At 38.5% G+C, this 72,089-nt stretch overlaps 1 protein-coding gene and 2 non-coding genes across 3 annotated transcripts; all 3 read right to left on the bottom strand.

Annotated features, from left to right (window-relative positions):
• Nucleotides 1–18,955: 18,955 nt before the first annotated feature.
• LOC145608036 (small nucleolar RNA R71) lies at nucleotides 18,956–19,061 on the bottom strand. Its single transcript, XR_014105704.1, has one exon. It is a non-coding gene; the product is annotated as a small nucleolar RNA R71 (small nucleolar RNA).
• An 11,597-nt stretch (nucleotides 19,062–30,658) lies between these two features.
• Nucleotides 30,659–30,730, bottom strand: TRNAD-GUC (transfer RNA aspartic acid (anticodon GUC)). Its single transcript has one exon. It is a non-coding gene; the product is annotated as a tRNA-Asp (tRNA).
• An 8,878-nt stretch (nucleotides 30,731–39,608) lies between these two features.
• LOC145574188 (uncharacterized) lies at nucleotides 39,609–43,416 on the bottom strand. Its single transcript, XM_081631929.1, has 4 exons — nucleotides 42,721–43,416; nucleotides 41,701–42,141; nucleotides 40,704–41,034; nucleotides 39,609–39,676 (listed from the first exon to the last, which is right to left on the bottom strand). Exons 1-4 carry the CDS (start codon nucleotides 43,414–43,416, stop codon nucleotides 39,609–39,611), a joined length of 1,536 nt encoding a protein of 511 aa, XP_081488055.1.
• Nucleotides 43,417–72,089: the final 28,673 nt, after the last annotated feature.

Raw genomic sequence — 72,089 nt, 5'->3', positions numbered from 1 at the left:
CTAATATGTGTTTTATAGTGTTTTCGTATTTTTTGGTTAAGTTTTGCAGGGAATTACACATTTGGAGCATTTTCCCGGGATTTTTATGAAGCGACTACGAGCATTGGAGGAGCACGACCACTTTTGGAGCCCAAGGCCGGCTAGAGCAATCGAGCCGGTGATTAAGGGCTCGGTTATTTGGATCACGAGGCAATTGGACTATGTATTCGAGACCCGAGAGGAAATATGGATTGGGCCGAGAAATCTAGCCCAATCGAAGTCCAAGCCTTGAAGATGAAGATCGGGCCCGATCGGGCAAGCATACGCCCGATCGGGCGGCTGCGCGCGTGGTTGCTATCAAGGAAAGGCGCACCCGATCGGGTGAGTGTAGGCTCGATCGGGCGCGGCATATTAGACTGGGCGTGGAAAAAAAGGCGGGCCCGATCGGGCGCTCCTTCGACCGATCGGGCGCGTGTTTTTCTAGAGTCTGATTAAGTTTAGTTAATTCTTGTTTTAGGAGAAGTATATATACGTTTTGTACGGATAATTAATGATTTTTTTTTTCTCTTAGACTTTCTCTCTCTACTTAGTATTTTTCTCTCTCTTAAATTCTCTCTAAACTCTTGTTCTTAATTCCTTCATTAATTCCAGATTTGTTTTGGTACAATTTCTTCCCTTTTTAATTTCAGCTATTTTAATTATTTTCTTGTTTATGTTCTTATTTATTCACTTGATTGGTTTAGTTATGGTGATTAGTGAGTAGTTTAATTCTAGGGTTTATGGGGATCCATAATTAATATGAAGGGATAGTTTGTTATTATTGATTGTTGATATTGCATGATAATTTCTTATTGAATTGTTTTAATTCTTTGCAATTAGATTATGAATCGAGCAGATGTAATTTGATTGTGAATGTTTAGCAATATTGAATTGATGAATCGAGCAGATGTTGATTTAATATTAAAGGCTATTTTTATTAGGAACTTAGGTCTAATAAATTGCGAGAGCCTGTTAGATCTTTGTTGATTAATAAATTGCGAGAGCCTGTTAATCATGTTATCTATGCATTATTAATTATTAATTACTTCGTTCTATCACGGAATATTAATTATTGGTGAGCCTGTGACCCTAGGTTTCCTTATTATTGATTCTTTTCTCCCTAAACTCATTCTTCATAGTATAGAATTCACATTTAAAATACTGGATACTTAGATAATTTAGAATATATTAATTAATTAGATTTAAAAAGACTTGTTTCCCTGTGGAGTTCGACCCTACTTCCCTATCTACCTTAGTTAGTGATTTAGGTAATTATTTTTGATTAGGGGATACGACTTTACCCTGTCAAAATTTGGCGCCGTTGCCGGGGAAACGGTTTTATTTTTATTTTCTGATTATATTTTTGTAGTCTAGATTATCCCCCTTTTGCCTCAGAGAACATTAGTTCTTTGAGGCAAATCTCATATTTGTCTTTAGTTCTTTGTTTATGCCCAGGTGTTCTAGATAAGGTGACATCCCTTTTGATCCTGAGATCGAGCGTTCTTTTCATAGGCAAAGGAGACTCTATAGACAAATTCTGGCGGGTTCTGAGGAGGACAACGATCGAAGAGATCCTCCCCCTGATTCTAGTGATACAGATATTCCTTCAGATTCAGAATCAGAGATGACGGCCCAGAAGAAACTCAGTGATTATTCGCAACCGAAGCTCACAGACTTCCCGCACCTTACTCCTACTCCGGCTCTAGATGGAGTTCAATTTGAGATCAAGCCCCAATTTATCACTATGATAGAGAGGAAGCAGTTCAGCGGAGCTAAGGGTGAAGATCCTAATCTTCACATCGCAGATTTCTGCCAATATTGTAACACCATTAGATAAGCCGGGGTTACGTAGGACCAAATCAGGGAGATTCTTTTTCCCTTTTCTTTATGTGGCAAAGCAAAATTATGGTTTAATGGTTTGAATAGAACTGCACTTGGTATTACTGACTGGGAAACTCTTGCTTTAAATTTCTATAATAAATATTATCCTGCAGAGAGAACAGCGGTGCTAAGGAGTGCTATTCAGAACTTCGCCCAAGAGGCCGACGAAACATTGTTTGAGGCTTGGGAGAGGTTCAAGGATCTACAGAGAGAGTGCCCCCACCACAATCTAGCACAATGGCAATTGATCCAAGCATTCTATAATGGACTTGGAAATTCTTCCAGATCAGTATTAGATTCGGCAGCTAGTGGGAGGTTTATGAATTTAAATGTGGATGATGCAGGACAGGTTATCGAAGACATGGCAATACACAATTCCCAATATGGGAATCCGAGGGGGTTTGCAAATAAGGGAAAACATAATGTCGATTCTGTATCCTTTTTGCAAGCTCAATTAACATCTATTTGTCAAAAATTAGATAATCTTACTGCTGCTCCTAACTCTGTAGCTAATGTTTCTGCTGTTGCTAACCATGAGGCTTTTTGTGAAAATTGTGGAATTGTAGGTCATTGGGAGCAAGATTGTAGGAGCTCTATGGAAAAAGTTAATGCCTTTCAAACCTATAGGCAAAATAACCCCTATTCCAATTCCTACAATGCCGGTTATAAAAACCATCCTTATCTTTCATACCAGAGTACCAATGTACAAAACCCTCCACCTCCACAACAACCACAACAGCAACCCCCACCACAGCAAAAATATTACCATCCTAATGCCAGCAAGAAAAGCCAAGCATCACCCTCATCATCTTCCGACCCTGCCATGACAGAAATTAGAGCGATGCTAGCTAATATGCAAAAGCATATGGAGAGTAGGGATGCGCAAATTGATTCTATTCTAGCCCATAATAAAATCATGGACAATCAAATTGCACAACTTTCATCTACCCTACAATCCCGTCAGCATGGAGCTCTACCATCACAACCTATCCATCCTAAAGATCATGCTAATGCAATCACTCTAAGGAGTGGTTCACATTATGATGGACCTCCTATGCCAAAGGAAGATGGACCAGTTCCTGATCTAGATTCCTCTACACCAAACGGTAATCCTGCTAGCCCTGCAGGGCTACAAAAAGATACTAACCCTACTAATGCTTCTGTGCAGGGTAAATTGCAGGATAAGGGAGGAGATGTGCAGAGCCTTGTTATCAAGCTTCCATTCCCTAATAGACAACTAAAGAGTAAGCTTGATAAACAATTCGGTAAGTTTTTAGAGGTTGTGAAAAACCTACAGGTAACAGTTCCTTTCACTGATTTAATCACTCAAGTACCTGCTTATGCTAAATTCATGAAAGACATTCTGACTAGGAAAAGGGCCTTTAATGAAGTAGAAACTGTAGCTTTCACAGAGGAGTGTAGCGCTTATTTGCAAAATAAATCACCTCCTAAATTAAAGGATCCCGGTAGTTTTTCTATTCCTTGTCACATTGGGAATGTTTTTATTGATAAAGCTTTATGTGATCTGGGTGCTAGTGTCAGCGTCATGACATCATCTATATGTGCTAAATTAAATATGGGGGAATTAAAAATTACTAATATAATTTTGCAAATGGCAGATCGTTCGGTAAAATATCCCTTAGGTATTTTAGAGGACGTACCTGTTAGAGTTGGTAAATTTTTTATTCCTGTCGATTTTGTTGTTTTAGATATGGCAGAGGACACACAAATACCCATTATATTAGGTAGGCCTTTCCTCCACATTGCAGGAGCTATTATTGATGTGAAAAACGGTAAACTAACCCTTTCTGTAGGTGACGATAATGTTACCTTTAATTTAGGGAAGGTTTTGAAAGGGCCTATGTTAGAGGAAAGTTGTTGTTATATTGATACAATTGATATAATGGATGATATTTGTGTTGATAGCTTGCCACAGGTTCTTGCGAAGGATCCCTTGGAGGAAGTTCTCTGCGGGAATTTATCTAGCGACAATGCAAGCATTTGGGGTAATGAGGTACAAAGTATTAAAAAAAGCTCTTTCCTTAGAAGAGTTAAGCCCCAAGGAGACAATGAAGGTAGTAAATTTAGTTCAGGAATCAAAACCTGCAGAGGTCAAGAAACCTGAGCTAAAACCTCTCCCTTCTCATCTAAAATATGTTTTTCTAGATGAGCAGGGAACTACACCCCGTGATCATCAGTACTGCACTCACTGACCTACAATCTTCCCAACTTCTAGGGGTCCTCAAAACCCATAAGAAGGCTATAGGGTACAGTATTAATGATCTCAAGGGTACTAGCCCTTATTTTTGCATGAACAGGATTCATCTAGAGGAAAATTACAAGCCCTGCATTAAACCCCAACGAAGATTAAATCCAAACATGCAGGAAGTAGTCAAGAAAGAGGTGATGAAATTACTTGATGCAGGTATCATCTATCCTATTTCTGACTCCAAGTGGGTAAGTCCTGTGCAGGTAGTACCGAAGAAGGGTGGGATGACTGTGATAACTAATGATAAAAATGAATTAATTCCCACTAGAACTGTAACAGGGGGGCGTATGTGCATAGACTATCGTAGATTAAATATCTCCACTAAAAAGGATCACTTCCCTCTCCCCTTTATTGATCAAATGCTTGAGAGGTTAGCTAATCACAAATTCTTTCGCTATTTGGACGGGTATTCGGGATTTTTCCGAATTCCGATCCACCCTGAAGATTAGGAAAAGACCACCTTTACATGCCCTTATGGCACTTTTGCATATCGTAGAATGCCCTTTGGTTTATGTAATGCACCTGCTACCTTTCAACGTTGCATGATGAGCATTTTTTCTGATTTCATAGAGTCTATTATGGAGGTCTTTATGGACGATTTTAGCGTATATGGTTCTTCCTTTGATTCATGCTTAATTAATCTCGCTAAAATTTTGAAAAGATGTGAAGAATGCAACTTAGTACTTAATTGGGAGAAATTTCACTTTATGGTGACAGAGGGAGTAGTCCTTGGCCATATTATATCTGATATGGGCATACAAGTAGACAAAGCTAAAATATCAGTGATTGAGAAATTACCTCCCCCAGTCAATGTTAAGGGAGTTAGAAGCTTCTTGGGTCATGCGGGGTTTTATCGCCGCTTTATTAAAGATTTTTCTAAAATTGCTAAACCACTGACATAGCTTTTGCTCAAGGATGCCCCATTTATTTTTACTGACGAGTGTCTTGAGGCTTTTAACAGGATAAAGCAAGCTTTGATATCGGCACCCATCATATGTGCTCCCGATTGGAACCTCCCTTTCGAGATCATGTGTGACGCAAGTGACTTTGCATTAGGAGCCGTGCTCGGACAGAGGAAGGATAAGGTTTTGCATGCTATTTATTATGCTAGAAAAACCTTAGATGAAGCCCAAGTCAACTATGCCACCACAGAAAAGGAGTTTCTTGCTGTTATTTATGCTTTAGAAAAATTTAGATCATATCTAGTTTGTTCTAAAGTTATTGTTTTTACTGATCATGCAACATTGAAATACTTGATAGCCAAGGCGGAATCAAAGACAAGGCTACTCCGTTGGGTTCTCTTGCTCCAAGATTTCAACATTGAAATAAAAGATAAAAAGGGAGCAGAGAACGTAGAGGCAGACCACCTGTCACGTATCAGGTATGATGAGGGTAAAGATTCTTTACCTATAGTTGATTCTTTCCCTTATGACAACCTGTATGCAGTTGTAGAGTATCACCCTTGGTACGCCGATTTTGCTAATTATATAGTGGGTGGTACTCTACCTCCTGACTTGTCCTACCAACAGAAAAAGAAATTCCTTTATGATGATAAACATTATTTTTGGGATGACCCTTTTTTGTTTCGTGAGTGTGCAGATGGATTATTTCGCAGGTGTGTTCCCGAATGGGAGGTTCACGGCGTTCTTACAAGTTGTCATACTTCACCCTATGGTGGACATCATGGCCCCACTAAAACAGTGGCTAAGATTAATGAGTCAGGCTTCTTTTTGCCTACTATGTTTAAAGATGCTAACATTTTTGTGCAGGCTTGTGACTCTTGCCAGAGGACTGGCAACGTTTCGCGGAGGCATGAGATGCCCCAAACTGGGATTCTCGAAGTTGAAATATTCGATGTTTGGGGTATCGATTATATGGGGCCGTTCCCATCTTCCAATGGGAATTGTTACATACTTGTAGCCGTCGATTATGTGTCCAAGTGGGTAGAAGCCATAGCTTCACCAACAAATGATTCCAAGGTAGTCATTAAGCTCTTCAAAAAGATCATATTTCCCAGGTTTGGTGTTCCACGAGCTATTATTAGTGATGGGGGTACCCACTTCCATGAAAGACAATTGGACAACCTCCTCAAGAAGTATGGCGTATATCACAGAACAGGGCTTAGTTACCACCCTCAAACTAGTGGTCAAGTTGAGGTCTCTAATAGGGAAATCAAGGCGATCCTAGAAAAGGTAGTAGCCAAGTCAAGGAAAGATTGGAGCATGAAGCTTGATGACACACTTTGGGCATACCGAACAGCATTTAAGGCACCGATCGGTACTTCACCTTATAGATTAGTATATGGTAAGGCATGTCATCTTCCCGTAGAATTGGAGTACAAAGCTTTTTAGGCGATCAAAGAGCTTAATATGGATTCTAAGGCCGCGGGTAAGAAGAGACTCCTCCAACTCAATGAGTTGGATGAGTTTAGATTGTCGGCATATGATAGCGCGCGGATCTACAAGGACAAGACCAAGAAGTGGCATGACAAGAGGATCTTACCAAGAGAGTTTGCACCTGGCGATAAGGTTCTTCTCTTTAATTCTAGATTGAATATTTTCCCAGGAAAGTTGAAGTCTAGATGGTCCGGTCCCTTCACTGTCACAAAGGTGAACAAATTTGGTTCGGTAGAGTTGGTGAATGACAAAGGGGAAGAATTTAAGGTGAATGGCCAAAGGTTGAAATTGTATCATGAAGGTGCTACCATTAGAGATGTGGAGGAGACTCTCCTAACTCCACTTCCAACATGAGCTTCAAGGTGGTGAGAAGGTCGTGCGGGACCTAGATAAACCAGCGCTTTGCGGGAGGCAACCCGTATTTCATGCTTTCTAGGCTAGTTTTCCTTTTCCTTAATTTTTCTTATTTTATTTTTATTTTATTTTTTTTAGAGAGGCGAGGAGAGTGATATTTCACCAATTGTAAGTGTTGTTGTACAGGTATGGATTTGACAGGTATAAAGACTTAGAAAATTTTTGAAGAAGAAACGAAATCGGGGAATAAGGCTCTCTCGGGCCCTATCGGGGGAGGTTCGCCCAATCGGGCGTGCAAGCTACCCAAAATTCAGCAGCAATTTCGCCCGATCGGGCGCGCAAGCGAGCTAAAAATCGAGGCTAAATTCGCCCGATCGGGCGCGCAAGGACAGTTGGATTCAGGGGAAATTTTCGCCCAATCGGGCGAAGCTTGCCCGATCGGGCAATTTTTTTGGAAAATCGAGTAAAAGAAAAAGATATGTCGGGCGAGCAAAAGGGCGAAAATTCGTTCGCGTTCGCGCCTGATCGGGCAGAGTTCGCCCGATCGGGCGCGCAACTTGAGTTTTGGAATTTCGCTCTTTCGCCCGATCGGGCGAGGCTCGCCCGATCGGGCGCGCCTTCAGGCCGTCTCCCCCTTTATTTTCTTTTCTCTTCTTTCTTTCCTCATTTTCTCCTTATTTCATCTTCTTCATTCACGTTCTCTCTCTAAAACCTCCATTTTCAAACCTTAAACTTACACTTCAATCCAAGATCTTCTCCAATTCTTCCATCCAAAATAAAAAATTCTTACATATTCCATCTCCCCTCATCCTCCTCTACATTCTACACTAATTTTTCCCAATTTTCTCTCAACTTTTCTCAAACCCTAAGAGAGAAAATCCTCAAATTTTCTACTATTTTCAAAGATTATGGCCTCCAAGCGTTCAAGGAATCAAAGGGGTGAGAGCTCTAGTGCACCACAACCAATAATCAACCCGGACCTTCAAATTCCGGGATGGGAGGAGGTTGTAATCACCTTGGAGGAGCAACGGGTTCGGATGATCAACCTCATCGATCGTCAGGTAATTTCTACCCGTTTCATTCATCATCCTACTTTAGCTAGGCTAGGTCTTGATAAATACGTAGAAAAATTGCTTAAGGGCATAGGCATGAGTGGTTTGTTTCAAATGTGCCATGATACTTATGATTATTTAACATTGGAATTTATCTCAAGTTTTAATGTTATTAAAATGAATGCACTTATCACTCATGTACAATTTCGATTGTTGAACAACAATGTGAGACTAACTTTAAAAGAATTTGGAAAGTTGTTTAACTTAAAATCGGACAAGCCTATCGAACCCTCTTAAGACCACACCGCCGTGGTCTATAAGAGGTTAACCGGGGAGGATTTAGTTAACCTCCAACATGCCAAAGGGACGTGGATTCAACATCCCGTCCCCAAACTTTGGCAAAGATTTGTCGGCCTCACCATTTTTGGGAGGCATGAACCGGCAAATGTTCGGAGGGATGAATTGGAACTATTGGCATCCTATATAATTCCTAACACTGAAAAATTAAACATACCCCATAGGATAGCCAATCATTTCCAAAGGGCGGCCAACGCGGCCGAGGCTAGTAGGTCTAGAGCGCATATTTACTTTGGGGGGTTAGTGACCCATATAGCAAGGAAACACTTAGGTTGGAACCCCGATGGCCATAGGAAAGTCGTGGGATCGAACCTAATGGACCTACCCTATTTAGGGAGCTTGAATTGGGTACAACCGGTGGGGAGTGATACTTGGTGGATTGTTCACCGACAATCGGGTAGGAGGGACCAAGCCTTTACCTTACCTAACCCCGCCTTGACCAAATTTGAGAGGGGGAAGCCCTCTTATACTTTCGAGTTAGATGGTCAAGGTGAGTCTCAACCACCTCACCCCTCACCACAACCTCACCAATCCCCCATTCACCACTCACCCCACAACCAACCACCCCTACCTTTCACCTACGGCATGCCCACTTCCTCGGTCGATTACAATGTCGACCCAAATGCCCCATATGACTTTTCGGCTTTTAGGAGCCAACTAGACCGCATTGAGACGGGGCAAGGGAGGGTTGAGGGCATGATGCAAAACCTAGACTCTAGGTTAAGCACCCTAGATGGGCGGGTTGGTCTTATTGAGAGGAACCTTGGGAGGGGCCTTTACCCAATGTATGATGATTATGCCCGTCGGGGGGCTATTCCTCCCGATTCCCTTACTCCCGATTGGTTCCAATACCCCCGGAGGGTATTCTCACCCCGGTGCCTATGGTACTTATGTGGACTACTCTTCGGTCCACGGATATGGGGGTATGAGTGGGAATGTAGACCCTAACTACTATGCCGGTGGTTCGGGGTATGGTGGTGGTGGCTCTAGCCATGGAGGAGCCGGCTCTAGCCACGGTGGGGGGTACTCCAGGATGGATGAGGATGAAGAGTAGGCTACTCTCCCAAGTCAATGAGGGCATTGCTTGATTTGGCTTGGGGGGGGTGTTCTTTCACTTGGAAATTCTCTTCCTTTTCTCTCTTTATTTGCTTTCTAGTATAGTTTTTATTTGCTTTCCTAGTGTAGTTTTTTTTTATTGCTTTTCTTATATATGAAAAATAAAAAAAAAAATTTGAAAAATAAAAAAATTAAAAAATACGTTCCAATGAATTGTAAATCATGCTTCCCTGTGCCCCATACTTGAGAAAACTTGTTTTGATTCTTGGTATTTGATGATGAATTTTGTGGATTTGTTGGTCATGATTTCAAGTCTTATTGTTTGGATTCCTAAACTTGCGTCAATTTTGCCCAACTACTTGTGAATATAGTGCTTGACTAGTTGATTTGGTTAGGAAATGTGTGATAGTTCCATAATTCCTGGTATGTCAATGAATTTGAGTATTGATTTGCAACTATGAGTAGTGTTTCATGACTTTTTATTATGCACATGAGGAGGACGAAGGCATTCATTCTTTTAGGTAGCCTTCAGAGTATTTAGATACATTTGTTCCCTTCTTGTCACCCATGTTGTTGCTTGTGACCTTTTATTGTTTATAGCCACATTACAAGCCTTATTTGCCCCATTGGTTACTAGTCCCAAGCTTGGCTTGGGGGAGCTATTAGTGAGTGAGGTGAGGGAGTTTGTAGTGTGCACTTTATTTGCACAATTTGGGTGGGTTTTGAGAAGTAATTTGTTCTTGATCATATTTTTGTTTTTATGAGTTTGAAAGTTGTAAATATTTTGGAAAAAAAAAGTGTGATGGAAAAAAAAGTTCAAAGAAAAAAAAAGTGAGAAATTTGAAAAAAAAAAAGTGAACTTCTAAGAAAAAAAAGAGGAAAAAAATGCTTGATGTTCAAATGTTCTAAGTGAAGGTTAATCAAAAGAAAGAAAAAAAAAGAGGTTGAGTTTCAAGTTAAATATTTCAAGTTATAAGTTCAAAGTTTGTTATTCACTCAAGTTCTACATTATCATATTTTTATGAGTGAAATTGTGAGTGTTGGGATTGGTTTTATTGTTTGGAGTACATATTTGGTGGTTTGTTGTTGGAGTTGGTTATGTTGGAGATGTGTATGATCATTTTTTTTTATCATGGATTTATTAGGATTTGGCTCCCTTAATGCATAGCTTTTCTCTCACATAATCCCAAATTTATCCTACCTTTACCCTAGCCTTACATTACAAGCTTAAAAGACCTTCCGACCTTGTGCATAGAAGTTATGTAAATGTGAAAGTGTTGCTTTTCAATGTAAGTTATGACTTGGCATATTTCGAGTCGACTAGTAGGATGAGCATTCAACGTTTTTATACACACGAGAGTGTGAGTTGGGAGGGCATTGTTCACATTAAAGGGGTTGGGTGGAGAGCGATCGAGTACATTCTTTACACGCCACATAAATGAGAGTCGAGTGTGTGAGCACTAGTCTTGAATTCTATATGCTCTTGTGGTTTGCTCTACTTGACAATGTTTGGGGAGGAAGGGTGATTAGATAAATAAGATTGATTGATGTTGAAGCATGTTCATTTAATTTTACCTTGAATCGTTGGCTTTTGATTTGTTTATTGGGGTGAAGTATGTTTTGTATGTTCATTGATGAGCTCTTTGCTTAGGGACAAGCAAAGGTTTGGCTTGGGGGAGTTTGATATGTCTATTTTATATAGTGTTTCGGGCCACTTTTATTACTAATATGTGTTTTTTAGTGTTTTCGTAGTTTTTGGTTAAGTTTTGCAGGGAATTACACCTTTGGAGCATTTTCCCGAGATTTTTATGAAGCGACTACGAGCATTGGAGGAGCACGACCACTTTTGGAGCCCAAGGCCGGCTAGAGCCATCGAGCCGGTGATTAAGGGCTCGGTTATTTGGATCACGAGGCAATTGGACCATGTATTCGAGACCCGAGAGGAAATATGGATTGGGCCGAGAAATCTAGCCCAATCGAAGTCCAAGCCTTGAAGATGAAGATCGGGCCCGATCGGGCAAGCATACGCCCGATCGGGCGGCTGCGCGCATGGATGCTATCAAGGAAAGGCGCGCCCGATCGGGTGAGTGTAGGCTCGATCGGGCGCGGCATATTAGACTGGGCGTGGTAAAAAAGGCGGGCCCGATCGGGCGCCCCTTTGCCCGATCGGGGCGCGTGTTTTTCTAGAGTCTGATTAAGTTTAGTTAATTCTTGTTTTAGGAGAAGTATATATACGTTTTGTACGGATAATTAATGACTTGTTTTTTCTCTTAGACTTTCTCTCTCTACTTAGTATTTTCTCTCTCTTAAATTCTCTCTAAACTCTTGTTCTTAATTCCTTCATTAATTCCAGATTTGTTTTGGTACAATTTCTTCCCTTTTTAATTTCAGCTATTTTAATTATTTTCTTGTTTATGTTCTTATTTATTCACTTGATTGGTTTAGTTATGATGATTAGTGAGTAGTTTAATTCTAGGGTTTATGGGGATCCATAATTAATATGAAGGGATAGTTTGTTATTATTGATTGTTGATATTGCATGATAATTTCTTATTGAATTGTTTTAATTCTTTGCAATTAGATTATGAATCGAGCAGATGTAATTTGATTGTGAATGTTTAGCAATATTGAATTGATGAATCCAGCAGATGTTGATTTAATATTAAAGGCTATTTTTAATAGGAACTTAGGTCTAATAAATTGCGAGAGTCTGTTAGATCTTTGTTGATTAATAAATTGCGAGAGCCTGTTAATCATGTTATCTATGCATTATTAATTATTAATTATTAATTACTTCGTTCTATCACGGAATATTAATTATTGGTGAACCTGTGACCCTAGGTTTCCTTATTATTGATTCTTTTCTCCCTAAACTCATTCTTCATAGTATAGAATTCACATTTAAAATATTGGATACTTAGATAATTTAGAATATATTAATTAATTAGATTTAAAAAGACTTGTTTCCCTGTGGAGTTCGACCCTACTTTCCTATCTACCTTAGTTAGTGATTTAGGTAATTATTTTTGATTAGGGGATACAACTTTACCCTGTCATTGTGATTTTATTTTTGTCTTATAAAAATTCCAAAATTTCTTGTAACATTTATTTTATTCATGCAGCCGACCCCTTGAAGATGGTTGATCCGGCAAAAACTCCAGCTAAGTCGGCGGCGCTGCTAAGCAAGGAGGCTACTATTGCCAAGAAAGCAGTCGTTGACGCTAAAGAGACCAAGAAAGGGGGGGTAAGACCGCCTGACTTAGTATTAATAAATATATATCTACATTTATTTTTTTTTTATTATTATTTTTTTTTACAAAGGTAGTTTGTAGGTTGGGTATAATTAAATTTTTCAATTTGCAGGACTTTGCAAAACGTGTGCCACGATCCTTCTCCAAGATTTTCAAAAGGCAAGGAGAGGATCTAGAAAAGGCTCCGGCTGCGAAGGCCGTTAGAAAGGACCCTCTTCGGCCAAACTCTTCGGCCAAATCCGATCATCCCACGACCGGTGGCAAATCCCCTACTGCAATGAAGATTCTGAGCGAAGGCTCAGAGCGTTTGCAGCAGAAAGCGCCGGATGCTTCCACGGCATCGAAGGGTGGCATGCCACCTAATGTTGCAGCCGGTGCGGCAACAACCGGGGAGGAAGAGACGCCTATGCCCAATTCGGATACCCAAGGTAAGGGAAAGATTGAAATACCTTGGCCACTTGATTTCATGAGATTCAAGACTAAGGTAGACCCCTCCGGGGGTTCAGTCAGCAGCCTGCCAACTATGCTGCTTCCTTTTCTTAGAGTAATTCTACTTTTGGTGCAGATCTTACATTTTACGAGTCGGATCTTGCTGCTTTCGCAAAACTGATGGTGAGGACCCTCACCCGGTCAAGGAAGAATTCAATACCTGATCTGCAGGTAGTGGACTTCGATCGGATAATGGGCCAGCTGGCTGAGGTAAAGAATCCCAAAACCCTGATATCTTTTCTTTATTTTAACTAAGTATATCATAATCCGGCTGTTCTTTTCCCAGGTAATGCTGAGAGTGGACGGACTCCGGGGCCCCTTTAGGCGAAAACAGGAAGAGGTAAATGACGCCAAACGGAGGGCCCTTGAAAACCTCAACTCTGCTGAATATGCTAATTATATGTGTGATTTAGAGATTAAAGCAGTAGAGTTGAAACAGGAGGAGCTCATCCGGAGCTTGACGGCTGCAAACGATGAGGCCACCAGCCGGGCTAATGACCTTCAGCAAAAAATGAAGGATGCTCAATCTTAACTCAAGGCATTAGAAGATGCTGACAAAGAAAATACCAAAATCCGGGAAGATGTCTCCCGACTGGGGGTCGAGATCATTACTCTGTGGAACAAGAAGTCGGACGAGATCGCTTAGGAGCAAAAGCGGCTGATGGAGGAAAATGAGCGGGACAATGCAGCCCGTCTGAAGATCACTTGGAGCCTCCTCTACCCAGATATACACTTTGAAGTCTATATACTTAGGTATGATTACGCCACTGAGGTGTATGATGCCCAAGTGCTGGGTGAGGCTCCTCCGCCTCGCTTATGAGACTGGGCTGCCGAGCAAGGGTATGAAGTGTTGGACACTGAGGATCCTGCGGAGGTAGAGCGAAACGAAGGTAATCAGCCTCAAGTAGTTGATGACCAATATGAAGTCCTCCCAACCGGCCACAACCAGTCGGAGCAGCAGCTTCCACCTCAGCCTTAGGCGAGCCTTCCCAAATTCTGCGGCAGTATGCCAACTAATTTTCTTTGTCGGTTTGTATGCCGTGTAATGTTGTATCTTTACCAAATGTGGAGTTGGGTTAACAATTTGTTTTTTTTGGCTTCTTCAACGGATGTGACTCTGGTTAACACTTATTCTGGCCTTTGTGCCATTATCAATATTAATGAAGTATTCTGACTCAGTCGGTTGTTTATATATGTTTGTGTTTGAATTTTTCAATTTGAATTTTGCGTATATTTGCAATTCTTTAATATTTTGCCTAACTTAAAAAAGCATGCGGCAATTTGCGATCCGGGTGCTCTTTCCCCTGGACGGCTGTGTGGTTGGTTTCATTTCAAATTGATTGATTGGCTTGAAAACACTGGATACTTGGAGAAGTATGAGATGTTTTTAGGCCAATCAATCATAGTGGTGATTGCCCCAAACCAAGTGCACAGCCGGCCATTAAAACGGGTGCTTCGAGTCTCTTATCCAAACGGTAATATTTTGTCTAGGATTATTACATAGACATTACACAAAACCTTCGCCCCAATTGGGAGAGAGAATGGAACTTTGGAATAAATAATCTAAGTGGAAAACTTCTGCCGGCAACCGACAGATGCCTCGGGGCATCCGGTATACGGTAACTTAACCGTTTCTCGTAGATTATTCTGGTCAGACGGCTATGAGTTGACCAATTTGGTCGTTCAATTTTTGTCGTCTGCATAGGTACGTAGAATTGACGAATAGTCTGTTCTCTGCGACAATTGCACCTGGAGGGGTATTGCCGGACGCCATTGTCCATGTTGGGACAGGCGGTTTTATAAAATAAGCAACCATCTGGCCATTTGGCCATTGGTCTTGTTTGAGACCGATTATATAGCCACTAAGCGTCTTTGTACTTAGTTTTTTGAAGCTGGCCATTGGCCACGCGATATCATATTTATACTAAATGTCAATTTAGTTGGTTAAGCAATTTGTCCGTCTAGGTATTACCCAGGCGGAAGGGTAAGTATAAAATTAAATTACACTAAGTATCAAACTTAGTTGAATAAACTAGTAATCCGTCTGAGTATTACCTAGGCGGATAAATAATTATATTATTGAATCTACACTAAGTGTCAAACATAAGTTCCGTCTTAGGATAACCCAGGCGGATAAGTAGTTATAAAAATAGCAAAACAATTTTGCAAACAAAGCCTGATTTCTCATTCATTGACTCACTGTTTACAAAAAATTTACATTTCTCAAAAGTAGTACTTTTTTCAGTTATCTACAATCCAAGTTCTAGGTAGACGCCGGCCGTCTAGAGTTTCCAGACGGTAACTGCCATCTCTCACTTCTTCATAAATCCGCTAGGGGCCTTCCCAATTAGGAGTTAGCTTTCCAGCTTCATTGGCCCTACCGGTTGCCTCCATTTTTTGTAACACAAAGTCGTCAACTTTCAAAGGACGCTTGCGCACTTTCTTGTTATAGGCTCTGGTCATTCTTAGACGACATATCTCATGGTGCAGGGCAGCATTGCCCCTGCGTTCCGGGAGGGAGTCCAATGCTAGCCGCATGGCCTCCCATTTTACCTCTTCATCATAAAGCATGACTCTTAAAGTCGGCTCGTAATGTTCAATGGGCAAGACGGCTTCAGCACCGTATACCATAAGAAATGGGGTTTCACCGGTTGCCCTTTGGCAGTAATCCGGATGGCCCATAGGAAAATAATTAGCTCTTTTGCCCATAAGCCACCGTCTATTTCAATTTTCTTTTTTATGCCGTCTGAGATGAGTTTGTTGAAGGATTTAACTTGGCCGTTTGCTTAGGGTCGGTCGACTGATGCAAAATAATGTGAAATACCCTGATCTCCCAACCAAGTCTTAAGATGAGGTGTTTGAAACTTAGGGAAATTATCAAACACCATAGACATAGGTACCCCGAACCGGGTGATAATGTTCTTCCAAATGAAAGAGATGAAATCCTTTGTCTTGATGTTCTTGACCTGCTCAGCTTCTACCCATTTGGTGAAATAATCCACAGCCACCAAAATGTAGCGCTTTCCACCTGGTGCAGGCGTATAAGGACCCAGGATATCCATGCCTCATTTAGGAAACAGGACTGGGCTGTGGATTACCGTCAGATCAGTAGTCGAGCGGTGAATTAGCTTGCCAAACCTCTGGCATTTGTCACATCTCTTCACCAACTCTTTAGCGTCTGCTTCAAGAGTGGGCCAAAAGTAATGCCGCTGACAAGGCAATAATCGTGTCGTTGAGCGACTACACCTAAATCAAATGAATTTATAACGCTCTACTCACCTAATACGTGTATAGGGTAAATAGAGGGGTCGAACCACAGGGAGAAATGCTTAAGCACTGCATTCATTACCTAGGGTCTAAGCTATCTCGAAACAAGAAGTGTGAATAAATAAAAGGTTAAACTAAGAACGAAATGGATTAAAATTCATATAGCTAGGCACCAAGGGAAATGGGTAGGTGAAGTTGACGCTTGATCATGCAATAACAAAGTAGCATATCAATGGTAAACTAAACATGCATGAATACCGAAGTAAAGGGGTCCAATCTAACCGTCTTCCGGGGTTAATTGGCTTCTCCTAACATAGCCTCTATGTTTCCACATTAGAACCATATATTAGAAGGTGCAAACAAAGAATTATCGATAGTAATGAATCTCAACTAAGTCAACTTCCGTTACTTGTTAGCAAAGACTCGTCTTTGATCAACTAACAATGTGCACTTGCAAGAAGACCAAAGAATATCAAGCATGCAAAGACTTTAATCACCATTAACATAACCCTAACATTATAAGCATGAACAATTAGCAACTACACCATCCCCACAACCTTGGCTAGGTGACTACTCAAAAACCATATTGAAAACAATATCAATCATCAAATCAATAAGCATCAACATGATTAATAAGCAAAGAAGAAAAATCAAAGCAAATAAGCAAAATAAAAAACAAAGGTAAAGAGAAAGAGTAAGAGATTGCTCATTAATTAAAGATGAAGGTCTACAAAGGATTGAACAAACTCCTTCTTCAAAATCCAAGTTCATCATTGAAGAAAACCACACTTTCTCTCTCTACCAATGAAGACTAATAGTGTTTCTCTCTCTAGATTAAGCTAACAATGTAGAAAAAAAATAAAACTAAGTTAATCTAATCTCTCAAAACATTCTAAGATGGGACTCATATAGTCCGTACAGAGCCAGCTGATAAAAGGAGAGGTTCGACCGAACAATGGGAAGGCTCGGCCGGACTATAGGGTAGGTTCGGCCGGACTACAGGGTAGGTTCGGCCGAACCATGGGTAGGTTCGGTCGAACCTCCCTGATCCTGGTCTGGTCGAACTCTTGTGGTTCGGCCACTCCTGCAAAACTTCCAAATTTCATCTTGTCCCTGCCTCGACGTTCAGCCGAACCACTGAGCAGGTTCGGCCACACTTTGGTTCGGCCACACCTTCAGGAGGTTCGACCGAACCTCTTCTGAATCATACTTCCTCCAGCTTCCCTTGAGCTTAGCTTCCTCCTCTTGAAAATCCCGATGGTTCCTACAAAGCATAAGCATGAAAATCACAATAAGAACAAAGCGAGAAGACTAAGAAAAGGGAAGATAAAGGAGAAAGAAAAGAGGAAGCAAAACTAAGTAAGAATGCTTAGAAAAAGGGCCAAACAAGTGCAAATGAGGGGAGAATCTTTAGAGAAAAAGGATAAAAGAGTGGCATAAATGCCACTCATCAAAATCCCCCACACTTGCCTTTTGCTTGTCCTCAAGCAAGGAATAATAAAACAAAAAGACAACACACACAACAAGCATAATATGACAAGGGTTAAGAAAATCAATCAAGCTTCACGATGGGAAATGCTCCAAATGGACTCTAACATAGGGACATGAATCAAAGAATGCTTACTTTTCTCAACTCAAAGAAGGGGAACACGTTCTAAGATGCTCATGGTTGAAGGAGACAAACCTAATCTAAGCGTAGAGAACTAATGATTTCATCCTCTGCCCTAGCCCCAACCAAGACGGTCCGCGTTCTCTCCACTAGCTTCAAATCATCCCCAAGTTACCACTCTACCTTGTCAAATTGGCACCGTTGCCGGGGAGACGGCTTCCATTGCTATTTCTTTGCTTGTTTGAGACTATCTCATCTTTATTTGTTAGTTTTTGCTACTTTTGTTACTTGTCAGTGCTTACGTTCTTCTTAGCTTTGTTGTATGAACAGAGGACGAACCCGCTCAAGATCATTGATTCCCATCGATCCAGAGCTACAGAGGTCTTTGTCCCTACTTTGAAGAGAAGCAAGAGAAAGGAGTAGAAATTCCCACACTCCAACGAGAGGAGTAAGAGAATTAGAAGATACTCCACCCTCTTCACCCTCAAGTGAAGAATTAGATAGCTCTAAATCATCTTCGAGTTCAGAAATCAACCCTTTCTCAACCTATAAGTTTGAGAGTGAAGAAGGTTCTAAAATGGGAGAGAATACGCCTTTGAGTCGTCTTGGGGCCCCCGAAGCTTTTAGAGCGCAAAGTGGGATCCTAACTCCTACTACTCAAGCCAACAATTTCGAGATCAAGCCTAATTTGATTGCCTTGATTGAGAGGAAACAATTCTCGGGTGGAAAGTTTGAGAGTCCTCATGAGCACCTAAAAGAGTTTGAGAAATATTGTGACACAATAAAGGCCAATGGAGTGACTCAAGAATATATTCGCCTCAAAATGTTTCCATTTTCGCTAATTGGGAGAGGTCTAGAATGGCTAGAGAAGGAGGTGCCCCCTAATTCTCTCACAACATGGGACCAAGTGACTACGACTTTCTTGAGGAGGTTTTATAACCATAGGAAGACCGCCGAGGCTCGGTCTTTGATTCAAGGTTTTCGCCAAAAGAGTGGTGAGTCTCTAAGTGCGGCATGGGAACGATACAAAGAGCTTCAACGTCAATGCCCACACCATGGGATACCCAAGTATCAACTCATTCACACTTTCTATGGAGGTCTCACACCTCAAGGAAGAATAAGCCTAGACGTCGCGGCCGGTGGTCCAATCATGAACAAAGGAGAGCATGAAGTGGAGTGTATTATAGAGGAGGCCGCAAAGCACTATGATGATTGGTACGAAGGAGAAAGGGATGCTACTTCTAGTAAGGGTGTTTATCCATTGGAGCAAGCCAACGCAATCAACAACCTTTCTACCCAAATCTCCAAAATGACCAAGCAATTGGATGAATAATTGATGAAAGAAAGGTCCAACCCTCATGGTAATACCTCCCCTTCAACCAAGGGAGGCAATGGTATGGATACTTCCTCCCCCTCTTCTTACAATACAATGCCCCAAGGATGCATGTTTTGTTCTAATTATGAAACCTATGATCATGATACCTCTCATTGTGTATATGCTTGTGAAGTTCAACCCCCTTACCATGAACATGATGGTAATATGGAAAATGTCAATGCTATGAATTTTGCTCCTAGAATGGGAATTGTAGGAAACTTGGGGCCAAACTCCAACCAAATGGGGAATTGGAATCAAGGTGGAAACCGTGGTTGGAACCAAAGTGGTGGTGGTTATGATAACCAACACCATGGTGGGGGAGGCCCTTCCAATTTCAATGGAAGAGGCTACTCTAACCAAAGGGGGTATGGTAATCAAAACCAAAAACCTAATTCCCGATACCATGACCATCAAAATCAAAATTTTGGTGACCAAGGTAACATGGGAAATAATCAACAAAGCAATGTTCCTAACCAAGGCACCGGAGGCAATAGGGGCCAATTTGTTTCTAACTATGCCCAAACTAATAGGCCTCCAGGTTTCCATCAACCCCAACTTCCTCCACCTCAACAACCTCTTCAACTTGAAGCCCCTCCAATCGATCCCGTGATGGCTAAATTAGATGCTCTTTTGAAAATGCGTGAGGAGGATCAAAAGAAACATGAAGAGGCCCAAAAACGAACCAATGCTCATATGAAAATGCTTTAAACCCAAATTGCTCAACTTGCATCTAATTCATCCCCTTCTTCTTCTTCTTCTTCTTCTTCTTCTTCTTCTTCTTCTTCTCACATCCCAAGTAAAGGAGTCAACCCAAAACCTTTGTATGTCGTGACAACTGGGAGTGGGAAAGTAGTAGGGAGTGACCCTTTAATTGAGGAAGAACCCCAAGAAGAGGTGGAGTTAGAGAATGAGGGTGAAAAACCCAATGAGCCATTGAGTGTTGGAAAGGAAAAACATGTTGAGGTGCCCGAGAAAAAAGAAGCCACCCCCTTGCCCCTAAATCGCCAACCTAGAGAGGAGAAGCTACCCTTTCCACAACGATTTGTGAGAGCTAAACTTGATGCCCATATTGGGAAGTTTTTGGAAGTCATTAAGAATTTGCATATTTTCGTCCCTTTTGTTGATGCTATGAAGAAAATGCCCCACTATTCCAAATTTTTGAAAGACCTTTTGAGTGGGAGAAGGGAGTGTGAGACGGTGAGTTTGACTGCCAATTGTAGTGCAATTCTTTCCAACAAACTACCTACCAAATTGAAAGATCCGGGTAACTTTTCCATCCCTTGTTTTATCAATGGCATTGAATTTTATAAAGCCTTGTGTGATTTAGGAGCAAGTGTAAGTCACATGCCCTATTTCGTCTACCAAAATCTTAGTGTAGGAACCCTCTCTCCCACTAACATTACTCTCCAACTAGCGGACCGTTCCTTTAAGTTCCCCATGGGAAAAGTTGAGGACATTCCCCTTAGGGTAGGAAAGTTTACATTCCCCGTGGATTTCTATGTGCTAGAGATGGATGAGGATGAGAGGATTCCTATAATTTTGGGTAGGCCATTTCTAGCTACTTCTAGAGCTATCATCGATGTGAAGCAGGGGAAGATATCCTTGAAAATTGACAATGATTCTATTGAGTTTGATTTGAATAATGTCATGCAACAACTCTCCTCAAGTGGTGAATGCTTTAGGGTAGATGTTCTTGATACCGTTCTTAATGAATTTTCTCGCTCCCACTTGCATGCTACTAATGATCCTCTTGAAAGTGTGTTGTTGAATGAATCAAAGATAGGTACTCACAAAGAAGACATACAATTCTATGAGGATTTGCTTGAGGAAAGCAAGAAGGAGTGCAAGGGCTCGAGCATGGAAGAAGAGGCTCCTTACATTCATGACCTCTTTCAAGTTGAATAAAGAGAAGAGAGCCCCAATGATAAGGGAGCACCAAAGGTAGACATGAAACCTCTACCTTTGGGCTTGTGTTATGCATTTCTTGGTCCCGATGAGTCTTTCCCCGTGATTGTAAATTCTAACCTAACGGAGGAGCAAACCTCCCTCTTAATCAATGTTTTGAGAAAATAGAAGAAAGCTTTGGGTTATACCATTGATGATATCAAAGGTATTAGTCCATCTTTATGTATGCACAAAATTGATCTAGAGGGAGATGCCAAACCCGTTAGGCAAAGGCAAAGAAAGCTTAACCCTTCCATGCAAGAGGTTGTGCGGAAGGAAGTGGCTAAGCTTCTTGATGCGGGAATTATTTACCCAATTTCTCATAGTGATTGGGTATCTCCCGTGCAATTTGTGCCTAAGAAAGGGGGCATGACGGTAGTGAAAAATCATCATGACGGAGAAGTCCCGGTTGGCGCATGTGTCATGCCCCCGCAACATTCCAACATTGCATGATGTCTATTTTTAGTGATATGATTGAGGATGAGATAGAAGTCTTCATGGATGACTTCTCCGTTAGAGGAGCCACCTATGAAGATTGTCTATCTAATTTATCTCGTTGCTTAGAAAGGTGTGAGAGGTCTAACCTCGTGTTGAATTGGGTAAAGTGCCACTTTATGGTGGAAAGTGGGATTGTTCTTGGGCACAAAATTTCCCATGCCGGCATTGAGGTTGATAGAGCCAAGGTTGAGGTCATCGAAAAACTTCCTCCCCCCACCAACGTGAGGGAAGTGAGGTCTTTTCTTGGCCATGCCGGGTTCTATCGGCGCTTTATAAAAGATTTTTCAATGATCGCTAAGCCTCTCACATCCCTATTGCAACAAGATAAGGAGTTTGTGTTTGATGATGCTTGTCATAAGTCCTTTTGTAGGTTGAAAAAAGCCCTTTGCACCGCTCCTATTGTCCAAGGTCCGGATTGGTCTCTTCCATTTGAGCTCATGTGCCATGCTAGTGACAAGGCCATTGGATCAATTCTTGGACAACGAAAGGATGGGAAACTTCATGTCATACATTATTTGTCTAAAACTCTCAATGATACCCAACGAAACTACACAACTACCGAGAAGGAGTTCCTAGCGGTTATCCATTCATTCGAGAAGTTTAGAACCTACCTCATTGGTTCTAAGACAATTATGTATACCGACCACTCGGCTCTCAAATATTTGATAGGGAAGGAGGAAGCTAAACTAAGGTTGTTGAGATGGGTTTTAGTCCTCCAAGACTTCGATTATGAGATGAGAGACAAGAAGGGAGCTGAGAATGTGGCGGCGGATCACCTCTCAAGGTTGGGCGGTGCAAGGTTTGAAGATGATGGCTTACTAATAGAGGACGCTCTAAGAGATGATGTGCTATATGTCCTTGAAGTGAAATCGGAGCCGTGGTATGCGGATATTGTGAATTACTTAGCTTGTAGTGCCATACCGCCGGATTTCACTTCGCAACAATGTCGAAAACTCAAGCACGAGGCCAAGAGATACATTTGGGATGATCCCATTTTATTGAAAAGAGGGGTCGATGGTTTGTTGAGGAGATGCGTCCCCAACGACGAGGTTCAAAGTGTTCTCAATATGTGCCACTCTTCTCCTTGTGGTGGGCATATGAGTGCTCAAAAGACCGCCTCAAAGTTCCTTCAATCTATGCTCTTTTGGCCTTCTCTATTCAAGGATGCTTGGATATTTGTCAAGACTTGTGATAGATGTCAACGGATGGGGAATATTTCTAGAAGGGATGAAATGCCGCAAAACCCCATCCTTGAGCTTGAAGTTTTTGATTCGTGGGCTATAGACTTCATGGGCCCTTTCATTTCTTCACATGGGAACAAGTATATTTTGGTCGTCGTTGACTATGTGTCTAAGTGGGCGGAGGCCGTGGCTTCTCCAACGAATGACTCTAAGGTGGTGGTCAATCTTTTCAAGAAAGTGATCTTCCCGAGATTTGGTGTTCCAAGAGCAATAACTAGTGATGGGGGATCGCATTTCAAGCACCACACCTTCGTTCGACTACTTGATAAGTATGGGGTGTCTCACAAGCGAGGGCTTGCTTACCACCCTCAAACGAGTGGTCAAGCGGAGGTCACCAATAGAGAGCTCAAGGTGATTTTGGAGAAGACGGTTGCTAGGACAAGGAAGGATTGGTCCTCCAAACTCATTGATTCACTATGGGCTTATAGGACCGCCTTCAAAACTCCAATAGGGACCACTCCCTACAAGCTTGTCTATGGGAAAAATTGTCATTTGCCTGTGGAGATGGAGCATCGAACGCATTGGGCAATCAAGCAAATCAACTTTGATCTCCATAGTGCGGGTGAGCAAAGGCTTCTAGAGCTAATGAGTTAGAGGAGTTGAGGATGAATGCCTACGATAGCGCAAGCATGTATAAGGCGCGGACTAAGGCTTGGCACGATGCTCAAATTGTCAAGAAGGAATTCGTCAAAGGCCAAAATGTCCTCCTATTCAACTCCCGCTTGAAGCTTTTCCCGGGCAAACATAGGTCAAGGTGGAGTGGGCCGTACATTGTCACGGAAGTGTTTCCATATGGAGCCTACAAAATCTCCCAAGACGGCCACTCTCCTTTCAAAGTCAACGGTCACCGTCTCAAGCCCTATTATGAAGGATTCCCAAGTGATGAACCGATTTCTGTGACACTTCTTGATGTGCATCATCAATTCGACCCTCCTTGATCAACTCAAGGAACGTCGAGCTAACGACGTTAACCAAAAGCGTTTCCAGGAGGCAACCCGAGTTTCTAACCCTTTTCAACTTTTTCTTTTCATGTTGCTTCTTTTTTTCCATCTACAACTTTGGATTGTTGGGATTTATGAGTTTTGATTGTGTTTGGGTTTTTGATATGCTTTGCATCTAGCATGATTGTATGGTGTTTAGATGTGTGTTAAGGACTATTTTTACTTGTGCGATTCTTTATGGGAGTTTGGCCGAACCACTTTATGTTCGGCCACTGCAGCATTTTCAAGGATTTATGGCAACACTCTGCCAAGAATTCAATTTTGCATTCTGGCAGAAGGTTCGACCGAACCTAATTATGGTTCGACCGAACTTATACTGTAGTTCGGCCGAACTTTCCTGGGTTCGGTCACTCCTCAATTTTTAGAAAATTTCAGCAACATTCTGCCAAAATTTTCAAAAATGAAGTTTCAACATAGGTTCGACCAAACCCCTGGGAGGTTCAACCGAACATGCTTTGTAGTTCGACCGAACTCTCTCTAGGTTCGGTCACTCCTCTATTTTTGCGAATTTGCTGGAACTTTATGCCCGGATTTCAGAAAAATGAGTTTTGGCCATGGTTCGACCGAACTTTCACTGTGGTTCGACCGAACATACCCTTGGTTCGGCCGAACCATTCTTCAGATTTGAAAAAAAAATGTTGCTGCCATAAGTTTTATGCTGCTCAATTTTCGTGCCCTTCATTCCCATTTCGTCACCTACCCCCTTTCTCCTCCTTCTCACTCTAAACCTCCATTACACCTCCCCTTACAACCTCAAATCTCCATCAAAATCACTCCAATCTTCACCCTTTCTCGCTTATTTTCCATCCTCTACTTAATTTCTACAATCTCCACCAAAAATTCCTCACAAAAAAAAAAACCATCTTTTCATTTTCCCCAATTTCAAGGGTTTAAGTGCTTTGGTGTTTTTGGGTTTTTACTTGCTTCCAATCAATTGTGGTATGTTTTTCCTAGATTTTGCAATTTTATTTCTTCAATTTCTCATAGTTTTACCATGTTTTACATATTTAAGTATGAATTGTGGTATTCTTGAAATTGTTAGTAATAACTTGTTTGATTCATGTGGTTATTTGGATTGACTTGTTGCAATTGATTGGTTGTTGATAGTAGAACATGTTGTTATGATGATTATGCATGTTTGCCTTGGTTTTATTTTGATCTTAATGTCTTTGCTTAAGATTGTTGATTTCATACTAGGGTGTTCATGTTACCATTTTATGATTGAGAAATGCATGAGTTGGATGTTGTTGGAGATTGTTCTTCATTGTTTTGGTTTGATTTTGATGGTTTGATGAATGGATACCATGAAAATTAGGGGACATCATGCCAAATTTCACCTAGACTTTGTTAGGACTAATATAGGAAAGACATAGGAATTCTTATTCAAACCTTGGTTCAAATGTATTCATGCATGCCTTGAATTGTATACTATCATGCATACACTTTTACCTTGGCTAGCTACTTTGCTTCTTATGTCATTTCTTATCAATTTGTTCTAATGATATGCTCTTGGTGAATTTGTAGAATCAAAATGTTCGGCAAGGGAAAAGGAAAGTCAAAGAGGAAGAGAGTGGGAAAATCTTCAGGACCACAATTCCCACCTCCTCCCGGCATCAATGATCATGGCATTATTGCTTCGGACGAGCAATTTTGGCCAATCTATGAGTCACTCGTCAAGCGTCCGATTCGGCCTACAAGATTCTTTTGCCCCCAAACTTTGAGGAAGCTGGGAATATTGGATGAGGTGGTAAGGTTGGCTCAAAACTTTTGATGGGGTGACTTCATTCACCTCCACGCTCACACTTACGAGCGTGTGACTTTGGAATTCCTTGCCTCTCTTCGCAAGGAAGTTTTTGAGCCGGAAGATGTCGATGAGGATCCTCAACTCATGATTCACTTCAGAATTTTCAACGAGGATCACTCTTTAACGGAAAGTGATCTAAATGATATCTTCTTTTGTCATGCCACCGACCTTGATCACCCATCCGAAATGACCTCCTCTCATCGCATTCCTTACAACGAGCAAGAGTAGTGGAGGAGTATCACCAACAAGGATAGGTTTCAAACCAATACCTCAAAGGTCAACAATATCATTCATATAGCCTTGAGGTATTTTGTACGGCTTCTCCAATATGCCGTGTTCTTCAAAGCCAACCTCGGCTCCATGGTAAAAGACGAGGTTGCTTGCCTATTATTGGCCGATAATCCTCAACGGCTCAAATTTCAATGCTCCTCCACCTTCGTCCAACGGCTCTTGGATACTAGGGATAACCGTCTCGGTGATGAGATCTTTATGGGTGGCATGATTACTATCATTGCTCTTTCTTTGAAGAATGGAGCATACAAAGATAAAATTGAATTGCTCCCACCCGTGCACCAAACCCGAGAAGAGCTCACCGACGAGTTCCCTCCCTATGCTCTTTCCATAAGCGCCCTCCGTCACAGCCGCTTCCTCAACTACACTACTAGCAAGCGCCAATTTATCCTCTTAGTCGATAGGGAGATCGAATGGTGTGTCCTCCCGGACCCCGACCTCACTACGGTGGACCACTCCGCTCCTGTCAAATGGAAGATCCCTCAGCAAAACATCCCCAATGAGCTGAGGCGAACTAGAGCCCGGGGTGGAGTTCCTCAACCTCCGCCAGTCCTCCATTAGGAGCAAATCATTCCCCCCCTTAGCGGGGGAGGTGAGGCATCTTCTTCGTCTTCCATTCCTCCTTTTGATTTCAATGCCCTTCGTAGTACCCTCGATGATATCCGTCGAGACAATCAAGCTTCCATTGAGCAATGGGGGTACTACGCGAGGGCAAATTACGACAATCTTGTGCAAGCGGGCATTCAAGCGCCCTATGTGAACTACCCTTACCACCCTCCTCAAGAGGGTCCGGTCAATCATTGGGGACCCTATGACCCTCAACACCCCACCCCCCCCCCCCTTGCTACGCCTATTGGGAAGGTCCCATCGACCCTACCCAACGCGTTGGCACCCCCCCATACGACCCCTATCGTCCGGGTGGGTGTGATCCGGCTTATGACCCGACATCCACATCCACCCCCGCTCCTTTTGATGGTGGTTGGGGTGCCCAAGGGTGGCCCTATGAGCACTTTAACCAACCCTTCCACCCTTTCATGGACACTCCCGGGTTTGATCCTGATAACCCCCCTCAACCTAGGGGGCGAGGAGATGGTAACCAGTGATGAGGGTTCTTTTCCCTCCCCCCCCCCCCCCGATCTTCTCGCTTGTAACTTTTGCTCGGGACGAGCAAAAGAATAGTGTGGGGGGGGATGTCCTTTTGGTTGGTTGAAGTTTACATAGGAAGGTAGAGTGGTAGGGTAGTTGCTTGCACATAAGGAGGATAGTGGCCTTGTGGTATTGATGTGGCGTTGTGATGGTGGTGATGATGTTGGTGATGTTGTGATGGTGATGTGATGAGATGGTGATGTTGTGATGATATTGATGTGGTGATGTGATGATGATGATGATGTTTTATGATTATTTTTGCTGATTTCTGATGATTTTCTTTGATGATTCCTGAGTGTTTGTAGGTGGAGATGCTCCCGAGAAAAAAAATCCAAATTTCCCGAAAATCCAAATCCCCTTAATCCAAACTTTGTAGATAGCATTTAATTTATTTTTTTTCTTCTTTTTGTTTATTTCTTTAGTCTTTTTCTTTGTTTTCTAACCTTTTCTTGTTTTGTTGTAGTTTCTTTTGTTTGGCTCATCTTTATTGAAGCTTGAAGCGGAGATGTAGGACGTTAAGGAGCAACACTAGCTCCCTTGGTGAGATTGGATATATTACCTTGTCTTATATTTCAAGCGGCATTCGGTGAGACATTTCCTCTCTTTCTTTTTCTTTTTCTTTGAGTGCTTAGTTTAGGTCTAGTTTAGGAAGAGTTGAATGGTTCGAGGTTGATTGATTTTGGTTCCAAGGAACCTGGGATCGTTGATGTTGATATCAACGATCACTTGTATGTCGATTGGGATTTATTTGATTTACATGCCTCGATTATGAACCTTTTTAATTTCTTCCTCCTTTTTGTGTGTTTTTCTTGTTCTCTTTTGTGTAACAAGCACGACTATGGCAAGTTGAAATATTTTTTATGTATATTTGCTCATTCATTTGGATTCGAGAATTTGTGTGCCTTTTTTATGACATGACTTTGAATGCTTACCTTCCTAGTTGGTGAGGGTTTTCACGGTTTAAGAATGCTTAAGGTTGAATTAGACACATTATAAGCTAAGGTAGCCCGGTTTAGAACTTTTGATGACGTTTGAACCCCCTAGTTCACGGGAAAGTGGTAAGATGGTGTTGCTCTCCGTAGTGAATAGGATTCCCTTGGTTGGTATTTGCTTATTTTTATCCCGTGTGAGCGTCATTTGTTCTAGCCTTCATCATTCTTGTGAGCGGCGCTTTGGATCCTTAACTATGCATGTCTTAATCTTTGTGTTGGTATTTAGCTCCCGAGATCGTGACCAAACCACTTTAAAGGAGGAAGAGGGCATTTCTTCTCATTTTTCTTTGTTTTCTTTGTGTTTTGTTACAAATTTGGTTTTCATTTTTACATCTACCCACTTGCTAACCAATTTGGGCCTCATTCTACTTTCTTGATCTAGCCATATTACAAACTTATCGGCCTATGTTCTACCAACCCTTGTAGTTAGTGAAGCATTGGCTTTTGAGGTTCGAATTTGATAGTGTTGGTTTTAGGGCAAGAAAGTTATGAATATTGGTTCAAGTGAGATTTTGAAAGTTGTTCATGAAAGAAAATATATGGTAAAAGTTTGTGAGGAAGGATGCAACTTATGAAGACCAAAAGAAAAAATAAATAAAAAAAATTAAAAAAAAAGGGGTAAAGAATATGAAAAAAAAGAAGAGTTGAAAAAAAGAAAAGAAAGAGAAAATGATGAGAGAAATGAAGTAATGTTGTGAAATTTTGAATTGAAGGTTGCAATTTGAATTTAGGTTCAATTCTTAGGTTGTTCTTGAGAGATGGCCACTCTTTTGCTTCACTAAGGATTTGCCACCAAAATTTTCAAATTAATTCCCAACCTTAACCCCTAGCCATGACATTACAACCCGAGTTAAGACCCTTGGACTTGGAGGAGTGCGGTCAAAGAACGGTGGAGGGAGATAGATTTCAACCCTATGGAGAGAGTGTGCATAGTTTAGATGTCGGGATAACCTTATGACTCCACATAAAATTTCTTTTTCCGATTCCCTCGAGGAATCACGAGGAGCTAACTTGGGGATGATTTGAAGCTAGTGGAGAGAACGCGAACTGTCTTGGTTGGGGCTAGGGCAGAGGATGAAATCATTAGTTCTCTACGCTTAGCTTAGGTTTTTCTCCTTCAACCATAAGCATCTGAGAACGTGTTCCCCCTCTTTGAGTTGAGAAAAGTAAGCATTCTTTGATTCATGTCCCTATGTTAGAGTCCATTTGGAGCATTTCCCATCGCGAAGCTTGATTGATTTTCTTCACCCTTGTCATATTATGCTTGTTGTGTGTGTTGTCTTTTTGTTTTAGTATTCCTTGCTTGAGGACAAGCAAAAGGCAAGTGTGGGGGATTTTGATGAGTGGCATTTATGCCACTCTTTTATCCTTTTTCTCTAAGGATTCTCCCCTCATTTGCACTTGTTTAGCCCTTTTTCTAAGCATTCTTACTTAGTTTTGCTTCCTCTTTTCTTTCTCCTTTATCTTCCCTTTTCTTAGCCTTCTCACTTTGTTCTTATTGTGATTTTCATGCTTATCCTTTCTAGGAACCATTGGGATTTTCAAGAGGAGGAAGCTAAGCTCAAGGGAAGCTGGAGGAAGTATGATTTTCAAGGGAAGCTCAAGAGGAGGAAGCTAAGCTCAAGGGATTTTCGCCTAGTGTTATTTGCTTTGATTTTTCTTCTTTGCTTATTAATCATGTTGATGCTTATTGATTTGATGATTGATATTGTTTTCAATATGATTTGTGAGTAGTCACCTAGCCAAGGGTGTGGGGATGGTGTAGTTGCTAATTGTTCATGCTTATAATGTTGGGGTTATGTTAATAGTGATTAAAGTCTTTGCATGCTTGATATTCTTTGGTCTTCTTGCAAGTGCACATTGTTAGTTGATCAAATATGAGTCTTTGCTAACAAGTAACGAAAGTTGACTTAGTTGAGATTCATTACTATCGATAATTCTTTGTTTGCACCTTCTAATATATGGTTCTAATGTGGAAACATAGAGGCTATGTTAGGAGAAGCCAATTAACCCCGGAAGGCGGTTAGATTGGACCCCTTTACTTCGGTATTCATGCATGTTTAGTTTACCATTGATATGCTACTTTGTTATTGCATGATCAAGCGTCAACTTCACCTACCCTTTTCCCTTGGTGCCTAGCTATATTAATTTTAATCCATTTCATTCTTAGTTTAACCTTTTAGTTATTCACACTTCTTGTTCCGAGATAGCTTAGACCCTAGGTGATGAATGTAGTGCTTAAGCATTTCTCCCTGTGGTTCGACCCCTCTATTTACCCTTTACACGTATTAGGTTAGTAAAGCTTTATAAATTCATTTGATTTAGGTGTAGTCGCTCAACGACACGATTATTTCCTTGTCAAATTGGCGCCGTTGCCGGGGATCGAACCCGGGTCACCCGCGTGACAGGCGGGAATACTTACCACTATACTACAATGACACATCAATACCACAAGGCCACTATCCTCACTATCCTCCTTATGTGCAAGCAACTACCCTACCACTCTACCTTCCTATGTACACTTCAACCAACCAAAAGAACATCCAACCACCACCCCAACCCTACACATATGACATCCCTACCTCCTCTGTAGATTACAACATTGACCCCCATGCCCCATATGACTTTTCCACTTTTAAGAGCCAACTTGATAGGATTAAGAGGGCGCAGGGGAGAGTAGAGGGTATGGTGCAAAACCTGGACTCTAGAGTAGGCTCTCTAGATAGGAAGGTTTTGTATGTGGAGAAAAACCTCGGGAGGGGTTTATACCCCATGTACGATTATTATGCACGCCCAGGGGCTATTCCCCCCAAGGCTCTTGTTACCGACTGGTTTCAATACCCCTAAGGAGGGTATTCGACCCCCGGTACCTGTGGTAGTTACGTGGACTATTCATCAGTACATGGTTATGGGGCCGATGCTCCTTTTGGTGGGATGGGGGAGAATGTAGACCCTAACTACTTTACAGGTGGTTCGGATTGTGGTGGCGTTGGTATGAGCCATGGAGGTGTCGGCTCTAGCCATGGAGGTGGCTACTCGAGGATGGAGGAGGATGATGATGAGGAGTAGCTACTCTTAGCTACACCCCCAAGTCAATGAGGGCATTGCTTGATTTGGCTTGGGGGGGAGATGATCTTGTACATATGGTAACTCTTTCTCTCTTCTCTCTATTTATTGCTTTCTAGTATAAATTTAATTGCTTTCTAGTGTAGTTTTTATTTGCTTTCCTATATGAAAAATACAAAAAAATTAAAAAATAAAAAATCCAAAAACACGTTCCAATAAATTGTAAATCATGCTTCCCTGTGTCCCATACTTGAAAAATATTGTTTTGTTTCTTGGTATATGATAATGAGCATTGTGAATTTGTTGATCATGATTTGAAGTTTAATTATTCGGATGCCTAAACATGTGTTAATTTTGCCAACCATTTGTAAATATAGTGCTTGACTAGTTGATTTGATTAGAAATTGTGTGATAGTTCCTGTATGTCAAGGAATTTGAGTATTGGTTTGAAACTATTAGTAATGTTTGTATGGCTCAATTTTATGCACATTGAGGAGGACGAAGGAATTTGTTCTTTTAGGTAGCCTTCAGACGATTAGATACATTTGTTCCCTTCTTGCTACCCATGTTGTTGCTTGTGCCCTTTTTTTATTATTTATCCACATTACAAGCCTATATGAGCCCCATTGGTTACTAGTCCCAAGCTTGGCTTGGGGGAGCTATTAGTTGGTGAGGTGAGGGATTTGTGATGTGCACTTTATTTGCACAATGTGAGAATAAAAGAAGAGTGATTATTCTTTTGATATTGTGATTGGAAAAATGTTGATAGTTTGTGTTTCAAAGTTGAAAATTCCAATGTGAGATAAAAAGAAAAGAAAAAGGAGCAAAGAAAAAATTGTTTCAAATGTTCAAATGTTCTATGTGAAGGTTGCTAAAAAAAAAGAGTAAAAAATTCATGAAAAAGAAAAAAGTTCAAGTTTGAAAAAAAAAACGAGAAAGAAAAGGAAAAAAAAGAATGAGTTCAAAGTTTGTTTTAATTCACTCTAATTCTTTATTATCACATTTTTGTGAGTGAATGTGTAAGCGTTGGGATTGTTGCTATGTATGGGATTGATTGGTGAACTTTTATGGAGTTGAGTTATGATTGGAGATGTTTTTGTCATTGTTTATTTTTACCATGGGTTTTGTTAGGGTATGGCTCCCTTTTGCATGGCTTTTCTCTCACATTTTCCTAAATTTATCCTACCCTTTACCCTAGCCTTACATTACGAGCTTTAAAGACCTTCCGATTGTTGTGCATAGAGTTGTATGAATGTGAAAGTGTTGTATATCAATGCAAGTTATCATTTGACATATTTTGAGTCGACTAGTAGGTTGAGTGTACATCGTTTTAAACACACGAGAGTGTGAGTTGGGAGGGCATTGTTCACGTTAAAGGGGTTGGTAGGAGAGAGATCGAGTACATCTTTTACTCGTCACATAAATGAAAGTTGAGTGTGTGGGCACTAGTCTTGAATTCTATATGCTCTTGTGGTTTGCTCTACTTGACAATTGTTGGGGAGGAAGAGTGATTAGATGAATGAGATTGATTGACATTGAAGCATGTTTATTAGATTTGCCTTGAGTCGTTTGTGCTTGATTTTGATTACTTGGGATGAAGCGTGTTTTATATGTTCATTGATGAGCTCTTTGCTTAGGGACAAGCAAAGGTTTGGCTTGGGGGAGTTTGATGTGTCTAATTTAAATAGTATTTTACCCCCGTCCCTTGGTCATAATTAGTAGTATTTTTGGCTTTTTAGAGCCACTTTTATTACTAATTGATGTTTTCTAGTGTTTTCGTAGTTTTGCTTGAGTTTTGTAGGAAATTGCACCTTTGGAGCGTTTTCCTGGGTTTTCATGGAGCAACTACGGACTTTAGAGGAGCACGACCGTCATTGAAGCACATGACCGGTTAGAGCCGGTTATTAAGGGGTTCGGTATATGTGATACTGGGGCATTTGGACCAAGTATTCAAGACCCCAAGAGGAAAACCGGATTGGACCGAAGAATCAAGCCCAATCGAAGTCCAAGCCTCGAGGTGGAACCGGGCCCGATCAGGCAAGCCTACGCTCGATCGGGCGGGCGCGCAACAAGTGCTACTAGAATGTCGCGCCCGATCGGGTGAGATTTATCTCGATCGGGCGCGGTTGCTTGGAAAAGTATACAAAGAAAAAGGCGGGCCCGATCGGACGCGTGTTTCTGGAGCACCTGATTTGTCGAATTAAAAGTTTCTAATTAGGATGTTGAAGTACGATTTAGTACTTGATTTTTGTTTACCTATTTTCTTAGACTTTCTCTCTCTACTTAGATTATTTCTCTCTCTAGATTACTCTCGAACTTTTACTCTTTATCTTGACTCAACTTTCTAGTTCCATTGATTTTGGTAACGATTTCTTCTCTATTAATTTTAGCAATTTTATTCCTTTATTCTCTTATGACTTATTTAATTGTTTTGTTTTGTTTAGATTTAATTATGTGTGAGTAGTTTTATTTCTAGGGTTTATGGGTATCCAATAAATAATATGAAGGGGTAATTTATGATTGTTGATTGTCAATGCTTAATTATTTTCCTACTGATTGATTTAATGATATGTAATTAGATTAGGCCTGGTTTAATTGTATGTGTTTAGCAATATTGATTCGAGATTTGAGAGATGTGAATTGATTTTTAGGCTTAGTTTCAATAGGCGGACTAATTTATAAATGGTTAAGTCGAGATTCGAGAGATGAGATTTAATACCGATAAATTAACTCTGTGATTGTAATACGTAGCGAAAGCCCTTTATGGTCTGATTAATTGATGCATTGATGATTGATTGTTATGTTTTATCCTGGAATATTGTTTATTGGTGAACCTATGCCCTAGGCTTTTATTTCATTGAATTCACTCTTACTTTTATTCCTTCTTACTCTTACTTTTAGTAGTTTAATTACCTTTTATAATAACAATTTGGTTACTTGATAATTTAGATTATTTTGATTAATTAGGAATAAATTAACTCGTTTCCTTGTGGTTCGACCCTTCTTCCCTATCTACATAGTTAATGGATTTAGGTATTATTTTTGATTGGGTGATTACAACTTGAGCCTGTCAGCTTGGTATAATATCATTGTGAAGTTCTTTATTTTTCATTTTTTTAATATATGATTTATAATCAAACTGGAGTCTCCATATACCTCTAATTTTTGCACACCTATGCTAGTCGCCGCTTCTAATCCAATAATGCACGCTTCACATTTTGCGGTATTATTAGTAACCTCAAAGTCTAATTTAACAGAGATTAGAGTATGTGCTCCCTCTAGACTTATGAGTAACACTCCTACGCCACATCCTTTTTGATTGGACGCACCGTCGAAGTACATTACCCATTTTGTCATCTTGTGTCATGAGAATCTCTTCATCTGGAAGATGAGTAGTTTCTGCACGACTTGTTTGAATTGGATGTTGTGCCAGAAAGACGGAAATTACTTTTCCTTTCATTAATTTTTCAAGAATATATTTTAGCTCAAATTCGGCCAACATCACCAACCACTTAGATATCCTTCCTTGTATGGGTGGTTGTTTAAACAAATACTTTATCGGATTTTGTTGAAAAATCACATGAATAGTGTGTGGTAACATATAATGTCGTAACTTTTTGGTTGCCCACAGTAATGCTAGGCTTGTCTTTTCCAAGGTACTATATTTTGTTTCGTATTGGATGAATTTTTTACTTATGTAATATATTGCACGTTCGACTTTTTCTACCTCTTGTGCTAACATGGCGCCTGTGGCTGTGTCTGTAACTGTAATGTATAGCCTAAGAGGTAGTTTGGGTACTGGTGGTGCTAAAATTGGTGGACTTTTGAGATAATCTTTGATTTTCTCAAAGGCCTTTTGGTATTGATCGTCTCATTCATGTTTCTCCTCTTTTTTCAATTTTTTAAATATTGGGTCACAAGTCATAGTCAATTTGTTGATAAATCGACTAATGTATTGAAATTTGACAAGGAATCCCATAATATATTTTTTCTGTTTGAGGGGGAGGCATGTCAACAATTGCTTTTATTTTAGAGGGATCGATCTCAATGCCACATGTGCTTACTACGTATCCGAGTAACTTACCAGCAGTTACTCCGAAGGCGCATTTTTGTGGATTCAATCGCATTTCATATTCTTTTATGCGAGTGGAAAATTTGCGTAAAGCTTTTATATGTCCCATTCTATCTTCGGATTTTACGATCATGTCATCCGCATACACTTCTATTTCTTTATGCATCATATCATGCAAGAGAGTCGTAGCCGTTCTTTGGTACGTAGCTCCTGCATTTCTTAAACCAAATGCCATGAATGTGTAGCAATACGTACCCCAAGGGGTAATATAGCATGTCTTTTCTTCATCTTCTTTTTCCATTAAAATTTGGATGTAACCTGCGTATCCATCCATAAAGGATAACATCGCATGTTCAGCCGTGTTATCTACCAATATATCAATATGTGGTAGAGGAAAATCGTCTTTAGGGCTAGCTTTATTAAGATCCCTAAATTCGACACACATGCAAACTCGTCCATCCTTTTTAAGGACTGGAACAATGTTCGCTACCCATTCAGGTTAATTACATACGCAAATAAAACCGGCGTCCAACTGTTTTTTATACTTCTTTTATTTTTAATGCGACATCAGGTTTCTTTGTAACACCCTAGAATTTCCTTTCCTTTAAATATCCATTCTACTCTTTAAAATACGATTTAGGAATATCTAAGACATTACCGCCACCGTGAAAACGGCTAAGGCAATTATCAAAGATACACAGCGGAAGACTCAAAATTAAAAACCGTCTAAACAAATCAACTCAAAAGTCAACCAAATGAAAGTAAAGTTTAAAACCAAACAAACAAAGTAAAATAAAATCAAACTACAACTTGGAACCATTAAAAGCCCTTATTCAAAACCATTCCAAAACCAAACCTTTGTGTTAGTCCACATAAAATATGTCATAAATAAATAAAGCATAAAACACATCGTAACCTAATGAAAGCTAGCAAGATTTACTCTTCTCTCATGCCCCATCATTATTATGCTTCAATACCTGAAAAGTTTATCTCCACTTGTTTCCACTACTCTCCATTAAAAATGGGTCATCATAGAGCCAAGGTAAAGACATGGCGAAACACACAAACACACAAAATCAGCAAAGTTGAGTACATAAGCATAAATTAAACACACTAACATGCTTTCACCTATCAACACACTTACCTCATTGTACCTGTTTACAAGCACACACATCAATCAACAAAACACAATGACTAGACACTAAATAATTCATTTAGCGTTGATTACGCATCAAACGGGTTTCCAACTATCCTCCCCCAAATAAATTGAGGTTAACTGACACGGGAGCTAACCGTGCCAGCGACAAAACCACTCAAAGGTGGCGGAATTCCTGTGCGTAATAATAAATAAAAAAGGAATGTACGGCATCCTGTACTACATTAGAAGTTATGGTTAAATATAAAACCCCATAACTCCCCCCCCCCATTGTTCATACTCATGGTATATACGTTTCAAGAGTTTTGGTGCATAATCTCTTTCACTTTACGTTATTTACCTTTTATTGGACTTGGTGATGACTCTCAAAGCATCATAAAACTATTAACATTAAATTTTCAATCAACCAAACATACCAAATTAATTCTTGAATAATTAGTGACCACATATTATTTAATGTTGAATCCTTTTTAATTCTACCTCAGTGTCAAAGACACCTTAAACGCATAATGCTCCAAAAATCCTATCCCTCGGTGTTAAAAACACCTTAAGTGCACAAAGGCACCAACATACAATTTATTGCTTGTGTACATAGACACTTATATAGATGCTTCCTCATGCTTAAATCATCAATAAAAAATTAGTTGAACCATAATAAAATTCCTTTTCAATATTCCAAACATAATTAAACATGTAGTTTAATTAATCATGCCTTCTAACATGCCATAAATAAAAGTGTGGTTCAAACACAACATGCCCAAAATATAATTTTCCAATCCATAAACCATCACAAATAATTCATGCTTCACAATTCAATCACCAACACCATTAATTCACAATTCCATACATAAACCTTAGCATGATACTACTTGTAATTTATTGAAATCAAGCCTAGCATGATTCTACATCATTAAAATATGCTAAGTACGCGTACGTACCTTGAGTACGATTTTAAAATTGCCACGACTAGTAGAAATTGCTTACTTCAAAGTCTCCTACACATTAAATTCATAATAGAGTATTAATATCCACTCTAAACAAATTTCCAGCAATATATACTATTTTAAAACCCCTCATAATTTAATTAAAGTAAGCTGAAATTATATTTAAAACACCATAATTAAGTCCCAATTGATGGGTAATTAAAATTTCTTCAAGAAACATTATATTGAGTATTCTACATAAAATTCCAGCACTTTATTATAATTAAAACACTTAAAACAAAGGTTTACCCTATTATACATCATAATCCTTCAATAACTCATGAATCAAGAACCTAGGGTTTCAAAAATTGGGGCTTTTTAATTAAAAACCAAATCTGAAAATTAATTAACATAATTACAATAACCAAACATCAAATTTAAATCTCCAAACTCATAATTTACAATTAGATTAAAGCCTATATTAGATTTAGGTAGGAAAGATTTGATTTTTAAAACTTTTTTATTTTTTTTTCGAAAGCTGTGACTGCCGACAGCAGGCCGGTGCCACTGCCGGCTGCCAGCGCCGGTGGTCGCCGTTGCTGCCGGCTGGTGCTGGTGGTCGGCGGCCCACCGGTGGTTGTGGTTGCCGGTGGTGGTGGTGCGCAACAAGAAGGGGAAGTGAAGGAGAGAGAAAAAGAAAAAGAAAAAAGAAAATAAAGAGAAAAGGGAGAGAGGTTTACCTTGGTTTTTCTCCACTCTGGGCAAAGTTGAATTGCCTCATAAGAGGGATATTTATACCCCTTCTCTATCACCCCTTTTACCCTAAACTTTCCTCCTTTAGTTTTTCCTAATCCCTTCCCTACTAAAACTTGTTAAAAATCATAATTTCTTAAAATAAAACCCGAACTTCTATTTAATAATTAATTAAACAAACTTTCCTTTAATAAAATATTCCCAACTTACATGGGATAAATAATTAAAACATCATAATTAAAATACTAAAATTATTTAAATATCATTATAAAATATATATTTTAAATAAAAAACATATAAAAATACGAGGTATTAAAGTCTACCCCCCTTAAAACAAGTTTCGTCCCGAAACTTGGGAAACGAAATTTAAAACTTTTCCTTTTTATGTATAGTATTGTTGTACTTTTTGTCATTATTTTACTCCTTTGTGTCTCTTTGAGAACACTAATACTCAAAATACTTAATAGAATTTGTGCAAAAAGCACCAAAAATATGTAAAATATAGGGAAAAAGCGCGAAATTCTATCGCATTCTACGCCCCTTAAAGAAAACGAGTTACGCCCCCGTAACTCAACATACCTAAAACAGCTCCGGGTATTTCTTTTTCATTTCATCTTCTGCCTCCCAAGTGCCTTTCTCCATATTCTTGGTTAGACCAAAGTACTTTCACAATGTTAACGTTCTTATTGCGTGTACTACGCACTTTACTATCAAGAATCTTGACAGGTCTCTCTTCATAAGTTAAGCTTTGATCTAACTCAATGGTTTCGGGTTGTAGCACATGGGATTTATAAGGAATGTACCTTCGCAGTTGGGACGCATGAAATACATCATGTACTTTACTAAGCTCCATAGGTAAGGCTAACCTATAAGCTACTTTGCCTATTCTTTGTAGTATTTCATATGGACCAATGTATTTTGGACTGAGCTTTCCTTTCTTTCCAAATCTCATCACTCCTTTCATTGGTGACACCTTCAACAACACTTTATCACCAATTTCGAACTCTTCTTCCATTTGCTTCGAGTCTGCATAGCTCTTTTGGCGATCTTGAGCTGCTTGAATTTCCCTTACTTGTTTAACTGTATCTTCAATCATTTGAGGCCCTAGGATCATAGTTTCACTAATGTCGTTTCAACAAATTGGACTACGACATTTCCTCCCATACAAAGCCTCAAATGGTGCCATTCCTATGCTTGCATGGTAACTATTATTGTAGGAAAATTCAATTAAATCAAAACTATCTTCCCAACCTCCCTGGAAGTCTACTACACAAGCTCTCAACATGTCCTCCAAGGTTTGAATGGTTCTCTCAGTTTTCCCATCTATGGTAGGGTGAAATGCCGTACTCATCTTAAGTATAGTACCAAAATTTTCTTGTACACTTTTCCAGAATTTTGAGAGAAACCTGGAATCTCTGTCAAATACAATATCTTTTAAAACCCCATGTAACCTCACAACATGTTTGATGTAAGCTTTTGCAAGTTGCTCCATCTTCCAAGTTTCTTTCATTGGTATAAACACTGCTGATTTTGTAAGTCTATCCACCACTACCCAAATGGTATCATTTCCACTCTTTGACTTAGGTAGGCAACTCACAAAATCCATTGAAATACAATCCCACTTCCATCCGGGAATTTCTAATGACTGCATCGTCCCTCGAGGCCTCCTGTGCTCTATCTTCATTTTTTGACATGTTAGACACTTTGCCACAAATTCAGCAACCTCATTTTTTATTCTAGGCCACCAAAACATCTTCTTCAAATGCTTATATAGCTTGTCTCCTCCCGGGTGTACAGAGTAAGGTTTATTGTGGCCTTCTTCCATCAACTTTCTCTTCACTTCCTCACATTTCTGTGGTACGCACCATCGATCTTTGTACCTCAAACTCCCATCTTCGTGAATCTTGAAGTCTGTAGTCTTTCCCTGCTTAATTTTCTCGCAAATCCTTTCTAACTTTACATCTCCCTCTTGGTTGGCTCGAATCTCGTCAAATATTGTTTGTTGGATGCTTAGACTCGCAAGAATACCCGCTGGTACTCCCCATTCTACAACCTCTAGATTCAATTTCATCATTTCTCTACATAATTCATTAGCCACTACTAACGAGTTGATTCCATGACTAGTTTTACGACTTAGAGCGTCTGCAACCACATTCGCTTTCCCTTCGTGGTATTGTATGTCTAAATCATAATCTTTCGTATACTCTAACCATCTCCGTTGACGAGAGTTCAAGTCCTTTTGGGTGAAAATGTACTTTAAGCTTTTATGTTCTGTGTAAATTCTGCATTTCACTCCATACAAATAATGGCGCCAAATTTTTAGTGCAAAAATGATTGCAACTAATTCCAAATCATGGGTTAGATAGTTTACTTCGTGGGTCTTTAACTGCCTCGATGCATATGCAATCACCTTCCCATTTTGCATAAGCACGCACCCTAAACCATTCTTTGATGCATCGTTGTACACATCATACAGTCCACTATCATCCGGAAGTGTAAGTACTGGTACTGTAACTAGTTTTTGTTTCAAGAGTTGGAACGCTTCTTCACATTTATTGTCCCACTCAAACTTTTTGTCCTTCTTTATCAAGGTGGTCATAGGTTTAGCAATCTTGGAAAAATCCTTGACAAAACACCTATAATATCCTACTAAACCTAAGAAACTTCGCACATCAGATATTGTCTTGGGTGTAGGCCAACTCTTAACAGCTTCTATTTTGGCTGGATCTACCTCTACTCCGTCTTTGGACACAAAATGTTCCAAGAAGGCTACCTTTTCCAACCAAAACTCACACTTAGAGAATTTTGCGTAGAGGTGGTTTTCTCTTAGTGTTTGTAGAATTTCCCTTAGGTGTTCTGCGTGCTCTTCCTTACTCTTTGAGTAAACCAGTATGTCATCTATGAACAAGACTACAAACTTATCCATAAATTGATGAAATAACCTATTCATTAAATCCATAAAGATTGCTGGAGCATTAGTCAATCCAAAAGGCATAACTGTAAACTCGTAGTGTCCATATCTTATCCTAAATGCGGTTTTTGGAATGTCTTCGTCGGCAATCCTCAATTGGTGATACCCAGATCTCAAGTCCATCTTTGAAAACACTGTGGCACCCTTTAGTTGGTCAAAAAAATCATCGATTCTTGGTAAGGGATACTTATTCTTTATGGTTACTTTATTTAGTTCCCTGTAGTCAATGCACAACCTCATACTTCCATCCTTCTTTTTCACGAATAGAACTGGTGCTCCCCAAGGAGAAGCACTTGGTCTAATGTATCCCTTGTCCAATAAATCTAGCAATTTCTCCTTTAATTCACTCAATTCTGCAGGTGTCATTCGATATGGTGCCTTGGATATTGGGGCTGTTCCGGGAACTAAATCTATGGTAAAGTCGATTGCCCTCTTAGGTGGCATTCCAGGGATCTCCTCCGGAAATACATCCAGGAATTCGTTGACTACTTCTATATTTTCTAGATTTGTCACTTGTTCATGGTTCATATTCCGAACACTACAGAAATATACTGGATGTCCCTTCTTCATGTATTTTGCTAATTTTAGCACTGATATTACCCTTGGGAACTTGTTTTTACCATTCATCCAGTAAGTCACTGATTCATTTCCGCTTGTGACCATCTTCACTTTCTGTGATCTACAACTAATCTCAGCATTATACTTACTTAACCAGTCCATTCCAAGAATAAGATCAAATTCGCTCAGCCCAAACTCAATAAGTTCATACGGGAATATCTTTCCTTCTATTTGTAAAGGCACATTTCTAAAGGTTTTGGTACATTTCACTACCCCACCTGTCGGAATGGTTATGGGTAAATCTACTACCTCTACTGTCTTTAAATAGTCTTTAAGTTTTGAAACAATACCCTTAGAAACAAAAGAAAAAGTTGCACCAGAATCAAACAATACTTTAACAGGAATATAGTTAATAGAAAAAGTACCAGTGATAACATCATTCGTGGCATCCGCTTCATGCTTACTTAGAACATTTAGTTTCCCTGCAGTTCCACCCTTCTGTTGGCTATTCCCACTGGTGGTGTTATTGTTCTTTTCCCCATTCCGTTGCACTCCCTTGTTCCCAGTAAAGTTGTTGTTGTTCCCTTGGAAATTCCTCTGGTTTCCTCCTGAATTATTGTTGTTTTGCCTGTTCCCATTGCTACCCTTGGAGAAACACTCATATTCCCTATGCCCAAGTTTATTACAAACACGACAAGCGACCAAATTGCCCTCGCAATCCTTTCCAGGGTGGTTATACCTATACCTTTTGCAAAACGAAATCCTCCCATTCTTGTTATTCCCCTGTTTATTGTTTCTAGCCCCTCCATTGTAGTTACGGTTTCCTTCACGGTTATTACCCTAAAAGTTATTATTGTTGTGAAAGTTATTGTTATGGTGGTACTTCTGCTTCTTAAAACCATTCTGGTTTCCCTGTTGGTTTCCAGAAACCTGCCCCACTTCCTTCCTCTTCTCTCTTCCTTTTATTTCAGCTAACTCCTTCTTATTCTTTTCTTCCAAAGCGTAAAGGTGTGCGGCCCTTCCACATAATTCATCCAGGGTCTCAAATACTTTCCCGCACATCTTTAACTGCAAATCAGTAGTTAATCCACTCTCAAACTTCCTAGCTTTTGCTTTCTCCGTAGAGACAGACCCTTCAGCAAAACGGGACAATTCAATAAACTTGGTGTAGTATTCCGTAACTGACATCCTGTCCATCTTAAGGTTTGAGAATTCCTCGGCTTTTTGCTTCTGCAAAAAGCTAGGATAAAACTTGTCTCTCACTTTCTCTTGGAATTTGGTCCAGTTGAACCCAGGTAGCGCTCTAATGATAGTCTCGTTTTGTTGCCACCAAAGATCAGCTTCACCCCTCAGATAGTAAGTAGCACAACTCACTTTTGAGTTTTCAGGGCATGCCACAGCTCCAAATAGTTTCTCAAATTCCCTCAACCAGTTTTCCAATATAATAGGGTCAGGCTCGCCTCGATATGTTGGTGGCTTACTTTGTGCCACCTTCTTAAAGAGCTCTCCTTGAGCATCCCCATTACCAGTTGAGTTTCTTGCCAACTGTTGGGCAACTGCTGCCAATTGCCTTACTACTTCATTCAAATAGTTTCCACCATTACCAGAACCTCTTCCCCCTGCCATTTTGCTTCTCCTGAATTGAGGACAAGGGTTTATATTAGAGATGGCTATGTTTAGCTCTCAAGACATACACTCATCTATTACTTAGCACTCTTTAAACATTCACAGTAAAATTTGAAGCTAACAATTTGGGATAGCGAAGCTAAGAATTCCCTTAATTTGTAGCTTTATCAATCAATTATTAATTGCTATCCAACCATACATTTAATAAAGCATCAAATAGATAAAAAAAAATAATTCCCATAGATGCCCATATCATAGAAATATCCGTTGGAAATAAGTTGCTTGGAAAGTTGGTTATTGGAATAGTGATGTGAAATGGGAGATTTGGAAAACAAATGAATTTATTTATTTTAAAAAATTTAACAAGGAAATAAATAAGGTCTTATTAATTAAAATAGACTGAAATTACTAAAATAAAAATTGTTTTCTAGAAACTTGTGTGGTCATGGAACTTATTGATTTAAAACTGAAATAACAATAACTTAAATAAAAACGATGAATTCGGGACGATGAAAGTTATAAGATCTAATCCTTTTGAACGTTGTCCCTTTTTTCAGAATCATTTGACTCCTCCATTGGTTCAGGTGAATCAGGTTCAGGTTCTTCTTGTACAAACTCCCCTTCTTCCTCCTCATCCGATGAAATATCTATTATTATTGGAGTTGGAGGTGGATTAGGATCAGAAATCTCCATAAGTGAACTATCTCCCTCTTGTTGTTCTCCATTTTCTGCCTGACCACCCCCTGACCAAGAAGAAGAAGAATTTCCTGATTGTTGATTAGGAGGAGGATTGTTCCCTACTGGGTTATCGTAGTAGTAGTCAGGGTAGGGAAGATTTAAGTGCTGACAATGAGCTTTCTCCACTCTTAAGAGATATTTAGTAAAGAAAATATAATCTGGATACTACTGGCCATAATAGTCTTTGTATTTATGGTAATTCGGAACGTCTCCTTGAAGGTAAAAATCAGAAAATCTCTGTTTGACAGCAATGTAAGGGGGCTCCTCTAGAAGGCAATGGACAATCATAGCCGAAATATGATCAGGGGTGTCATAAACTCTGTCTCGTAAGACATTGCTCTTGTAGGAACAAAAGTATCTGATCTTTTCTACAAAGTCATAGGGGTGTTCATTATGTTTCTTTACAAGAGATCCCATTTGTGTAAATTTCCTAGGAAAGATTGGCATCCTGTAGAGAAAAGGCTTAGAAAAGAATTCCCTTCCCAAAAAGAAATAAAATAAAATAAATAATACAGTCTTGTAGGAGATTAAGTTCGGTGTTCAATCATACAATCTCGAAGGATCACATAGAACAATACACATATTTCATGCTTTCATCAACAAACATCTAGTCAAACAACATGCTTGAACACTCAAAATAAAATTATGCACATAGGGAATAAATTAAATTCTAGCCTATATGCCCTTTCTTTTTCCTACCCAAGCTCACCAACATGTTAATAAAAGCTTTGAACACATAATTCTTACATCAATCCTTGCTTCCTGCAATATATTAAAATATTCCAAACATAATTAAACATGTAGTTTAATTAATCATGCCTTCTAACATGCCATAAATAAAAGTGTGGTTCAAACACAACATGCCCAAAATATAATTTTCCAATCACCAACACAATTAATTCACAATTCCATACATAAACCTTAGCATGATACTACTTGTAATTGATTGAAATCAAGCCTAGCATGATTCTACATCATCAAAATATGCTAAGTACGCGTACGTACCTTGAGTACGATTTTAAAATTGTCACGACTAGTAGAAATTGCTTACTTCAAAGTCCCCTACACATTAAATTCATAATAGAGTATTAATATCCACTCTAAACAAATTTCCAGCAATATATACTATTTTAAAACCTCTCATAATTTAATTAAAGTAAGTTATATTCAAAACACCATAATTAAGTCCCAATTAATGGGTAATTAAAATTTCTTCAAGAAACATAATATTGAGTGTTCTACATAAAATTTCAGCACTTTATTATAATTAATTTAGGTGAAAAAAGGCATTTGGCAGCGGTTCAAACCCGGTCTAAGGCACCAGTTTGAACCGCTGCCTATGTGAGGGGTGCCAAATATGGTTTAATAAGGCACCGGTTCAAACCGGTGCCAAAAATTGGAAATGGCACCGGTTAACCGGTGCCAAAAATGGCCAACAAAAATTATTTTGTTGTTTTTGGCATCGGTTAACCGGTGCCAAAAATGCCCAAAAATATATATATATATATATATTTTTTTTTTTTGTTTTTTCCAGCCAATTTGCGAAATATCAACAAGAATCAAAAATTTGGAATATATCAACAAGAATCGAAAATTGCAACATATCAACAAGAATCGAAAATTTGCAATATATGATAAAAAAAAAATTACAACAAAAAAAAACTTTGATTACAGCATATTAAAAAAAATTACAATATAAATTTTAAAAAAAATTACAATATAAATTCAAAAAAAAAAAAAAACTCATTCATTCTTGCTTGTATCTTGCTTCTTCGATTTCAGATCTAAATAACATACCTGCACCAATTAAATAAAAAAAAAAATCGATTAATATAATTAAACTTCGAAATAAAAAGCCCATAAATTTAATCCCAAAAATTCAAACCCAGAAACCAAGAAAACGAAAAAAAATTGAAATCGGTGTTACCCAGAAAAAAAAATTAAAATAAAAAAAAACCAATGCAAAAATTAAAATTAGAATAAACCCAGAAATTGGAAAAAATTAAAATAAAAAAACCAATGCAAAAAAATTAAAATCGAATAAACCCAGAAATTGGAAAAAATTAAAATAAAAAAAAAAACCAATGCAAAAAAATTAGAATTCGAAAAAAATTAAAATCGGTGTTCGAAAAACCCAGAAACAAAAAATAATTGAAATCGAAAATAAATCCGATTGAAATCTGAAAAAAAAAATCAAAATCGAAATTGATTAAAAAAAAAGATTAAAAATTCGATTCAAATTAAAATCGATTAAATTTTTTTTAAAAAAACCCAAAAATTCGATTAAAATCAAAACAATAACCCAGAAATTTGATTGAAATCGATCTAACAACAACCCAGAAAAAAAAAAGAATTTAAATCGATTAAAATTTTAAAAAAATCGATTAAAAAATAAATTAAAACAAAAACCCAGAAAATTAAAACAAAACCCATAAATTCCCTCACAAATCGGTGTTGCATGTGGTCTTCAAAAACCAAGAAAATCGAGATGTTGCATGTGGTCTTCAAAAACCCAGAAAATCGAGATGTTGCATGTGTTCTTCGTGATTGTGAGGGAGAAGAAGATCGAAAAATTAAAGAGAAAAATCAGTTTGAGGAGAAGGAGATCGAGAATGGAGAAAGAGGAGGAGATGAGAGGAGTGAGAAAGAGAAAGAGGATGAGAGGAGAGGAGAGAGAAAGAGAAAGACGATGAGAGGAGAGAGAAAGATTTTAGGGTTGGGGTGGGTTTAAAAGGACCGTGTTTTATTTTTGTTTTTTTTTTTTTAATGGCTCCGGTTCAAAAGGCACCGGTTCAAACCGGTGGCCTATTTGTTTTTGGCACCGGTTTGAAGTGAACCGGTGCCTTTTACTCTGGTTCAGTTTCCCACCAATTTTGTAGGCCATTTTTGGCACCGGTTTGGACTGAACCGGTGCCAATTAGGGGGTGCTTTTTTGATATTTTCTACTAGTGTATAAAACACTTAAAACAAAGGTCTACCCTATTATACATCATAATTCTTCAATAACTCATGAATCAAGAACCTAGGGTTTCAAAAATTGGGGCTTTTTAATTAAAAACCAAATCTGAAAATTAATTAACATAATTACAATAACCAAACATCAAATTTAAATCTCCAAACTCATAATTTACAATTAGATTAAAGCTTAGATTAGATTTGGGAAAGAAAGATTTGATTTTTAAAACTTTTTTTTTTCGAAGGAGGTGACTCCCGACAGCAGGCCGGCGCCACTGCCGGCTGCTGCCAGCGCCGGTGGTCGCCGCTGCTGCCGGCTGGTGCTGGTGGTCGGCGGCCCACCGGTGGTTGTGGTTTCCGGTGGTGGTGGTGCGCAACAAGAAGGGGAAGGGAAGGAGAGAGAAAAAGAAAAAGATAGAAGAAAATAAAGTGAAAAGGGAGAGAAGTTTACCTTGGGTTATCTCCACTCTGGGCAAAGTTGAATTGCCTCATAAGAGGGATATTTATACCCCTTCTCTATCACCCCTTTTACCCTAAACTTTCCTCCTTTAGTTTTTCCTAATCCCTTCCCTACTAAAACTTGTTAAAAATCATAATTTCTTAAAATAAAACCCCAACTTCTATTTAATAATTAATTAAACAAACTTTCCTTTAATAAAATATTCCCAACTTACATGGGATAAATAATTAAAACATCATAATTAAAATACTAAAATTATTTAAATACCCTTATAAAATACATATTTTAAATATAATACGTATAAAAATACGGGGTATTACATCATTCGTCGAAGTTTTAGGGGGATACGTTATTGTTAGGTTTAGGCGTGGGAATTCTCCCATCGTCTACTAAATCTTGTATTTTATGCTTTAAAACATAGCAACGTTCAGTATCATGTCCAACGCCTCTATGTTAAGCACAATAAGCACTACCATTCCATTTAGGAACCCTCCATTCGGGTGGAATGGGTGGTGTTTGCCCTGTTGGCGCAAGTAAGCCTTTTTCATTTAAATTTTCTAACAATTCTTTATAACTTATAGGAAATGGAGTAAATTTTCTTTCTTTTGTCCATCTTTTTCTAGGATCATCAGATCGATTTGTGTTATTGTATTGCGTGGAAGTTGCAAATACGTCAATGAAGGATGATGCATTATCATTCCCCTTCTTGTAGTTATTCTTAGGTTGATGATGATAATGAGGTTTGATTGCTTTTTCTTTAGCAAGATCATCTTCAATCCTACTAGCCACATAATAGACCTTTTGAAAAGTGTCTAGACCAAGGTAACGTAGATGTTTGTTGTACTTTTCATGACAGTTGTCAATGAATTTTTGTAATAACTCGAGTTCAGGAAGCCTTTGGGAAGGTGGGCCGCCTTTTCTCGCCATCTACCATTGAAAGCAAGGAAACCTTCATCGTTGCCTTGCTTTAGCATCTCGAGTTCACGTAAAGTTGACTTGAACTCTACGTTACTCTCATATTGGGTGATGAAAGCCGAAACTACATCTTTCCATGTCGCTTTAAATTTTGGATCTAGCCCATAGTACCATTCTCTCGCGGTTGGGTCTAGTGATAAAGGGAAAGTCAAAGTATAAAGCTTAGGATCAACTCCCTTTAGTGCCATAGTACCAGTAAAACACATTAAATGATTTTGTGGATTATTGGTCACCTTAAATATTAGCAAGTCCATAGCAATGAACTTTTCTTGTAAAGCAAGTCCTGAGGGAGGAGAAAACTTTTCTGCGTCAAAGTACTTGTTCCCCATTGTAGAACGAAGAACTAGCTTCTCCAATGACTTTTCTTTGATGGATAATTGCTCCATCTTATGTAAGGCTAAAGTTTCAACTTTTTTTCTTTTCAGCATTTTTCATCTTCTTAATTTTTCTCTCCTCGGCCTCTTGGGCCTTTTCCTCTCTCAAACGAAGAATCTCTTATTGAAGTTCTTCGACGGTTGGAATTGTTGTTGGAATAGGATTAGTTGTCGAAGGAAAGTGGTTTGAAAGGGGTTGATCTTTGGGTGGTAAACGTAGAGTGCGAGTGTCCGGGGGTCCTCTTTCCCAAGCTTGAAAACTGGCCCTAAAGGAGTACGAAAGGATAAGTAAATCGATACGCTTGTTTAAAAAGTAAAAAAGAAAAAGACGCAAAATATATTCAAACGGATAACATCGCCCTTAACAATTCTTCAATGAAGATATTGTTCGGACAAGTCAATTTGTTTTATGAAAAATCAAAACTGACTCGTCCAGTGGGCGCGCTCAAGTAACTCAGTTTCGCTTGGCTGTCGCGTGCAACGAAATTACTTGCACTGGGAGGGGTCACGCAACTTCTTGAGTTGCGCACACCACCTGCTCGTAAATTTTTTTTTTTTATTCGAGCGTTTTTTTTTATCATCCTGTTTTTTTTTATTCGATTTATTTTTACTTGACTTTTTTTTATGTTATCCTTTGAGTATGACGTAAAATCACGGAGAGACCACTTCGTAATTGGGAACCTAGACCAAACTAAAAAAGAAAAAAAGAAGACTATCCTAACACGTTGCACATAGTCACATAATCACATAACCATGTCATAAATAAAGATTCACGCAATGTCGTTCTAAAGTCAAAAAAGGCTTGGGTGTCCAAAGGTACCATATCTTAAGAAACTACGCATAATCCAATCACTCAATGTGTTGACTCATGACATGGCCCTCCCAACATTTTATTGGTGATATGGGTGCGATGATTGTTATTGATTTTGGGATAGACGCCTAGTGTTGGCGACCCCTAGTCAATGAGCCAATCCCCAATGGTTTAAGTGTGTTATGCTTATGCATGATGCAATGTTGCTTGTTTGGTTTTTACTCTTGTGCAAAAGGAAGATATTATGCGTTCAAGTATCGCTCTCTAACTAGATATTATCCAACTTAATTCTCGTTACAACCTATAGGCAACCTAGTGTTGGATACCTTTGACCATAACTATGAATTAATCATGTAACATCTAAGTCCCCATTGGAGTCACTGTAAGGAGGGGATCCCATCGTAAGGGGTACTCTCCTTAAAGGCCCTTGGCCGCTTAAAAGCCTAGGACTTTAAACTTGTTAGGGTGTAGTAGGGTTTGAATTCCTGACTGTTTGGGGGACCTTGAATTAGAATTGATTCTATCATTACGCTTTTTTGTAAGAAACAACTAGGAGTCGCCAATGAGTTTTAGGAAAAACTCATAAACCTCGTTCATGCCTTTCTTCCATGTGGAATTCATGGAATAATTAGAACAAATCATAAGTTTACCTGTGCCTAAATTTGTCTATAAACCAGAAATGAGTTCGGGAGCAAGGGTACTAAGATAACATTCCTTTTAGAGGGGAATCGTCATCTTAGCCCTAGTAAAGCCTCTACTAGCTCTTCCTTTTTTACAATTTCATCACCAAACAATATATGCAACGCGATACCCAAAACTATGTTAGTTGATTTTATTTACAAACATTAATTTACATAGGAATTACATCGTAATGTCGTTATTCTTATTTAATTAAATTCGTGAAGAGGATAAGAAAATAAACAAGATTCGCCTTGGCTTAAGTGATCAGCCAACAATTATTTAATTCAATTCTAATCTTTATTTAATTCAATTCTAATTAATTATTTTAAAGGTGATCAAACAACAAGAATTAATTAATTAAAGTCCTTTTAAACAAGAAAATAAAGGTGATTTAACTAAGTGCTCGGGAATTTACCACTTCTCTTTGCTAGATCTTCGTTTAGAACACTTATGGACTCCTTCTTGTTGGGGAACTTCCACCGTAGTAACAAGATATCGAAAGGGGTGAGTGTTTAGGACAAGAGGGATAGGTTGCACAAGTTCACAAGTATTTCGCCAGAGTTTTAGGTTAATTTCTGTCTGTTTAAGCCTCGGTTTAAGCTCGTATTTATAGGGAATGATTAGGTTTAGGGTTTTAAGCATTCTGCCGCAGCAGGTGTCACGCACAACAGATTGCGTTGCGCGCGGCATCCCAGCGCAAGTGATAAAGTTGCGCTGCTAAGTGCAGCACAACTAATTGTCTTGCGCGCGGCTTTATGGTAACATTCGATTTTATATTTCCCGTATAATTCCGAATAATTTTAAATCTTCTGTAGTGCAACTCTAAAGGTTGCGCTGGGTGTCGCGCGCAACTAAATTAGTTGCGTGCGGCAGCCTAGCGCGACTTTGTGAGATGCGCGCGGCTTTTTCTGAGGCAGGACTAAGTTTTAACTTAGGCGCTCCTAATTTCGTCATTATTAGGGTTTAAGCACGGGCTTAAGCATAATTATGATCGGGTTTAGTTAATTGGACCTTTGCTTTGGCTTTTTTTTTTTTTAATTTGGGCTAGTCATTTGTGTTTTGTGGCTTAACCAGTTATCCATAAGTATTCTTCACTTCGATCCAACACGAAGATGGTTTTATTTATCGTCATTGCACTTTTTGTCAGGACAGGAGGCCAAAAGTAGATGTCTACAGGTTCACCATCACCCTAGCAAGTAGACTACTCGCAATTCATGGAAATCAAAATCAAAACTAAGCCAAAAAACAAATTCATCATCATCATATTAATCAAACTAAAATCAGTCAAAAATCAATCAAACTTGAACAATAACAAAGCAGTTGAAATCAAAAGCTAAAGATTGCATAAAAGTAAAAGAAATCCTTACAAACTTGCTTCAAATCAATGGAGGAAATACTTAGAATCATCAATCTTCAATCAAGAACTTCTCTCTTTATAAATTAGAGTTTCTCTCTCTTCCAAATCTAACCTAATTATATTCTAATTCTAAAAGAACTAACTCTCCCTAAAAATAGAAAGAAAATCTTTATTTAGTAAAACTAACAAAGAGAATGTAGTTAGATCGTCTAAAATAGACCCGTACAGGCGCAACCATCTTCAAGGGGGAGCGCGGCCCCACAAAGTTGGCTACGAAACAGAGACCCTTAGAGGCGCGCCCGCGCCACCAGGTCGCGCGCGCCCGGTCATGGGAACAGGGCAACCTCCTTCACCTTCGACTTGCTCTACCTCGTGCGCTCCACTTGATGATGTTGATGAACACGGAAAGAGACAGTCTCCAAATAGCCCCCATAGTGGGGTCAACACCAAGATTGATGCACCCACCGCTTGCATGCACGAGCAAGAAGACTTGGCCTATACACTCCTTCATTCTTGAACTTCAAATGGTAGGCAAGAGGCATCTCAAACAATGTAAAAGTTGGGTTCAGTTGGGCCACTTTCTTTTGGCCCGTGTCCATGACCCGTCACCCGGGTCCACGGCCCCTTGCCACACGTGCCGCCACCGTGGCGCGTTGCCACCATGGTGCGCTACCACATGTCACGCTGCCACTTGGCGGCTGCTAACATGGCTGCTGCCACTTGGCGGCTTCCAACGTGGCTGCTGCCATATGGTGCCTCCACGTGGGTGAAACCTGTGATGAATACCTTTCATGTCATTTGATTATCAAACAAAGTGAAAGTGTGAAAAGTCTAGTGATGAAGATGTTGTTATTAAAATATATTTTCATTCTGTTTTTGAAAATATTTTGTTTCTTACCTTATTTACAAAAACGTGCATTCTAGTTTAGTTTGGTCAATGATAAGGGTCCAATAATAATGTATTTATATGGGGCTTTAAAAAACCTTTCCAACGATATATTATAAGCCCAATTCCGATGAATAATAAGGAAGTTATGGCCAAAATACTAAACTGGGCCCGGTTTGGTTTTATATGCGGCCCAATGATCTAGAGGAGGGCCTATTATTAATTATCATTCCTAAAGCTATTAGGACTTATTATAGTCTTCTAGAATACTCTAGAAGGTTCCTATAAATCCTAACGGAGTTAGGATTGATAATTATGTTTTAAAGAGTTTGAAATTGAATAAAACTACTTCTTTTAAGAGTCCTTATTTTGCACGAAGTGGAATATATTCAGATTATATTTTTGTGCCTCATAATCTTTATCCAAATTTTATATGGTTGGATAGATCTTGAAATTATCTATCCAATGATATATTATAATATTAAATCCGAGCTATAACAAAAAAGATTTGAATGTGATATGAAACTCTATCTAAAACTGACACCGTTCAACTATTTCAGCCATATATTTTTATCTACAACAGGTTTTAATCTCATTCTAATTTGGTTGAAAATTAGACTTCAAGAGCTTTCCAACGACATATTATATGCTTTATTTGGATATCCGGATCAAAAGATATGATAAAAACAAAAAACGCGTGAAACTGATTATTAGCGCCTGACAACAAGCATTAGCGCCTAGCGCCAAGGCTTGGCGTCTGGTGCTAACCTTCAGCGCCTGGTGCTAATTGTGTTTTATTCTCGTTGAAACGCTGATTCGTTTTTTTATCCGTCCGACTGATTTTCTCTATAAATAGCCTCTTAAAATTTTGTTTTCAATCATCAATTCTTATCAATTTCCATCAATTCATATTCTCTCTATCATCAACTCTCATCAAGAATTTCTTTATTCTCTCTCTCTCTTTTCTAGCCTAGCCTTTTACAAACACAATTCCTCATACATTAGCACTAGACACACCTAGCCAAGTTCGAAGTTGCCTTCGCCTTAGACGTGAAAGGTTTTAATTTCTGAGGGTTTGGTCCCAAATCTCTATTTCAATTATTTAATTTAATTGTTTGATTATATTTTCCTTGAAGTTACTAACACGCGTGTATTTTGTTATTAGAAAGAGATACGAGGCATCCAAGTATGTACTTTTATTGATTTATTGATATTATGATATAGAAATCATGTCTAGGTTATTATTGTGATTCCTAATGTCATGTTACGGCGTTTTGATCTTCCTAGTATCTTGTTTAGGGTAATAACTATAATTTCTAATATCAAATATGACAATTGTAATTCCTGCGATGCTTCCTATTCTCTTCCTAATATCATTTAGTATCATGTTAGGGTTAAAGCTTTGATTTTTAATGTTTAGTGACATGCTAGGGTTTATTATTAATCTTGTTAGTATCATGCCTAGGATCTTGCTATTATTATGCTTTGACATTATTATGATTATTTTTATGATTTATGATTATAATTGTTATAATTATTGTTATGATGATTATTTTTAATTATGATTGTTATGATTATAATTATTATTATGATGATTATTATTATGATTTTGATTATTTTGATTATTATTATGTTGCTTGATATTTATTGTTAGTGCTTGATCACACCTTTTATGCATGTTTAAAGGGAATTGGTACTTGTAATCACGCTTAATAAGATAATTAATAATCTTGTTTAGGGCTAATATGATTATAATTCAAGTGATCGCCAATAATAGATTTATTTGTGCATTAATATTCAACCAACATAGATTAAACAGGTTTAGGGTTAACCTAATGATTGCATGTTAGTCAAAAAGCACACATGAATACGAGAAGAATAAAGTAGAGACCTATTATTAGGGCAGGTTCAATCTCTTTTAGGTTGGATTTGTACCTTCATCCCCGAACTACCAGTCATGGTTCCAGACCTATTGGAGTTGACGATCTCCTGGATCGTTAAGGGGTGTAACCTTCACCCTGTGAACGGTTTACAAGTTCCTAAAACTTGTTGGTGACTCTTTTGCTCTATCTTCCTTCCCTTTGGACGCCACCTTACTTTAGTGTATGATCACATTGGGGTTCAAGTTTGGGGTAATGCTTGAAATATTCCCTACAGTTTTTTGGCGACTCCACTGGGGAGGATTTCTATTTTAATTCCTGAAATTTATTTCGGCAGTGATTTAGAATGAGTGGATGAGACTTGAAAAGTTATAAGTATTTCATGTGCGTAATTTTGATTAATATTATTGTCATATGCATAAAAAAGATCTCATTGAAAAGACAATCCGTAATGAGTTAAAACATAGGATTTTTACACATAGGAAATTTGAGGAATATCTTTCACGTCAAGGATCGAAATAATGTTGCGCGAAACTGGAAAATTTTATCGAGCACAGAAAGCTGCTGAGGCATGTAAGAACTAGCGTCAAAAAACAGAGTTTAGCGCCACTAATTTGACTCTGGCTCCAGGCGACAGTTTCTGTCGTCAAGCGCCAAAGCCAAATTGTTGGCGCCGGCCTCTGCTTGCTGGAGCCAAGTTCTTCCAATACCGAGCCAGAAATATGCGTTCTAATTTTGACCAGTGCACTGTTTGCTCGATCCTACATCCTGATTGAGTTTTTCTCACTTTTCTGAAACCCATATGTGTTCTACATATGGACATAACCCTCTGGGAATTCATGCTCCATCTACCCGATTGAACGCTCTGTGCAACAAAGGGTACATCCGAGAATGTTGAATTCATCAAACCATGGAAGCGAGTTTTTCTTAACTCGCGGTGTCCCATCCACTCGCGCCAACCCTTCACGGTTAGGCTTCCGCGCTGTGCATCCGAACAATTAACCATGGACCCTCTTTGACTAACCCATATCCCGAACTTTAGAGAACTAGAGCCATGGTTAGGTTGCAAACTCGTTGCATCATGTTGTGACTACTTGAATACTTGTGCACCTCTTACTTGTGCATACGTATTATGTGACTAAGCTAACCGTTTGGTTTGACTTATGCATGTAAATAAGTCTTAATAAACTAATTAATGACTAAAGGACTTTGCTTAATTAATTATTTAATTAATTTGATTTAATAAATATGTCTAAAATCGAGTCATAGTCCCTTTAAGTCAACCCGGAATTTTATTCCCGTATACTGCACAAGCGTCAACTTGTTTTGGTCATAGCTGGAGTTATAGGAAGAGGTACGAGTCGTACAACCTATGGATTCTGTAGCCCCGAGTTGTATCTTTAATTTGGAGTTGGTTTCATCCCAATCGGAGTCACAGATCAAAAGTTATGACTAAAATACCACAGCCTGTCCAGTTCAATGCATATACGTGAGGTATGACTAAAATACCACAGTCTAGTCACATGGTCATGACACGAGTCTTAACATGTCACCTACACTCACTAGTTGCAGCACACACTTTGTATATGTCACCATGATCATGTCTTAGGTTCATGCATGAGTCGGTTTTTTCCGTCATTTGAGTTGGGGGTACATTCTATTCCTAATTTTTTCATATCTCTCCATCTACTTCATCTTTTCATTCTCTACATGCTTTCCCCATATCACAATATTCATTCTTCCTACCTTCTTCCATCCATGCATTTTTAATCGAGTTTGAGTCATGTGATTGACAAACAAAAAAAATGAGGGTAATGATGAAACAAATGCACAAGGCAAGCTTATCACCAAGATTTCATGCTTTCTTCTTCTTTTTTTTTTTTTTCAAACCCTTTCCCCAATAAGTCTAGCATAGGAACCCTTCATCCTCCTTGAATTTATTTCTTAGAGTTTGGTTTTTACCCTTCACTTTTTTAAATAAAATGAGCATTTATTTCCTTACATATGATCATTGCATTGCAAAAAAAAAAAAAAATTAAATAAATAAATAAATCCATGTCGAACTAAGCACAAGGTATACCAATGATTTGAGGCACCCCTTGTAGCCGCATCATATCTCCTTTCACCCTTCATATATGCAATCATTTTTTGATAAACCACTTTGAGCCTCGTCTAACGATAGACCTACCTTTCATTTTTCAACCTATATCTACCTAACCTTGGGATGGGACAGTATGCAACTTATGCAATTTTAAAAAGCTTGAATGATTTCAAAAGATCAAAATAAATACAAATAGCAAAAACAATAAAAGTGTACAAGAGGGCAAGTGTTCCAATGTCTTTGACATGAACAACAATAAAAGTGTACAAGAGGGCAAGTGTTCTAATGTCTTTGACATGAACATGTCTTTGATATGAACACGTCTCATATTGCGTCTCTTATCGAGTGCTCGGCACCGTGCTTGAGAAACATGAATGAAAAGTGAGTGATAGACCGCATGATCAGTATTGCCTACAGTTATAAAAATAAAATAAAATAAATAAATAAAGCACAAATAAGAGCTAAAAAAAGAGTGAGAAACCTCAAGAATAAAAATACAAAGATTGAAAAGCAAACTTGCACTCCATGGGGGCTTATCTAGGGTCTTGAGCCTTTATCCATTTCTTCTTCAACCTTTAGTCTAACCACGTTACAACCCTTAAAAAGACCTTTTTGAGGTACAAACACTTGTGCGAGGTTCGACTAGAGCTACGTTCGGCATGATTCTTAACAAATACGTAGGTGTAGGGAATATTTCAAGCGTTAACCCCTAGCTTGAACCCCACAGTGATCATACACTAAAGTACGGTGGCGTCCAAAGGGAAAGAAGATAGACCAAAAAGAGTCGCCAACAAGTTTTTTAGGAACTTGTAAACCGTTCACGAGGTGAAGGTTACACCCCTTAACGATCCAAGAGATCGTCAACTCCATAAGGTCTTGAACCAAATAGGGTTCGGGGATGAAGGTACAAATCCAACCTACAAGAGATTGAACCTGCCCTAATAATATGCCTCTACTTTATTCTGATCGTATTCATGTTTAATCTATGTTGGTTGAATATTAATGCACAAATAAAACTATTATCGGCGATCACTTGAATTATAATCATATTAACCCTAACAAGATTATCAATTATCTTATTAAGCGTGATTACAAATAGAAATTCCCTTTAAACATGCATTAAAGGCGTGATCAAGCAAAAAAATAAATATATATCAAGCACCATAATAATAATCATCATAATAATAATATTCATAACCATGTTCATATTAAAAATAAACCATAATAATAGCAAGATCCTAGGCATGACACTAACAAGATTAATAACAAACCCTAGCATGTCACTAAACAATAAAAATCTAAACTTTAGCCCTAACATGATACTAACAATCATAAATACTAGGAAGAACATAGGAAGCATCATACTTTTAATCATAATTAATATTAAAGTTACCATAGACATGATACTAGGAATTTATTGTCGTCACCCTAAACATCAAATTAAGGAAAACATCCTAACATGATACTAAGAATCAAAATAACAATCTAAGCATGATTTCTATATCATAATATCAACTAAACCATTAAAGTACTTACTTGGATGCCTCGTACCTCTTTCTAATAACAAAATACACACATTAGTAACTTCAAGGAAAATAATAAACAAAACAATTAAATTAAATAATTGAAAGAGATATTTGGGACCAAACCCTCAGAAATTAAACCTTTCACGTCTAGGGCGAAGGCAACTTTGAATATGGCTAGGTGTATCTAGTGCTAATGTATGAGGAATTTTTTTTTGAGAGAAAGCTAGCTTAGAAAGGAGAGAAAGAGAAACCAAGATAATCTTGATGAGAGTTAGTTTAGAAAGAGAGAGAATTGGTGAATCAATGAAAACGGAGTTTTTAGAAGACTATTTATAGAGAAAATCAGCCAAAAAGATAGAAAATCGAAACAGAGTTCTGACGCGCATAAAACTTGATTAGCTTCGACGCTGGCAATTAGCGCCAGGCGCTAAAGGTTAGCGCCAGGTGCCAAGCCTCAGCGCCAGGCGCTAATGCTTAGCGTCAGGCGCTAATAATCAGTTTCATGTGTTTTTTGTTTTTATCATATCTTTTGATCCGGAAGTCCAAATAAGTCATATAATATATCAATGGAAAGCTCTTGAAGTCTAATTTTGAATACATTTAAATTCATATTAAAATATTTTGTAGATAAAAAGATATGGCCGAAATAGTGGAAAGGTGTCATTTTGGAAAGAGTTTCATGTCTCATTCATATCTTTTTCGTTATAACTCGGATTTAATATTATAATATATCATTGGAAAGATAATTTCAATATCTATCCAACCATATATAATTTGGATAAATATTATGAGGCACTAAAATAAAATCTGAATATATTCCACTTCGTACAAAACAAGGATTCTTAAAAGGAGTAGTTATATTCAATTTCAAACTCTTTAAAACATCATTATCAATCCTAACTCCATTAGGATTTAAGAGAACCTTCTAGAGTATTCTAAAAGACTATAATCAATTCTAATAGCTTTAGGAATGATAATTAATAATAGGCCCTCCTCTAAATCATTGGGCCGCATATAAAAACCAAATCGGGCCCAGTTTAGTATTTTGGCCATAACTTCCTCATTATTCATCAAAATTGGGCTTATAATATATCGTTGGAATGGTCTTTTCAAACCCCGTCCAACTACACAATTATTGGACCAAACTAAACTAGAATGCACGTTTTTCAAAAATAAGGTAAGAAAAGAAATATTTTCAAAAATAGAAAGAAGAGATATTTTAATAAAAACATCCTCATCACTAGACTTTTCACACTTTTTCTTTATTCGATAATCCAATGACGTGAAAGGTATTCATCACTGGGTTTGGTTTTGGGGAGACACAAATGGGTTTCTGTAGAAGCCCCCACTTTGACTGAGTTTGGAGAAACGCAAGTTTCGAAAATAAAAGTCAAAGTATCGATAGGGACGGAGAATGATTCAGAACGTTCTGCGATCCTAAATCATTTTTTTAACTCCGATACCTGCAAACTAGCGTTAGTTAAACAGATAAAAGAGTTAAGAAACGCGTATCTTGCACCGTCGAGCACATGCCTCTGAAAGTAACCGATTTGTTGCTGCTTTTTCTGTTTTGATGACCTCCTGCAAGTCAGAGAATTCCATCCTGCTAGAAGACTGCTATGCTTGCAACTGCCTCCAATTTCCGCCTTGATAATCTTCCGCAAGCCAGGGAACACTATCCAAGATTGCTTCGCTTGAAACGATCCTCTTCCGCTTTATGACCATCCTCCACATCTTAGGGAACACGATCGTAGACAACTTCGCTTGAAATTACCTTCAGTTGTTTGTCACAACTCTCCACAAACTAGGGAACGCCATCTGGTTGTTTCGTTGTTCACTCGTCTCTGAACAAAGAGCTTATTTTTTTTGGATATGTTCACGCGCCTCTGAACAAAGGGCTTCTTTTTTTAATATGTCCACACGTCTCTGAACAATAGAGCTTGAAAGGATTGTCCAAGCGTCTCTGAACAAAAGAGCTTGAAAGGATTGTCCACGCGTCTCTGAACAAAAGAGCTTGAAAGGATTGTCCACGCGTCTCTGAACAAAAGAGCTTGAATGTTTATTGCGATAATAATCTGAAGAAAAATTTCCGAAGACCAACGCTTGTCGATCTCTAAAGCTCGCTTGAACTTTGCTTCCGCTATACCAGTACGTCGGCGGTTTGCTGCTTGTGAACCATTATGTCGGTGCCTCTGCTGTTTATGAACCAGTATGTCGGTGTCTCTGTTATTTAGGAACCAGTACGTTGGTGTCTTTGCGATGAGCCAATGATTAGGCGCTTTAAGCTAAGTGAGACGATCTTTTGTCAGGTCGATAATCTAATGCGATTGTGATCAAGCTGACTACTTGATCATGTCAAATTGCTTATAGGGTCTAACTGGCGTACCAAGGAACCCGAAATTGCAGAAAGAGGTTTAAATATACTGCTCTGAGTGGTTGAGTTCTGTTGCCATTGCAATACCTCTGGCGCCGCGTTTTGGCTCTGTCGCCAGACGCTGGGATCTAGCACCAGGCGCTGAAATCTGTTGTCAGACGCTATATGTTATCGTCTGGCGCTGGAGTAGGGTCTTCCTTATTCTGCTCTTGTTGCCGCTAGAATGCACCTGTATTTATCTTTGACTATAGGACTTTGCTAATCTCTTCAATTATTTTAGGGTTGATCTAAGGTTTAATGTCGCTTGACTCATTGATTTGACATGACTCAAGGTATAAACTTGACTCGCTGTGACTGACTCAAGGATGCCTCGACTCAAAGTGTTTGACACATGTGTTAGACTCAAATTAAGGTTATATGACACGACATGACTCAATGTGTACATGACTTGTGTGTGCATTGTAATGTGAGCGTGCGACTCGAAAATGCAAAAAAGCAAAAAATTTCCGTCATTTTTGTGGAAGGTACCGACTTTCTCCCGAAAAAGAATCAAAGTGAAGTTTTTGAAGGTGCATGTTGAATGAGCTTAGTCAAATGTTGTTTCTCACAGTACAAGAATTGTAACATCATAGACTATCCTAGTTGAATCGATAATGAAAGTATTTAGGTAACTTAGGCGCAGAGGCTAAGCACTTCATACTTCGATGCAATTATGATTATGATTGATGAGTGATTTTGATATGACAATACATGCTTCAACGTTGTGTTAAGATTTCATGACAAATGGTTCCTAAGGGAAGTATATTTGGTCATGTATCTGTGCAGTGTGTGAAAGTGACACTAAAGTTAGGCCGCAAGGGCTAAGTGTATTGAAAGATATTATTTTTTAAAAGAGTCAAATGGTGGCGACTCTTAGTCTAGGTAAGCTAATGATGTAGGGATTAAGCCCCCAAGTCTAGCTCTACATGGATAGGGATGAGCATAGGAGATCCCTTAATATGATCATGGTGTAAGTATGTGAATTTGAATATGAATGCATTTTTATTACGGCCGCACCTCGATGTGAGGTTGCCTACGTATCCATTAGGAATCAGACCGAACGTAGCTCTAGCCGAACCTCGCACAAGTATGTGTATACCCCAAAAAGGTCTTTTTAAAGGTTGTAACGTGGTTAGGCTAAAGGTTATAAAAGAAGGGGATAAAGGCTCAAGACCCTCGATAAGCCCCCAAGGTGTGCAACCCTTCTTTTGAATATTTGTATTTTTATGCTTGAGGTTTTCTACTCTTTTTTAGCTCTTTCTTTTGCTTTAGCATTTATTTCATTTTTATAAGTGTGGGCAATCCTGATCATGCGGTCTATCACTCACTTGGCATTCATGTTTCTCAGGCACGGTACCGAGCACTCGACAAGAGACGCAATCTGAGACGTATTCATATCATAGACATGTTCATGTCAAAGACATTGGAACACTTTCCCTTTCGTACACTTTTATTATTTATTTTTTTGCTTATTTTTTTGCTATTTTAATCTTTTGAAGTCACTCAAGCTTTTTATGATATTGAAAATTGCATAAGTTGCACACTATCCCATCCCAAGATTAGGTAGATATAGGTTGAAAAATGAAAGGTCTGTCATTAGACAAGGCTCAAAGTGGTTTATAAAAAAAAGGATTGTATATTTGAAGGGTGAAATGTGATATGATGTGGCTACAAGAGGTGCCTCAAATCATTGGTATACCTTGTGCTTAATTTGACATGGATTTTTTTTATGCAATGCAATGTGATGATCATATGTAAGAGAATAAAATGCTCATTTTATTTAAGGAAAAGAAATAATGATCCTACAAAATAAATCTAAAGAGAATAGAAAGGTGCCTATGCTAGACTTATTGGGGAAAAGGTGAAAAAAAAATAGAAAAAAGATCATGAGATCACGTCGTTGAAGCTTTCTTCTTGTCCCTTGGCTCATCATCACTTGGTGTTCTTGTTGACTGGAGGTATTGGAAGCCCGTTATTGTCGATCAAATATTGGATTGCTTCCTTTAGTTTCGAACAGCTCTCAGTAGTATGACCCCTACATTGATGGTACCTGCAGCGTACATTTGGGTTCCAACTAGGCAATCTCTTCTTAAGAAGGGGATCTTGAATAGGTCTAATAGGAGTAATGAGTCCCTTGGCATGGAGTCGATCGAAAGCATTATCGTAACTAATTCCAATAGGGGTGAAATCCTTTCTCAGTTGCTTTCTAAATCCTCGATTATCAATGGCTATGATCTCATTAAGGTCGAAAGTACCAACACTGTTACTAGAGTAGGTGTTTTCGGAAGAAGAAGGATAGTCGTTCTTCGTTCCTTTACAGCCACTGTTTTTATTGTTACTAATCTTAGCCTTCTTGTCGCACGGGGGAACATGAAAGAGATTTGAATCAATGAGATCTTGAACACGATCTTTGAGGGTGACACATGCTTCGGTCGTGTTACCACGACCTCTATGGTATCGACAGTAAGAATTTGGACCCCAATTGGGAAACCATTTTTTGGGCGGAGGGTCTTGACTGGGACCAATGGGGTGAATAAGACCTTGATCGTGAAGATAGTCAAAAGCTTCATTGTAAGTCATTCCTATTGGTGTGTATTCTTCAATGGTCCGTTTTGCCCGTGGCTTAGGAGCATTGAGTTCTTCATTAAATCCTTGGCGAGAATTTTTTTCGATAACCGTCACCCGATTTGCTAGTCCTTCTACCACATTTAAGAGCATGGCAACGACATCTTGCCGTTTTCGAACATCCTCTTTTAGACTTGACGAGTCTTCCCTGGTATTATCTAAGAAAAGACTTTCATCCTCCTCAATTATGGCCACTTCATCGAGAGAGGTTATATAAGCTGTCTCGATCATGGGCTCACCTACATGTGTGATAAGAAGTGATGGATCGAAGGATGTTTGATCTTCTTCAATGGCTAGGACCTCGGAAGTTTTATTGTCATCGATCAGATCTTGAATAGCTTCTTTGAGTTTCCAACACTCCTCAGTGTCGTGACCCTTTCCTTGGTGATATTTGCAGTGCTTATTAGGGTCCCACTTGGGTGGCCTGGCTTCTGGAACTGGATCTTTGATGGGCTCTATGGGCATGACTAGTCCTTTGTGATGTAGCTTCTCGAAAGCTGTTTCATAACTCATACCGAGTGGAGTGAACACTCTTTTTGACCTCTAGATTTGCGATTTAGAGGCGTTCGTAGCATGAACCTCATTAATGGGAGAGGAAGAAGAAGGATGGTCGTTCTTCTTTGCTCTCGCACTATTATCTTTCAGAAGGTCATCTTCAATGTCAAAGCCTATATTATACACAGCCTTGAAAGTATTCAAGTTGTGTTGGTATTTTAAGTGCTTTGAATACTTACCTTGGAGATTCTTGATAAACATCCTCACAGATTCTTTTTCGGTAGGAACCTTGACCATATTAGAAGAAGTTTCCCTCCATTTATTGAAGAAAGAAGTGGACCCTTCATTTTCTTTTTGTTTTAATATCTCAAGTTGTCTGTGGTCTGTTTCGTCTTGAATGTTACATTTATATCTATCTATGAAAGCATTTGTTATGGAATCCCAAGAAGAGGTTTTCTCTTTGTCAAGGGAAAAGAACCATTGTTGACAAACGGTCTCAAGGGATAAAGAAAACAAAGAATGAAAGACTTTCTTATCAATCCCCTTAATATTCATTATAGTTTCAAAAGCTCTTAGATGAAAGTAAGGGTTATCTGTTGCCTTGAATTTTGGGATGTCGTTGGCATTGAACTTATGCGGAAGAAGTTCCTTGTCCAGCGAGACCCCTTGTGAACTAATGCCCTGAAATTTATAGTCACTAGATAGCTTGCTCAAGCTTTCTTGCATGAGGTTCATTTGTTGTTGCTTCATAGGGTCATCAATTTTGAGGGTTAAAGCCTTTAACGCCTCAGTCACGTCAGTCAATTGACTTCTAAGTTCATTGACCTCTTCTTGACTTGCCATTATCATTTTAGCTTTCTTCTTTTGACGGATCGGTTTATCAAAAAGTAAGACTTGAATAAAGAGGTTGTCCTTGATTAATCGCCCTTCTCTCCTCGACCAAGTACTATGGAAAAGGAATTTGGGGATATTCATTGTTAATTATTTGACTCAAACTCTATTCAACATGCAATGGATGGAGGAAGGTAGAAAGAATGAAGGTTGTAATGTGAAGAAAGCATGTAGAGAATGGAAACATGATGTAGATGGAGAAATATGAAAAATTAGGAATAGAATGTACCCCCAACTCAAATGACGGAGAAAACCGACTGATGCATGAACCTAAGACATGGTCATGGTGTATATACATATTAGTGGGTGCTTTATTGTGAGTGCAAGTGACATGTTAAGACTCGTTTCATGACCATGTGGCTAGACTATGTGACTAGACTCGAACAAAGACTAAGTTAAGACCTCACGTATATGCATTAAACTAGACAGGCTGTGGTAGTTTAGTCATAACTTTTGATCTGTGACTCTAATTGGCATGAAACCAACGCCAAATTAAAAATAAAACTCGGGGCTACAGATCCGTAGGTTGTACAACTCGTAGTTCTTCCTAGAACTCCGTCTATGACCAAAACAAGTTGACGTTTGTGCAGTATACGGGAACAATAATCCGGGTTGATTTAAAGGAACTATGACTCGATTTTAGGCATATTTAATAGCTCAAATTAATTATTCAATTAATTAAGCAAAGTCCTTTATTTATTAATTAGTTTATTTAGGCTTAATCACAAGTCAAACCAAACGGTTAGGAAAAAACACATAGAGTATGCACAACAAATAATGCACAATTAGTCAAGTAGGCACAATATGATGCAATGAGTTTGCAATCTAACCATGGCTCTAGTTCTCTAAAGTTCGGGATATGGGTTAGTCAATAGAGGGTCCATGGTTAATTGTCCGGATGCACCGCGCAGAAGCCTAACCGTGAAGGGTTGGCGCGAGTGGATGACACACCGCGAATTTAGAAAAAATTCTCTTCCATGGTTTGGTGAATTCAACATTCTCGGATGTACCCTTTGTTGCTCAGAGCGTTCAATCAGGTAGATGGAGCATGAATTCCCAGAGGGTTATGTCCATATGTAGAACACATATGGGTTTCAGAAAAGTGAGAAAAACTCAAACAGGAAGTAGGATCGAGCAAACAATGCTAAAACTGGTCGAAATTAGAACGCATATTTCTGACTCGGTATTGGAAGAATTTGGCGCCAGCAAACAGAGATTGGCGCCGATTTTTGGCTGTAGCGCCTGGCAACAGAGCTGTTATCTGGCGCTATAGTCAAAATTCTGGCGCTAATCTTTGTTTGCTGACGCTAATTCATACATGCCTCAGCATCTTTCTGTGCTCGATAAAATTTTCCAGTTTCGCGCAGTGTTATTTCGGTCCTAGTTGTGAAAGATATTCCTCAAATTTCCTATGTGTAAAAATCCTATGTTTTAACTCATTACGGATGGTATTTCCAATGATATATTTTTTATGCATATGACAATAATGTTAATTAAAATTACGCACATGAAATACTTATAACTTTTCGAGTCTCATCCACTCATTGTAAATCATTGCCGAAATAAATTTCATGAATTAAAATAGAAATCCTCTCCAGTGGAGTCGCCAAAAACTGTAGGGAATATTCAAGCGTTAACCCCTAGCTTGAACCCCACTATGATCATACACTAAAGTACGGTGGTGTCCAAAGGGAAAGAAGATAGAGCAAAGAGAGTCGCCAACAAGTTTTTTAGGAACTTGTAAACCGTTCACGAGGTGAAGGTTACACCCCTTAACGATCCAAGAGATCGTCAACTCCATAAGGTCTTGAACCAAATAGGGTTCGGGGATGAAGGTACAAATCCAACCTAAAAGAGATTGAACCTGCCCTAATAATAGGCCTCTACTTTATTCTGATCGTATTCATGTGCGCTTTCTGACTAACATACAATCAATAGGATTACCCTAAACCTGTTTAATCTATGTTGGTTGAATATTAATGCACAAATAAAACTATTATCGGCGATCACTTGAATTATAATCATATTAACCCTAACAAGATTATCAATTATCTTATTAAGCGTGATTACAAATAGAAATTCCCTTTAAACATGCATTAAAGGCGTGATCAAGCAATAAAATAAATATATATCAAGCAACATAATAATAATCATCATAATAATAATATTCATAACCATGTTCATGTTAAAAATAAAGCATAATAATAGCAAGATCCTAGGCATGATACTAACAAGATTAATAACAAACCCTAGCATGTCACTAAACAATAAAAATCAAAGCTTTAGCCCTAACATGATACTAACAATCATAAATATTAAGAAGAACATAGGAAGCATCATACTTTTAATCATACTTAATATTAAAGTTACCCTAGACATGATACTAGGAATTTATTGTTGTCACCCTAAACATCAAATTAAGGAAACCATCCTAACATGATACTAAGAATCAAAATAACAATCTAAGCATGATTTCTATATCATAATATCAATTAAACCATTAAATTACTTACTTGGATGCCTCGTACCTCTTTCTAATAACAAAATACACACATTAGTAACTTCAAGGAAAATAATAAACAAAACAATTAAATTAAATAATTGAAAGAGAGATTTGGGACCAAACCCTTAGAAATTAAACCTTTCACGTCTAGGGCGAAGGCAACTTCGAATATGGCTAGGTGTATCTAGTGCTAATGTATGAGGAATTTTGTATTTGAGAGAAGGCTAGTTTAGAAAAAAGAGAGAGAGAGCAATCAAGAGAATCTTGATGAGAGTTGGTTTAGAAAGAGAGAGAATTGGTGAATGAAAACGGAGTTTTTAGAAGACTATTTATAGAGAAAATCAGCCAAAAAGATAGAAAATCGAAACAGTGTTCTGACGCGCATAAAACTTGATTAACGTTGACGCTGTCAATTAGCGCCAGGCGCTAAAGGTTAGCGCCAGGCGCCAAGCCTTAGAGCCAAGCGCTAATGCTCAGTTTGACGTGTTTTTTGTTTTTATCATATCTTTTGATCCGGAAGTCCAAATAAGTCATATAATATATCGTTGAAAATCTCTTGAAGTCTAATTTCCAACTCTATTAAAATCAGATTAAAATATTTTGTAGATAAAAAGATATGGCTGAAATAGTGGAAAGGTGTCAGTTTTGGATAGGGTTTCATGTCTCATTCATATCTTTTTTGTTTTAACTCGGATTTAATATTATAATATATCATTGGAAAGATAATTTCAAGATCTATCCAACCATATATAATTTGGATAAAGATTATGAGTCACGAAAATAAAATCTGAATATATTCCACTTCGTACAAAACAAGGTTTCTCAAAAGGAGTAGTTTTATTCAATTTCAGACTCTTTAAAACATAATTATCAATCCTAACTCCATTAGGATTTAAGAGAACCTTCTAGAGTATTATAAAAGACTATATATAATCAATCCTAATAGCTTTAGGAATGATAATTAATAATAGGCCCTCCTCTAGATCATTGCCCAGTTTAGTATTTTGGCCATAACTTCCCCATTATTCATCGGAATTGGGCTTATAATATATCGTTGGAAAGGTCTTTTCAAAACCCATTCAACTACACCATTATTGGACGCTTATCATTGACCAAACTAAACTAGAATGCACGTTTTTAAAAAATAAGGTAAGAAAAGAAATATTTTCAAAAACAGAAAGAAGAGATATTTTAATAAAAACATCATCATCACTAGACTTTTCACACTTTTGCTTTATTCGATAATCAAATGACGTGAAAGGTATTCATCACTGGGTTTGGTTTTGGGGAGGCACAAATGGGTGTCTACAGTAGGCAACCTCACATCGAGGTGCGTCCGTAATAAAAATGCATTCACATTCACACATCATGATCATATCAAAGGATCTACTATGCTCATCCTTATTCACTTAGAGCTAGACTTAGGGGCTTGATCCATATATCATTAGCTTTCCTAGCCTAAGATTCACCATCATTTGACTCTTCTTGAAATAATATTTTCCCACATACTTAGCCCTTGCAGCCTAGCTTACTGTCACTTTCACACACTGCATAGATACATGACCAAATATACTTCCCGTAGGAACCCTTTATCTTGAAATCTTACTACAACGCTGAAGCATGCCTTGTCATATCAAAATAACTCATCACTTGTAATCGTTATCACATCATGAAGTATGAAGTGCTTAGCCTCCGTTCCTAAGTTACCTACATACTTTCATTATTGAGTCAATTAAGATAGCCTAGGATGGGTTAACCTTCGCACCTTTAGAGACAGCATCAAACGCATATATTTGACTAAGCTCATTCAACATGAACCTTCAAAAAAATTTAACTTCGATTCTTTTTTGCATCTTTCTTTTTTGGGAGAAAGTCGATACCCTTTTGTAGACACCTAAAAATGTTAAGGGGTGTAATCTTCACCTTGTGAACGGTTTATAAGTTCCTAAAACTTGTTGGCGACTCTTTTGCTCTATCTTCCTTCCCTTTGGACACCACCGTACTTTAGTGTATGATCACAGTGGGGTTCAAGTTTGGGGTAATGCTTGAAATATTCCCTACAGTGGGCTACCACATGGCGCCCTGCCATGTGTGCTGCCACGTGGCATGCTCCTATTTGGCGCGCTCTTCTATCCTTTCGCGTGGCTAGGATTTTACTTGTTACATGAAGCATTTTTCCGTCTTGCCAAATCCTAAATTTTGGCTCGACATTTGAGATTCTCCGACGCTTGGTTTTGACGCTCCAAACTCGAATTTCCGACGTCTAAATATTAATTACTCGTTCACCTCATTAATTCCTTCCAAATTAATTCGTCGTGTCGGCTCGTTAGTTGCTTGGGTGTGACCCGAAGGGTCCAGTCAAGATTAAGCTATAACATTAATTATACATTAATATTATTGATCGAAAGCGACCTCCACCGAGGCATTCCGATCACTTGTTCTTACTTAATATATTAGCTTTCTTATAATTCTAAACCCACAATCAGAATAATACACTTGTTCGAAGGACACCATTCCTTTCAACCTCCACTCCAACATAAGAGTGAACGCTATCCTTAAGAAACAAGGAAACTTTCAGAGAATGACCCTAGGAAAGAAGAAACATATGGGATTACCTAGCCTCCCTAAATTGGATAATTTTGGACTTGGTTTTCAACCGACTCTAGAAGATCTTAAGCGAGCCCGGAAAAGGCAAACACGCGTAGGAATGCTCGTACCCAAAAGAAAGCAATCCCAATGGATTGGTACCCTCTTACTCTAAATGGACAATTAATAAAAGAGGGAGAGGATTATCCATGCTACAAATTCCCCGAACCCTTTAATTTGTCAAGAATGGGATAAGACAACCTGGGTTCGAAATATTTATGGATTGCAATTTCATAAACGATGTCCCAACTCCCATCCATAAAGAAAAAGCACCCCCATGCTTGGACTTTAATGTCATGGGACTTCTCTTTGGGTACGAAAAGAATGAGCCAAAACGCATTGAAGACAATTCCTCTCTCATTCAAACAGTACTATAGAGTGATAGCTTTGATTCGTCCAAACTTACCACTCCGGCAGAGGGTCAAGTTCGGGGATGGAGAAAGACCGTAAAAGTGACCACTCTAAGCGCAAGAAAGATCTCTAAAACAATCGGACAAGGGCCGATGTTTGATGAATCGTCTAAATCAGAGTCTAAGTTAGAGTCTTCCCCTGTCGAGTCTTCCAAGTCTTTAGTTGTAGCAATGTAGGGAATATATCAAGCATTACCCTAAACTTGAGCCCCACTGTGATCATACACTTAAGTATGGTGGCGTCTGAAGAGAAGGAAACCAGAGCAAAAGAGTCGCCAACAAGTTTTAGGAACTTGTAAACCGTTCACAGGGTGAAGGTTACACCCCTTAACGATCCATGAGATCGTCAACTCCAACAGGTCTGGAACCATGCCTGATGTTCAGGGATGAGGGTACGAATCCAATCTAAAAGAGAAAGAACTCGCCCTATAAAATAGGCCTCTATTTTATTCTAATCGTATTCATGTGTGCTTTCTAACTAACATACAATTAATAGGATTAACCCTAAACCTATTTATTTATGTTGGTTGAATATTAATGCACAACAAAACTGTTATTCGCGATCACTTGAATTATAATCATATTAGTCCAAACAAGATTATTAATCATCTTTTTAAGCGTGATTACACATACAAATTTCCTTTAAACATGTAGAAAAGCAAAAACAATAATAATATATCAAGCAACATGATAATAATCATAAATTATATGTAAATTATCTTTCAATTAACAAATAATATGAAATAATCCGTAAATTAACAAATTACGTGAAACAATTCGTAAATTAACAAATTACGTAAACAATTCCTTAATTAACAAATTACGTGAAACAATTCTCTAATTAACAAATTATGTTAAATTATATAATTCAACACAACAATAATCATTATAATAATAATAATTATAAAAATTATAAAAATAATCATATTAACAATAAAGCTTAATAATATTAGCAAGATCCTAGGCATGATACTAAAAAAATTAATATAAACCCTAGCATGTCACTAAACATTAAATATCAAAGCTTCAGCCCTAACATGATACTAACATGATATTAAGAAAGAAATAGGAAGCATCATAACAATCATACTTAATATTAGAAATTTTAGTTATTACCCTAAACATAATATTGGGAAGATCAAAACACCCTAACATGATACTAGGAATCAATAAAATAATCTAAGCATGATTTCTATATCAAAATAGTAATAGAGTAGATAAATTACTTAATTGGATGCCTCGTATCTCTTTCTAATAACAAAATACATGAGTTATTAACTTCAAGGAAAAAAAATAAATCAAAAAATTAAATTAAATAATTGAAGAAGAGATTAGGGACCAAACCCTCAGAAATATCAAACCTTTCACGTCTAGGGAGAAGCCAACATCGAAATTGGCTAGGTGTGTCTAGTGCTAATGTATGAGGAATTGTATTTGTAAAAAGTTAGGCTAGAAAGAGGGAGAGAGAATAAGCTTTAGCTTAGAGAGAAAAGAATTAGAGAATTATGGTTATTCAAAAACGGAGTTCCAAGGACCCTATTTATAAGAAAATAGTCCGGAATTGATAGAAAAGAATAAGAGTTTGAAAAGGAATAAAACTACACCTTGTCACCAACGACAGAGCTCGTCGGCAGGAGACGAACTTTGCGCCAAGCGCTGCACTGTAGCGCCAGGCGACGAACCTGTCGTCAGGCGATGCAGTGATTTTCAAAGCATTTTCAATGCAGAATCCACTTCTCGATAAATTAAGTCATAAACTCCGTACGAAGGCTAAAATCGTATTTTCATATAAAACACTTATTTTATTCCAAGTAAAACTCATATACACAATTATCAATCCTAATCCTACTAGGATAAAAAAGAACCTTCTAGATGATTATAGAAGACTATAATCAATCCTAATAGCTTTAGGAATGATAATTAATAATAGGCCATCCTCTAGATCA

This window comes from Chenopodium album, chromosome 2, assembly GCF_948465745.1.
Source record: "Chenopodium album chromosome 2, dcCheAlbu1.1, whole genome shotgun sequence".
Classification (NCBI taxonomy): domain Eukaryota; kingdom Viridiplantae; phylum Streptophyta; class Magnoliopsida; order Caryophyllales; family Amaranthaceae; genus Chenopodium; species Chenopodium album.
The sequence above is the reverse complement of the archived record's forward strand: the minus strand, read 5'-3'. Positions and strand labels throughout refer to the sequence as shown.

What these genes read in the sequence shown, in the direction of transcription:
- LOC145574188 (XM_081631929.1), bottom strand. Translation starts at nt 43,416, where the DNA reads ATGGCAGGGGGAAGAGGTTCTGGTAATGGTGGAAACTATTTGAATGAA. An exon ending in TAGTCAACGAATTCCTGGAT is followed by an intron (nt 41,035 to 41,700) that starts GTATTTCCGGAG and finishes TGGTTGGAAAAG; the next exon opens with GTAGCCTTCTTGGAACATTT. An exon ending in CAACGATGCATCAAAGAATG is followed by an intron (nt 39,677 to 40,703) that starts GTTTAGGGTGCG and finishes TGTATTTGACAG; the next exon opens with AGATTCCAGGTTTCTCTCAA.